Below are 71617 nucleotides of genomic sequence, written 5' to 3'. Positions count from 1 at the left end.
TCGGTGAACAATATTGGCATGTTACAGCAAGTAAGATTCGACAACAGTTCGTCCAAACTTCTCTTGCACATCCTTTGGCGTTTCAATCTGCACATCGATTATGAGACGAATACACAAGTTAGGAACAGAACTACAGGAAGGTATGGTGCCAACAGGCTTAAGCAACTTGAACTTACAGCGTTCAATGCTTTAAATAGAACCTTGATAACATTAAGCGGATTTCTTGATCCAATTATCTGTAAACAAACAAAATTGTTAGATCGATGATCTAACGAAAGATCACTCCATTCGGGGGAGATTTGGTTACGACGTACCTTTGATTTGACATTGCTGAATCCAGCCAAGTATAGTACAGTCTCCACTGTCCGACTTGCGGCTGACATTCCACTTCTCATCGGACCAGGCCATAAATATATCTATGGCAGGAGATCATGTCAGCAAAATAGTTTTCTGAGCTGACAAAAGAGGAAACAAGAAAACAAAAACCATAATAAAGGAGTTCATCGAGTTGAACCTTGGTTTTTTCGTATTTCGTGTGAATTGCATGTGCAATTGTATGCTCTTCATACCGCTCGACATAGTGAAGATTTTGAAAACATTTTTCATATGCCTGTAACCCAAAAAAGATAGAAGAAATCACTCATGCATCCAAGAGTTGAACTATGGGAAAATATAACCAGACTTAACAATTTGTCTTAGTTTGACTTAATTTACAAGAGTCATCAGAGACCTGGTGCAGACAATCTCCGGTCATGATTACATTGTTCGTTTATCATGTATAATGTAGAGCCAGGTTAACCAAAAGATATACGGAAGAAACGCAATGGTTGAGTTAAGGATGGTACTTGCAGTAATGTGTACGATGAGAATACATCTTTGATTGGTGCATTTGGACTTTTAAACAAGTCCGCAAATACCAATGTTAATTGAAAAGATCATTATAAAATATTAATGGAGTCAATTGTCTAACTGTGTGTCAAATATCCTTACTCGCCCACTTTCTCATTCTAAAAGACAAACTATCTTGTGTATTTGTGTTACATTCTGGTGTTCTTAGTGCTCCTCCATAAAAAAGAAGTTACTCGGGAAAAAGACGTTCTTGCAAAATATTCATTTTAATAATATTTTAACTGGACAAGGTTCTATCAGAATCAGTGGGAAGTGATACTTAATCATTTTATTCTACAACAAATGTCTTCTGTTTCACATGTGATTAGAACCATTGTTGTTGGAATCAGTTCATTAATGCTTCAGATAATATCTCCCTAGATAACAGTTTACATAGCATCTCTGGTTGAACAAGATGTTGCATCTTTTTAAGTGTAAATTTGAACCATTGTCGTTGGAATCAATTCATTAATGCTTCAGATAATATGTCCCTAGATAACAGTCTACATAGCATCTCCGGTTGAACAAGATGTTGCATCTTTTTAAGTGTAAATTTGAACCATTGTTGTTGGAATCAGTTCATTGATGCTTCAGATAATATGTCCCTAGATAACAATCTACATAGCATCTCTGGTTGAACAAAATGTTGCATCTTTTAAGTGTAAATTTGAACCATTGTTGTTGGAATTAGTTCACTAATGCTTCAGATAATATGTCCCTAGATAACAATCTACATAGCATCTCTCGTTGAACCAAGATGTTGCAACTTTTAAGTGTAAATTTGAGGAAAATTTGAGGATATAAGTACCCTTTGAATAGCAATCTTAGCATTTGGACCTTTGGCTTTAGCAAAACCAACAACTCCATGGTAGTTGCCTGTGGCTAACAATGCAGTGAACTTCACCAGTTGCCCTCCCTGGGTTAGGATAAATAGGAAGTAGACCGTTTAGTAGAAAGCTGATTTGCACTCAAGACAGAAGTAACTGAGGAAGAGAATAACCTTGGTAACTTTAACTGTTCGATTGACATCAATTACCTTCACATCAAAACCCTGTCACAATTCAAGAAATTTCTACATTTTAGTGCCCAAGGGTTGGCAAAAAACACAACTATATATATAAAAAGAAAAACACAACACAAAAGGAAATTGGATTTAAATTGAAAAAAGAAGAAAACCAGTAGATCTCTCATACAGGGAAACGGTATGTGAAAATATCAAAGACTTCACATTGAGACCTAATCAATGAAAAGATAACTATACTCAACCAAAGGTTTACTCCCACGCTTTTATATTATATAAGTGGCAAAGCTTTCTCTGAGACCACATAAAAAAGGAACTTTTGTTTGAAAACAAGAAAATGTGAAGAAAACATTGTCATTATAAAAATTCAATGACATAAAAAAAGGAAAAGGATATAGTGGCATTTGCCGCTTGGAATCCTCTATTACAAAACAATAAATTGAGAAATGGACTCAATGATAAAAGCAAATTCCTGCAGCCAGCAAAAAATACTGGTAGATAATATGACTTTTAGAAAGAACAAGTATATTTCTAGTGTTAGATGGAACACAACATTCCACCTTAATCCAGTACAAGTGGAGAGAAGCAGAGATATGCTTGCTTATGCATAATCAGAGTATCAAAAGGAAAAGATAAACAAATCACCAAGCAGGTAAACCACTGTAAGTATCAGTGGCAGTCTCAAAATATATATCTAATGAAAGAGGTATACCAACCAAACTAATTTTGTAAACCATTGTGCTTAATATTTTCACTTACTTTTCGATATAGAGGCCTCCTCCTTTTCTCTGTCAAAGAATTTCTTTCCTCCACTAGATCTTTAATTTCTTCCTCTAGAACTCTACCTTTCTTTCCAAAAGTGTGATCTAGTTCCTCCAGCTTTTGCTCAATTTTCTTTTCTAAGTCATTAAGTTTATCGATCAGTACATCATCTTTCTCTTTAGTCTCATTTAAGTCTTCATCGTCATCTTCGAGGCTGGCACCCTTAATCATTTGCTTTTCTCTTTCAAACCCAGTATTATCTACAACATCTTCAGGAGAACCTACCTGTTGGTGCTGAATAACCCCAAAATTTGATGGGTTATTGGGATCATAGGCTTCTTTGCATTCCATCAACCTAACTGCTCGATTTAGCTTTTGAAGGAGAATAAATCTATCCTTTCCTGTGGTTTGTTTCAAACGGTTCATCATATCACCTATGACTCTGTATTCCAATGGCAGCTTCAGATGCCGTTCCTCAAATTTGTCAATCTTTGTCATCCATTTGTGAGCATCATCAAGAGTTTCTGTTAGATAACTACGGGTAAGAAAAGCAGATAAAAATATCCAACAACAAACATCATAATATTGAACATATGGACCACTTGCAGGGCATATCATGTGAACTTTGCCTTTGCAAACAAAAGACCTACAAATAGCATATCTTTTCTTACTGTTGCAAGATTTCCAAAATGCAGCTATTCAACTGACATAATTAGATCAAAATCTATGCATGGGATCATTGCTTCACATCCTTTATCTTTCCACACAAGTATTTCCTATAAAGATATGTGTTTATTTGAGTGCGCATAGAGGATCTAGATCTATCAGCAAGATAAAGAGAAAAGACAAATAGCAAACAATTGCAACAACACAAAAAAAGAAGTTACACCGATTCGGTACACAGCTTAGATCCATGAGCAAAAACAATCAGAGAATACTTTTATCATGCATGAATGGGATTAAAAAAAATGATAGCAGCCTTGAACAACCATCTACATACAGCTCCCCTACTACCAATACAATTTAATAGTATAATATAAACCTCATTATCTTATTTATATGGATATATGTTATCTGCTCAACAATATTTTAAAGAAAGATCCTTTTCTCAACAAAGTTCAATCTGGTTTTTTTTGCAAAGGATGAATGTAGTACTCCAAGCTTTCCTCCTCAATCAATACAACTTTCATTCTAGGAATGTCAAAATCTGGTGATCCAAAAATTATGGAAAAAGGTTTGAAATGCCCTAGCCAGAGTGTGCATGTGTACATACAAAGCAATTCGCAGAACAGAAACGCAAAATTAGAATGATTAGACAACAGGACACATGACTCGATTAAGTCTAAAATCATTTGCAAGTTATCATTTTGATCACATCTCATAGTAAATAAAGGAAATTTGAACTAAAACGATGGATTAAACAGTGACATATAAGAAAAGACTTTTTTTTTTTTTCTTTCCTCAAGAACAATGAAAAGAATATAGAAATTACTGTGAACAAGGAGATGAAGGTGATACAACCTGACTCAGCGAAACTCTTAAGCAATTCGCCAAACCTCTTGCACTTGTTCTCAAAAGCATCAACCCGCTTCTTCACCTCCTCGACGGAATACCGCTCGTCGTCGTCGCTCTCGGAATCGGTGGGCTCCCAGAACTGATCAATGTTCTCCAACTCCTTGGCCTTCTTCTTCTCCAGCTTCTCAATCAGAGGAGTCACCCCCATGTAGTCCTCTGACTCGGAATCGCCATCATCGTCACCGAGAACCACTCCAGCCTTTCTCTTCTCCTCCCTCTCAAGTTGCCTTTCCCTCTCCACCTCGGCAAGCAGCTCCTGAACGACTCTATCGCCGGACACAGAGGTGGAGGCGGAGAAATGGCGGAGGATCAGGGAAGGGGATTGGAACGGGTTCAGATGATGGCGGGATAGGTGAGATGGTGGAATGGATGAGAGATTTCGCCAGAATACGTGGACGGTTTGAGGGTAGAGGCGGAGAGAGAGAAGACGAACCCAGGGGCCCTTGCCCCTGGTGGCGGCGGCGGCGGCGGCTGCCGCCATTGCTGGCTTCGGGAGATCGAGAAGATGAAGATGGAACTCTACACTGAAAATTTGTTCTAAACCTTTAAACCCCTTTTTATTTTTGGCTTTTTGCATGTAGCTCCCTGAGATTTCTTGTAATTATAATATAATTTTGGATTTTTTTCTAGATTATATATATTGGGTAATTAGGTAGTTAAGCAATTTCTCCTTTATTCTTGTAACTTAGATGGTTTGAAAAATATAGTATGAACCAACCGTTTTTGGGCCAATTGGTAGTGGATCTTTTACATAGGGTGTTTGTTTTGGGGAGGGGCGCGAGATCGAGTCTACATGTCTACAGAGTGAGGGACGTATGGGTCGACAGATTAGGCTCTGTTTCCCACGTGTGCGCATCTCTGATTAGGCTCTTATCACTCTTTTTAAAAATATATATATATATATATATATATATATATATAGTATGATATATAAAATATGAATATGTATACATAAATGGTTGGTGTTGGAAATTGAATTTTGGGTTTTGTATAGTTAGTTGAAATATATGAAATATAAAAAAATGTTATATATTTGAAATATTATATAATTACCATTAAGTAAAAGAAAATAGTTATAAAATGATTTTTTTCAAGCCAGATTACACTTAAGTTTAATTTTTGTTAAACTTATTTCAACTCGGCTCTAAAACATAGAATTAAATTTTGCAAACATAATCAATTTAAGATTTGTCTCTATAATAAATAAATAAATAAATAATTTCCATTTAACTTTACTCTATTTAGAGATGGTAATTTTGGTTTATGGGTTGTAAAAAATTTATGTCTACTTGTGTGTACTAAAAGCACTTGTTTGATACAATTATACAAACATGACACAATTAACTAAATAGGTCACAAACACAACATTATTATTACACAGTTGGCATGATTATGAACACAAATCATATGTTAACCCGATGGTAATCAAATGCAAACAATACAATTAACTTAAAAATACAATTAAACACGGAAATAAAATTATAAATTGCATAATTTATAAAAATATTACAAAAATATTACTGTATTACATATAATTATAAATATATATTTTATTAAATTATTTTTCAGTAATCAAATATTAGTAAAACAACCTTAAAATGTACCCAAAGACGACATCAATTTTTTTCCAACCATCTTCAATTTTCAATATGTTGAAACTCTCAAATCACTTTGTTTTAAAAAGAGTTGTAATTAGCACCTAAATTTTTTTAAAAAAAAACTTCATGTGTTGCCACCATCATAATGTCCAGCAATTAAAGTAGTTGACTTCCGTGCAAAACGTAGATGGTTATTGCATTATTAAAAAAAAATTCTTGTGCTTAAGACCTTAAACCCTGATATGATATTCTTTTAATCCTTTAATGGCCAATATCTCCATTAACCTATGTTTTTTGCCACATAATCTAGGCAAAATGTCCAAAATCATGTGAGAGTTATGTTTCTAATCACCACAGATGCTATCTCTAGTGAAATATACCTAATTATTGATAACATTATCTAACAGAGACCTTAGATTACCAAAACTGTAGTTTGTCCCTTTGTAGTTGTTGTAGGATGTAGCCAAAAGCTTGAATGATATTCTTTGAGTCAATTCCTCAAATACATTGTAGGCAAGAAGAAGAAACTTGAGACAATGTATGCATTAATGCTAGGTTTTGCTCACAATACAAAATTCTGCGGAAATTTTTCAGCATTGCATTCATTCCATTACAAATACATCATGATAAGAGGACGAGAGATAATTCCTCAAAACATACCCGTGTGACATCTCTTACTTTTTCTTTTTATAGTCAACTCAAAAACATGTGGAACTCATCACAAGAGAACTCTCTTAACATACACATAGAGAAAATACATTAATAATACGAACATATAACACTAACAAGACTAAGGACCAGTCAGCAATAACACTAATCAAATACATCAAACATTGAAGATATAAATTACCTTTTAACATTATCAACATCATCTGCATTGAAATATCAAAATAAGTGAAAGAAAATTCCCCCAAATCATTGGAAAATTTCACAATATTATCCCTCACCAACTCCTAAAAAATTGTGCTACTGCCAAACAAGTTACTCTTCCATATAATGAACACATCTTAATGCACTTTCAATCTCCTCTTCAGAGAATGATGTTTCTAATACATCAGTGATTAGACTTTCATGAAAATATCTTCACTTTTGGTGGAGATTGTTAAACTCTCTACCAAATTAGAGCACATATCAGAATGATTTACTATAAAATTTAATATCTTATCCATATTCTCTGAAGATTCTTCACTATCATCTTTTATGCATCTTATCACAATAATTCTCCAACAAACACTACCAATTTGATGGAACTAAGCTGCATTAACATCCCCATTCTTGATCCACCACCTTCCAATCATTTTCATCTAAAGCATCTATCTATTCCTCCTTGAGGATAAGCTCCAATTGCTCCTTAAAATCATGTATTTGCCTCTTCCTTTTCTTTAATAATGTTTTACATTGCTCAAGTTAGTCCAACTCATCCACCATAAATATCATACTAGTTTTCTTTCTCAAAGCAATATTCTCCACCTTAAAACCATAACCATATTGTAACATTACTTGTTTAATGCCAAATGAGACATGCCAATCACCATTAACATCCAATACTTCATCATACATCTCTGAATAACCATGAACCTATATAATTAAGCAAGAATATGATCCTCCTAATTGTTGCATCCCATTAATCTTCTCCTTTTGAACAATGTCCCCCTTATTCATAAGTTCTCCACCTCCGCCATTAATATGTTATTTCTCATGCCCTGGATATCATAGACAACCTTAACCAAATGCTCTCCTGTGATCAGTCCTAATCTCATCACCATCTTACCACAAGGGTAAATTTGTATACAGACTATATATAATACATTGCACCAATATATTGGTTTAGAACAATATATCCAAAAAATAACTATTAACTTCTAAACAATATATATATATATATATATTAATAATGTGAACAAATTAACTATTCTACACACATTATAAATTCTCAATCCTGTTTTAAAAGAATGTCAATCCATTGATCTTCCATAGGAGAATTAAGATTAATATTATTATGGTCATATTATCATTAATACAGAATTAAAACTGACATACTTAAAAAAAGTAACAGTCCCGTCTACACTTCATATAAGTACACTTACGGGGCAAACTAGCATGAGAATTTCCGCTCTTGAGTCCCAAATCCCAAAAACACCGTCTCCCTCTACACTCCACATAAGCACACTTACGGAGCAAATCAGCATGAGAATTTCCGTTTTTGAGTCCCAAATCCCAAAAACACCCTTTCCTTTTCCCTAAGAAAAAAAATATTATTTTTCAAAAGATATATACTTTTTTTAAAATAATATAGAAAAACTATTCTATACATATTCTAAATTCTCAATCATACTTTCATCTTTAAAAAAAACCCCTTTAAAAAACCTGAAAATGTAAAAATTAATACTATTACAATCATATCAGAATTACGATCATATCATTATCCAAACAGGATTAAAACAGACATACTTAAAAAACGTAACAGTTCTGTCTACCCTCTACGTAAGCGCACACACGTGGCAAACCTGCATGAGAATTCCCGCTCCAGAGTCCCGAATCCCAACCCGCTCCTCCTTCCGCCAACTCATCATCTAAACACGTGGCATCCCCAAACCACAAGTGTCTCCGAAACCGAAAGCCAACCCATGCCCCCGGCGTGAGAGCACCAATTCCAAAGCCCCTCCCCCACCTTACGTTCAACGGACAACCCATTATCCGTGACGCCAACCAACGGCCTCCTCGTTAAACCTCCAACGCCTGGCTAAACCTCCACCCTCCAACGTACGTGGCACTTCACTACGTGTCATCACACTCATTTCACCATCCGCCACGTGTACACCCTCCCCCCTTCACCCTCCTCCTCTATATAAACACCCCCACCACCATTACCACCACCACCCCTACAAACAAAGCTTCAAGCAAGAACCCTATCCCATTAATGGCGGACAAAAAAAAGTTCCAGTTTTCAGACCCAGATTCCGGTGCTGATCTAGAGCTCAGCCTTGGCCTTTCCAAAGTGGATGATGATAGGAAAGGATGGGAATACTACTGCTGCATTCCTTGGAATGGTCAGCCATGTATGATGCCTTACTGCCCACCACCACCACCACCAGTGGTGCCAGATTTTGGTGACCAGTTCAGTACAACCATTCCATGTAAGTAATATTTTGTTTTTGAAATTTCAAAGGTTAAATTTTCAAAGCAAGGTTAATGCTTGTTGCATGTGAAACAGATACAGGAGGAGTGAGCACTGGGATGAGCAGCAGCAACAGCAAGGACAGTGATGCTAGGAGCAACATGCAAGTGAACTTCATTGCTGACATTTTAGAGAAGAAGATGAAGTTGATGGAGTCTTTTGGTAAGAATCCTTGTGTGGTGACCACTGGAGATGGACCTCAAGGGAAGCAGGTTACTGGGTTTCTGACTAAGTATGATACTGAGGAGGATATTAGAATTGTTTGTAACTGTCATGGCCAGTGTTTTTCTCCTGCTGGATTTGTCATGCATGCTGGTGGTTCCTGTGTTTCTCACCCTCTTAGGAAAATTGTTGTTCTTCCTTCTTCTCCTTCTCCTCCTTAGATTCTAAAAATTATTATGTGTGTTTAGGTCATAAGGCTTGGTTAGGGGCTTGGTTAGTTGTCATGCAGTATATCTGCTGGCATCTTTGATTGATGGTGGTATGGGTTTGATTTAGGGTTGAGTCTTGTAATATATTTGATTGGTATTGTTATGGATGATGGCCCCTATTTATTTTTATTGGTCTGGTTTTTTATTAGTGCAAAAAGATGGAAAATTGAATTGGTGTGTTATTGAAAAAGACCTAAAAAAAACACAGCTAATGGTGTTTTGAAAATGGGAAATTCAAAGTTAATCCTTTGTAAGAACCAATTTCTTCAGAAAAATCTAAAATGATAAGAAAATTGACCAAGTCATACATTTTCCTTTATAATTTTTTTTTTTAAATAAAATCACCAAAAGAACCAGTTTCATTGGGTTATGGAAACAGACAGGAAGTTTTAATTTTAATTATAATTATAATTAATACTTCTTTAAAAAGTTTATAGAGCTTACACTCTGATAGCTAGTTAGTAAAGAAAGAATCACTTATCAACCATAACAACTGCCTATTGCTTAGGATAATCCACTCCTAAATTAATATATCTACATCTTTTAAACTTAACAACTTATCCACAGAAAAAAAAAAAAGGGGGAAAAAAGACAACTAAACTATTAAAAAAACATTGTTATTCTTCATAAGCTTATCCTTATCTTATAAGTGAAGATTACTTTTATTTTTAAAAAAATAGTTAGCAAGAGATGCCCACGGACCAGTTCCGTGACAATTACAACATAATCATGATTTATCCTCCTGTAACTGAAGTACCTCAATTTAGTAACTTTTAAAATAAAATAATTATCAATTTATTCTTATATTATATAATAAATAAATAATAAAATTTAGGGAAAATTACTATTTACCCCCTACACTGTTTAAAATTTCCCAAACAACCCCTGCAAGTTATGAATACCACGGACAACCCTTCCTTTATCATTTTACTTCCTTTTTACCCCTTGTAGGTCACTTGGATTGGGTTCATGTTGTGAAATTCCATCATTGCCCTTTAAAAATGGTGGGAAAAAGCGTCCCAATCACATCATGTCTAACATTTTTTTACATTTCTTTTTTTATTTTTCTCAAAACAAACTTTTGGAAGACTTTTTATCCTTGTCCCGTCCCCTGCTTCGCTTTAAAATTATACAGCTTTTTTTGTTTAAACATAAATGTTTCCGTTTAAAATTATCGAGTTTCTGCTTTAAATATATCCAGGTTTCGGTTTAAACGAAATGATTTTTAGTAGGTATTCGGATTCTACGAGCGTGATCCGTCCCACCTCGAGGCCACTCCCCGACGATTTAGTAGACCTTCCTTACTCGTTAGATCATTTTTGAAGTTTTTGTCATTGCATGTCGGACAATTTTATGTAGGCGCTAACCATTTAAAAACTCGACTTCACTACCACGAGTCGCGGACACGATCGTAGATCTTGCGAAAGAACTATCGCTAACTAAGCATAAATGATAACTTATATTCGTTACATATGTTTGCTACAAACTATCGCGATATTATTAGTACATTTTGCTCGTTATTTATGAAAATCGTTTTCATAAACAAACCCAAATTTAAAATGAAACAATGATATTTAAACATAAACATAGTTGTATAAGTTAATTATTGATTAATTATCCCAGTTTTTGCTTAAAACTTATGTTTTTTCTCAACTATTATTGTCATGTCCTTGTTTCCGTTTAAAATTATACAGTTTTTTGTTTAAGCTTAAATGTTTCCGTTTAAATTTATCAAGTCTCTGTTTAAAATGTTATGTCTCTGTTTAAATATATCCAGTTTCAGTTTAAACAGAAATGATTTTAGTAGGTATTCGGATTCTACGAGCGTATCCGTCCCACCTCAAGGCCACCCTGACGATTTAGTAGGCCTTCCTTACTCGTTAGATCATTTTGAAGTTTTGTCATTGCATGTCGGACAATTTTATGTAGGCGCTAACCATTTAAAAAACTCATTTCACTACCACGAGTGCGGACACAATCGTAGATCTCTGCAAAAGAACTATCGCCAACTAAGCATAAATGATAACTTATATTCGTTACATATGTTTGCCACAAACTATCGCGATATTATTAGTACATTTTTGCTCGTTATTTATGAAAAATTGTTTTTCATAAACAAACCCAAATTTAAAATGAAACAATGATATTTAAACATAAACATAGTTGTATAAGTTAATTATTGATTAATTATCCCGGTTTTGCTTAAAAACTTATGTTTTTTTCTCAACTATTATTGTCATGTCTTTGTTTCAGTTTTAAAATTATACTGATTTTTGTTTAAGCTTAAATGTTTCCGTTTAAATTTATCAAGTCACTGTTTAAAATGTTATGTCTCTGTTTAAATATATCCAGTTTCAATTTAAAGCGAAATGATTTTTAGTAGGTATTCGGATTCTACGAGCGTGATCCAGTCCCACCCTCAAGGCCACCCTCGACGATTTAGTAGGTCTTCCTTACTCGTTAGATCATTTTTGAAGTTTTGTCATTTGCGTATGCCGGACAACGTTTTGCAGCGCTAATCATTTAAAAAAAACTCATTTCACTACTGACGAGTGCGGACACGATCGTGAGATCTTGCATGAAAACTATCGCCAACTAAGCGTAAATGATAACTTATATTCGATTACATATGTTTGCCACAAACTATCACATATTATTATGACATTTTTGCTCGTTATTTATGAAAATCGTTTTCATAAACAAACGCAAATTTAAAAAGAAAAGATGAAATTTAAATAGAAACTGTCAGTAGTTAAAAGCGAAACATTGATATTTAAACATAAACTTTGAAACTTAAATAGAACAATCGATAGTTAAACAGAAATAACAATATTTACATTCAAAATTAAACATGGCCGTCCTAGACAAATGTGGATCGAGTCGAACATCACAGATGAAATTGTAAAAACAATCAAAAAAATCTCCTTCAACACAATATTATCGCTTTTGATTATGTACACAAAGCGAAAATGAAAAACAATCAAAACTCTTGCCGAAAAATCTTCCTACAAACTACAAGATCATCCAATAATCACACCATGAAACCGAAAAAATTCTCTTTCTAATAGAATACTTTTAGAAATCAAACTAAAAAAAGAAACCCTACGAATATCAAAACAAAAGGAAACTGACAACATCTTCAACTGGCATCCACCTCGCCTTAATACCTGGAGCGCAAAACTAATGAAATGTCAAAAAGTTGAGTGGGAGTTCTCTTCGAGGCGAGTGGTCCAATCCTACGGAAGATGTCCGGAGTAACGACAACTTTGAAAAAAAGGAAAAAGTCTGAAGAGATGAAGAGATGAAAAGAGAAAAAGAAACCAAAGACCAATAATGGTGTTCTCCGGGGATTAACTAAGAAAAAAAGCGGATTCCTCTTAAAGAGAAAATTATTACGAAAGAAAGGCGTTATGGTCAAACCACGCCTCACTTATCACAACTTCCCATGCAAAGAGATAATTTCGTCCAAAAAATTTAAAACTAACTCCATTAAATGCTTGAGGGGTTTCAAATTCATTGTATTTAAAAGGAAGGGGTTTTTAGGGATTCCCAAATTAATGGGGTGTTTTTGGAAATATTAGAAACTTAGGGGGTTATTTTGGCAATTTCCACTAAAATTTATATATAATAAATAAAAATAAAATTTATAAACCCATGGCTAAAAATCAGCAACATCTCGGTTCGAATCTCCTGAATTATTTTTCTAGCAAATAAAGGTAAGCATAGCTAAATTAAAATTTGTTAAATAAGATTAAGTAAGTACTATTCTCAACATACTTTACAAAGTAAAAAAAATTGCATTAACATAAACTGGATGTTTAGTAAGTATTTCAGCAACACACGAGCAAAAGGATCAAATCCCATTAACAGCACCGCAAGATGAGAGGCCACATGATAAAGATAATAGCAGAAAGATGAATGCATTACTCAGTTTGAAGACTCAGGAATTGAATGTAAAACACGAAAGGTTTTTCCAGGCACTACATTTCATAAGAGTTTCAATAAAAGCATTGTAGTTGTGCACACAAACTCCCTCTCACTCACATTTGGTTCATTCCGTCATGATGGGCTTGTTTTCATTGGCTTTTGGCTTATGCTCCTTTGGCTTCTGCTCTTCAGATTTCCTGATCCCAGAGAACAATAATTTTTTTAAAAAAAAAAAGCTATGAGAAATAACAGATCAAAGTGTATATACATCAAGCTATTCAATAATATGGAGAATAGGAGCATCCACATAATAGAACAAGCAGAAAGAAATGAATACCCATATAAGGAATACAGTTAGCTCTGCAAGCTTCTCTGAGTTTGTAAAACTCAAAAGTTAAAAATGGACGAAGGAAATCAGTTATAATTTTAACAACATCAGCTGTATCTTTTTAAGTAGTATAATTTTTAATGGCAAAATTGTCTTGTTAAGTGATCAGAAATAAATCTTTTAGTGGAATTAAAAATTAAAAAGCTTTTCTCTTGTTAAGTGTCCCTATAAATTCTCTGGTTGGATATGTCTCAGATGACTCCAATCCTGGTGTTTGACTAGATGGATATTGCAAAATGGTGTTTATTGCCTGAAGTTATTTATAAAGTTGGCAAAAAAATAATTCAACTCAACATTGAGTGCTGGCCAATTCAACAAATGCTCTAGATGTTGCAGAAATTTCTATTCACCAGGATCATCAAGATAGGCATGGCAAATAATGTCATGAAATACAGAATTATATAAGATAGTCTGGAGAGAGTTGTCAAGAATCAACATCTTCTCCACAATTTATTTTGGGGGTGTACCACCAAAATAAAAAAGTGCCATTGTAACGCACACAAATCAAATACCATGATGATAGCAGAGGATGAGAGAACAATTGAATTTTTTTTTTTTTACTGTTAAGGGTAAAAAACTGGTCTTCAAAGCTGTGATCCCATTCCCAATGGATGAATCATTGAATCATTTAGTTATATTTTTCCGCAACATATTTCATTCACTTTTATATGGTCTTGGCAATCTATGAGTATTAAAAGTAGAATTTATTTAAAAAGAAGAGAAATTCAGTGTCATATGCTTTTGTGAATGTCACTACACTTAATTGTTAACCTTTAACATACAGCATCAGTACCCAGATAACAGCAACATTCTAAACTTTGCACTGCAAGTACAATATTAGCCTAATGTTTTTTATTCAATACTCATGGTTGGATTTTACAAGCAGAAGAAAAATTCTTGTTATCACAAAAAATGGCACTAAACTGACAAAGACCATATGGACAACAAACTCACATCAAAGATTGAAAATCAAATTATTAACTATATATTCTTTCCTCCCACACCTCATTGCTTCTCACCCCAGTTTTATTTTTATTTTTTTTCTTTTGCTGTAATGAGGATTCATTTTCATGGTAAACCTCTATCTAAGATTCCAACTACTCTTGGATATCATCTCCAAAAAGGACCAAATATCCATCAAAAACCAATTTGAATTGAGCATTCAACAGGAACTCATATTGAACATTAGGCAATCATAGACACGAAGCTAACCCGAACTAATTAATAACTGGAGGGGTTTTGTTAAAAGAAAGAAAGAACGTACCTACCAAACTAAACAAAATAGAGAGTGTTTTGAAAAGAAAAAGTATGCCTTTCACCATTTTATCACCTCTAAATTTAACAAATTTGAAACACAAGCAGTCCTAGGATTTCATATCGAACCTTATGAAATAATAAAGAAACAATTTGGCAACTAGAGGGGTCTTGTAATATATATATATATATACAACTACCAAAATAAATAAATATATATATATATATATATATATATATATATATATATATATATATATATATATATATGAGACTGCTTTTTCAATAGATTGAATCTTTGGCCCTTCTATCTCCTCTAACTTTAACAACATAGATTAAAAACACAAACAGTCTTGGGAGTTCAAATCAAACCTTATGCAATATCAGATATGAAGATAATCCTAAAAAAATTGGTAACTAGAGTAATCTTGCTGGTAAAATCAAAACCTTTGCAACATCTATTCAAGATAAACTCATCTTTCTATAAAGAACAAACCAGAGAAGATCGGAAAACCAAAAGTAAAGGAGAATTAGAGTGTGATGAGAAGAGCTACCGCTTGTCGGAGGCCATGCCGCCGCCCTTCTGGCTGAGGAAGGAGCGAAAGAGAGGCGAATTCACGTCGTAGATCATGGCGGGCGTTAGGGTTAGGGTTAGGGTTTGGGTTTGGGTTTCGGAAACAAAAGATTGATGGTTTTCACTGACATTGAAGATAGATTTGGGGCTATTTAACGAAAGAGGCTTCTGTGTGTATGAGTTTTTCCTTTCCAACCCCTAAAAAATAGCAAAATTAAATGGCACTCATTTTTTAAATTTTATTTTAAATATTTTTTAATATTTTAGCAAAATAGTTTTTAAGAAACTTGCAATTTTTTTATATATTTATAAGTAATTATTAATATAATATATTTGTTCGGATATATTTATAAATATAGTAATTTTAGTTGTATGTTCAATATTTATTTATAATTGGGGAAAAAATCTTTCCCTAACAATTATGTTGTTTGAAATATTGTATATCAAACCGCATAACACTGTCTTAATTTGATAGTTTTTTTTAAATATTAACCAAAATTTTTATTAAATTATGTTGTTTGAAATTTTAGTTAAACTAACACTGGCATATATATATACACTAGTAGTAAGATAATTTGACAATTAGTGCACCGTCCAAAAAGTTATATTTTTCACCTCTAGAGTTGCATGAAGAAGAGATTTATTCTAATGGAACTATGCTTCTTAATATACCATCTTGATGCAAATGACAAATTCTCATTACCCTATATATTAGTCGTATGTCCACAAAATAATCCCGAAACGATTGTAAAACTATTGTAATTACTGTAGTTTTTAACATATATATATATATATACAACTTTTTTTAATATGGAATATTGGTTGCCATTTGTCTTAAAAAAAATTAAGTCTAAAAAACATCATCACAATAAGCTAGTGGACAGGGACCGCATCACATTTTTTGAAAGTGTAAATTAACTTATTGTTTAGATAAATTATTTATTATTTGCCAAGGAGTTATTGTTACTTTTTGCCTTTGTTGTGTCTTCAACAGTATGAAATTAAGCTCAATGATCATAAAAATCCAAATCAAGTGAATAATAGACGACAAGCGTCTTTTTTATATGAATATAAACATTATTGAACAGTACTGGAACCTGTATATACAGTATGAAAATAATATAAGAATCCCAGGTGAACAGAACAGTACTGTCACGGGAGTGATTTGAACCTATGACATTCTCCTTATACTTTGATGTCATACCATTGGGCTATCCGATGGTTAACAAAATCCAAATCAAGTTATAAAAAGTACTCACTTATTATATATATATATATATTAAAACAACATAACATTGAGATAATGAAGTACAAAGAGGTGTAGGCCTTTCTTTGATCATATAGCCATTTGTCCTTCAATACAACAAAGAAATTCCAACTAGTGAACCAAAGTAAAGACACAACCCATACTCACAGAGTCTTGTGAAGAACTAATTAGCAACAACATTAATCTTCTTGCAATTGGTTGTTAGCATGCTTCAAAAACTCATCAACAGTGAAAACCTTGCAATGGCAACAACACACAATACATATCTCATTCTTCATATTCTTCCACTGAAAACCAGTTAAAAGTTTTTGCTGCGGTCCATTATCTTTAATTAGCTATCACACAAGACATGAGTGCAAACGCTTTAAGTTGTTCTATCATTAGAGACTTGTACTCAAAATACATCATATGATCATCATCATTGCTAGACATCAGATGATCATTTCTGCAGAAAACTGTAGTCTTGAAACAATGATCACACTGTTGTTGCTCTCTTTCTCTAAGTCTAGTAGTCTCTATAGAAAGCCCCAAGCTGAGTTCTATATATCTCTGCACCAATGTTATGTTTGGATCAATGAACTCAAATGCCTTTTGTCCCACCATTGATGAGTATTTGAATGATGGTGAAGCTGGTTAAGTAGTGTAAGAGAAGAGAAGAGAAGAGAAGTATTCTCTTATATAGAAAGCTTTTGGGTGCTCTTTACAATGAAAGTGTGACACGTGTCATATTATTAAGGGAGTAAGGGTTTCATTATTTGCCACGTATTAGGTCAGATGTGGTATGGGGTCACGAATAATGAAACATGTAGCCAATGTGTTATTTGCACGTTGGATTTAGTCATGGTCTTATGAGCTTCCCACATTAGATTTCTCACATGTGTTGTCTTTTTTTTAATGATAATTTAATTTTTAGGATTTTGGTTGTAATTAAGATGGATTGTATTTTCTTAAGATAATTTAATTTTTAAGAATTGATGATATATTATTTAATAAAAAAATTGTTATAGATTTAAATGATTTAATTTTTAAATTCAGGATATTTATTTGAAGCCACACTTTTATCCTTTATATGGTTGGGGTGATTTTCAGAATGAAGATATTTTTTTGTTAATTTGTTGGGATTTTACAAATGTAAAAAATATGAAGAAATTTAAAAAAAAATTAAAAAAATTATTTACTTATCTTAGTGTATATATTTTATCAAGACACAAATGAAATTTATATTTGTGTGAAATTATTGTTCAATTAAAAAGTTAAGTTAGTGAGGAAGAATAAGGAAAATAACATAAATTACAATAAATTAAATAATATGGCGAGGACTTCATAATAATTAAGTGATAATGCTAGTAAATGGGGAGTGTATAATTTAAATTAATAATATAAATTCTATATTTTTTATTATAGACTTTCAAGAATTAAGATTTTCTTTTAATATAATTATGAATGCATTAGTTATTGTTTATTTGAAATCAAAGATGGAGTTGGCATCCACATAGAGATAGAGATAAGATTCAAGAAAATTAAATTTGTTTAAAGAAAATTATTTATTTATTTAAATTTTTTTAAAATAATAATATCAATTATATGTTACACGTTTGGCGTTTTTTTTTTCTTAACCTTGAAATCTTTTAAAATATTTTCACCCTCTTATTCTCCCCCTCTCATATAATTAGTTTGCCATTTTATATAATGGGAAAAAAATCGACCAAAAATAGTGAGGGGCTATAGGCAAAACCTTAATAATTAATTTTGTAAGACATTTTTTTAATTTTGAAAATGAATTTTGTGAATAATAATTGTAAATATTAAGCCTATTTTATTTTCGTTATTTGACATAATTATTCATAAATTTATGGATTAATAAGCAAAAATATTAAAAAAATTAGAGTTTTTTTTTTCTGTATATTTGATGACTTGATTAATTATAAGCAAAATATATATATATATATATATATATATATATATATCAGCATATAAACTTTAATTTAATTTAAAGTAATAATTACTTTATCTGATTCACAAGAAAAATATAGCCTTATATTTATAAACATTCCATGGTTGATGCCCCTTTTGAAAGAAAAAAAAAAGATCTAAAACTAGAAACAAAGAAGTAAAAGTTAAAGTCTCCTTTATTAACAAAAGAAAAAAAAAAAGATTGAAGTCTCATTACATAGAAATTTCAAAGTACTTCAAATAGAGGAAAACAAACCATGCATATATAATAATAGCTATTGTGCACCATCTCATCAAGAACTAATTAATTACTAATAACAATCTCTTTTTGGGTGATGACTTAATGAGAATTACAATAACAAGCCTACAAGCCTACTCAACGGCATGCTTCTCAAACTCAGTATTAGTGGTGAAAACCATGCCATGGCAAGTACAAACAATATATGTCTCATTATTTATATCCTTACCTTGAAAACCAGTTACAAATTTTTGTTGTTTTCCTCTGCCTTTAGCTACCATAAAACTCATACTTGCAAAGGCTTGAAGTTGTTCTGCCACTGTAAACTTGTTCTCGGATGGCATCATGAGAGCTCCATAATCATAAACAAGATTCTCATTAGAATGCATGGCCGGAGAGTGAGCAAGTTGTTTTTGTTTCTTTTCTCTTGATTGATTGATATTTTGCTCCTCAACAGTTTGAATTTGTTTCTTAGAAAACCCTAAAGTGAGTTCTATCTCAGCACCTGTATCAGGATCAATGAACTCAATTGCCTTTTGCTTAGCCATTGGTGAGTAACTAAAGCTTTTAGGGTTTGAATAATATGAGGATTGGATTGAGTACAATAAAAGAAAAATATCATCTTATATAGATAACCGCTTCTTAAGAAGTGGATATAACTCGTGTCATTATATATTTATTTATTTATTTATTTATCTTGAAGTTTGTGTTAGCACACATGTATCAGACCAGGGATAGTTATAATCAGTTTATTTTGAAGTTTGTGCTCACACACGAGTATCATACCATGTGTTGTTTTAACTCGTGTAATTTAAAATTTGTGCAGTTTTTTACTTAATAGGTTCTTTTAACGTATCACGGAATCTTATCTTAGCCGTTCCAATTTTGAAATATAATATAAAAAATATTAGTTTAGGATTTTAGTTGTTAGATAGATTGAATTTTTCCAATAAATAATTTAAAAATATTTTTAAAACTTTATCATATATTAATAAAAAATATTACCAATAATTTAAATTTACATAATATATATATATATATATTAAAGTAACAAAGTTTGAGAACACCATCAAGCAATGGTAAAATATTTTCCCACCTAAAACCATATACATAATATTATAATAATATTTAAATATTTATAATATAATATGTTAAATTAAATTGTTTTAATTTTTAATTTTAAAAATATAAATAATTTTTTGAAATCAATAAATGGTGGTCCTCACACTCCTTCTCTAATGTTTAAAGACTACTTGAATTCCGTTTGAATCTTATATAGAAGGCACACTCATGAAGAAAAGCAACCAAGAGGCACTGACAACAATGTTGACAGACAGACAATCTCAATATTTGAAAATACAAACAATTCAATGTATTCTACTAAAAACATATTAATCATGCATGTTACATCATAATAAAATATATCAAAAGGACATGTAAGAATTCATGATATTAAAATGAACTCATGGTGAGGATTACATGCTTGTGATTGTTTCATTTTAATTCTCATGATTATGAACGAGCTCTATATCCTTGTAATCACTGTATGTTTTTTTTATTTTAACTCTCAACAAATTGGTATTATAACTCTGTATTTTGAATAAAGGAAAATGGTACAAACATAATGGTTACTTTAAATAGTTAATACAGACTTCAGAGCACACATGATGGGAGAAAAAGTGGTTGCATCACTAAATGGAGCTCCGATGATAATGATTGTATGTATTTTTATTGTTATGGAGCTCTGATGATACTGTTTGCAACAAACATCTAATGATAGAAAACCTCGAAACTCTCATATATATATATATACACACACACCATATGTGCTAGTTAAAGGCAAAGCATAAAGGATTAAATATGTATTTTATGTTTTTAATATAGGAGAATTTTATTGTTTTTGAGTTTGTGAACCATTATCATCTATCCATTGATTAATATAGCCAAATGCATGAAGATTGTTCCTTGTTTGTTTTATTTATATAATTTTTTAGTATCAAACACTAAAAAGTAATAATAATCTTCATGATAAACATGTCTTTCATCTAGCATAAGTCAACGATTCAAACCAATCATTTTGCTTGTATTAACCTTTATCATTCAAAATCTAGGGCTCTGATACTATTTGTTAGAAAAGAAGTTTATAACAATGGTAATGGATATATAATTCTTCTATATTTGTTAATTCTAGTATAACACTAATATTAAGATTTGTAAGCTCAAATACTTTTTGATCATTCATTAATGGAATAACTAAAGCATTTTAGAGTTTGAACAATATTGAAGGTGATGTCTAAGAGAAGAATGTTATTCTCTTCTATAGAAAAAAAAAAAAAACGTAGTCTTTACATTATAAATCAAATAACGGCATTGTTCTATGTCATGTATTGAGGTATATAGTTGCTCTTTGTTGATTATATGTGTTTTGAAGTTTGTGCTAACATAATTTGAACCATTCAAAGTAACCATTATGCTTGTATTAACTTCCATTATTTAAAACCCAAAATTATGATACAAAACTCTATAACAATCACAATGATACAAAACTCTTATGAAAATTAATTAGGAGCAATCATGGGCATATATAATAATAGATTCATCATTAGGCACTAAATTTATTGTGGAAAAACATCCATCAAAGAGAAAAAAGAAAAACGACAGTTTAGAGAAAATACGCTACTACCAATATATCAAAAAACAATAAAGTTATATCTAGTTAGTAGTACTAGAAGCATACATTCAACTGAATCAACGCATCCAAACAAATCCACTTACAAGATGGAAAAGTTGAAAACATCACCAAAACAACCTCTATTCATTAAGCTATTAACACCTCTTTAAAAACCACAATACTTGAGGATTTAAGTTTTTCACATAATTTAGTATAATCTCCATTGGATCTAGACCTTTGCTCAACAAAGTTGGTTAGCATAGACTTCAAAACACATAGAGTCAGTGAAAGGGTAGTTGCATACCTAAGCATATGGCGAAAAACAATGTTGTTACTCATTTAATAACATAATACATACTATACTTAGTTCTGAAGGATTTCCCACCTTTATATATAAGAGAGTGTTACTATTGTCTTCTACTCGACCTTCACCTTTGTTCAAACTATAAAAAGATTCAATTACGCATCAATAGGTGGACAAAAGATTTGTCATTAATCCAAATAATAGTCTCAAATATAAAAACTCCATTTGGGACAAGATATATCAATTGATCAAATTATTTGAGAGAAGCTCGAGCTCAATTTGGTAAAAATTTAAGCTCAACTAGAAATTTCAAACTTTTTGGAATCAAGCTTTTAAGTTAAATTTCTGATCTTGAAATTAATTTCGAACCCAACTCAAGTCAAATTGGGCTTGATTGAGCTTAGCTCAATTGCTCAAAACATATAAATACATTGTAGTTTTTATATATTTATAATATATAATATTATTATATGATATGTTACTATCTTGAACATACCACTGATATAACATGCTCTATAATGCTTGCAAGGTAATTATCACTTATTCAATGTAGATAAGTAACTTTTCATCTGTTTCTTTTATCTTGATATTGTAGTTCCATTGAACCACAAAATCTATTTAAACTTTAAACTTAGGATCAGATATCCATTGAGCTTTTGTTTTGCTATCAATAGGAAACTGAACAGAGTTGAGCAAAAGAGAGTGAAATCCATTTATAAAAATCTAGTTGCTCACTTTAAACAGCAAAAGCTTGATTGCAACATGCATCATTTTCTTCTCATTGCCTTTGATATTCTCCTCAGAAGAAGAAGCAAAATAATAATAATGATGGTGATGATGATAACAATTGTTAAGCTGTAGAATAATGGCAAGAATAGCCAACACTTTAACAGAGACATCTCCAGAGTATAAAGCTGGTGCCATCTTACAACAAGGAATATGAAAGAAGCACAAGAAACAAATTTGAAGACAATGGATGTAACTTAAGTACTAAAAGAGGCTATAGCCTCCATCTCCTCTTGCAAAAGAAGAGCATCAATGAAAACATCCAAGCTTTCTCCCTCCATAACATCCTCAATAGAATGGTTAGTAATTCCTACTCTGTGATCAGTTACTCGTCCCTGCGGAAAGTTGTACGTCCTTATACGCTCCGACCTATCACCACTACCAATCTGTTCAAGATATTTTATAAATGAATCAACTACAGAAAAGCCAAAACAAAAAACCAAAAAAAAAGACAGCGTGGTTTGGAGATATATCTATACCTGTTCCATACGAAGTTTTGATCGGCTCATTTGAAGTCTTGACCTTTCGGCTTCATATAACCTTGCTCTTAGGACTTTTAGTGCTTTGGCCTTGTTCTGTAAGGGTTAACCATATGCTCAGCTATGATAATCTAATAATTTATATAGTTAGAGTTTAGAACAAGAAAATTTTCTTACCATATGCTGTGATCTTTCATCTTGTATTGCCACTGTCATTCCTGTTGGAATATGTGTTATTCTCACAGCACTATTTGTTGTGTTCACAGACTGGCCTCCACATCCACCAGCTCTGTAGGTATCAATTTTCAAATCTTCATTGCGCAAATGGACATCAACCTGTACAAATCACAATGGAGAAATTGTAGGTTAGCATATAACCTCTTTGAAAATAACGAGTTAAATAAGAAGTGCTCAGCAATATATTACAAGTGCTAAAACCCCGATACAACTTTCTTGGATGCTTGTTAACATTAGAGCTTATAGTATACAATAAATGATTAAATCATGATTAAAAAGAATGCACACAGTTGGCTAGCACAGAGCACAAGATCTCCTCAGATTTCACCTTAATCAATGAGGATCAGGCGTACCGATGAAAAATGTACTTTTTCTTTTTGGGGATAACCGTGGATAAGCCACTACCCTAAACCATTGTTGTGAGAGAGAGTTGAACCGTCAACCTCTCACTTAGGAGGGAAATGAGTTCCCACTATCCTATTGTAGAGGTGGTAAAAAAAATATAGTACTTAAAACACAAATGAATTTCAAATTACCCCAAAAAAGGCTCAATCTGTACAAGGTAAGTGCATCAGACCTAAAAAGCAAATAAATTTATCTCAATGACTAAATGGGGAAACAATCATAGAATTATATGCAATCAAAAGAAAAACGTGCTACTAGGAAGTAGAACAAGAATGCAAATCACTTTCTAGAAAAATTATTTAATCATGTCTCACAGTAGTTCACCTCATCAGCTTGAGGAAGTATTGCAACAGACACAGCACTAGTATGAATACGCCCAGACTTTTCAGTTACTGGAATGCGCTGCCAGTTATAAAACATAGCATGCTTCAAATAATGTTGTTTGCAATCAGAATTGATATAACAAAAGGTCATATTTTTGCCACACCTGAACTCGATGAATCCCACTCTCAAACTTAAGCTTGCCATATGCACCAGATCCTGAAATAGATCCGCTTGCTTCCTATAGTGATAAGCAATATACAACAAATAACACAAATTAAATTAGTCATAACCAATGTAACTATTCTATAAAGAAGCTTTCTGCCCTACCATGAAATGAAGTTCAAATTCATACCCGATATCCTTTCAAATCAGATTCCATTATATCTACAACTTCGAATCTCCATCCTTTCTTTTGAGAATATTTCTCATACCTATTGAAACCAATAAATCCATGTTTAACACGAGACAAAATTGTAATTCTTAAGAAAAGGAACTAACTAGGTTGACATACATTTTGAAAATATCCATGGCAAATAAAGATGCTTCTTCACCTCCAGTCCCTATTAGAAATTGCCATTAGTCTCAAAGGAATCAAAGCAAAAAAATAATTCTCTGCCATAACTAACAAGAGAAGAGCTACACATGTCCAGCAGAAGTTATGTACCAGCTCTAACTTCTAAAATGCAGTCCTTTTCATCAGCATCATCCTTTGGGAGCAAAGCTTTAAGCAGAAGATGTTGCAATCTCTTCTGCTCTTCAACAGCAACATCAAATTCTTCAATAGCCATATCACGCATCTCCTTATCTTCAGGAGAATCAGATATTAAAGACTTCAGGCTATCAATCTCCTGTAAATTATTGTGTTTTATTCAAAGCTAAGCAACCAGAAAATTTATGAAATAGGAAGAAATTTAATACAAAATATGCCATTTACACTATAAGCTAATTGCATATTAAAGTACTAGTCCAGAAATAAAAATAATACCTTTCTTTTGGATCTCAAATCTTTTATTAGTTCCACACAGCTTTCTAATCTTCTCAGCTCCTTATTGGATCTTGAATATTCTGCTGTCGTGACCGCTGGCTGTCTTCAGTTATTATAATTTGAACCATAAAAAATAAAATAAAATAAAATCATCCTAAAACATGTTAAATGAAAAGAACCATGTACTAGAAACCAACACATAAACAACAAATCAACTGCATGAACAGGAGAAAGACAAAGCAAGCTCTAGTCTGAATATAACATTGCATTCAAATGTTATTGAAATCAAAACGTAAATAATCAAAAGCTATTACGAATTATCACGACCAAAAAAATATGAACACAATTTAGCAAAGAAAAAAAGCTTATCTTTTTGTATTTACCTGGTTAATCTGTTCAAGAAGGTAGGCATTTCTCCGTTCAATCTCTACCATTCTTTGTTCTACAATCTTCATTATATCCCTTGAAATTTCAGGAAAAGAGCCTAGCAATTATTCAGAATGAGTTTAATACAAGATTATCAGGATTAAATCAACAAAACCAAGCAGCAATTCCAATACCAACAGTACGCATGAAAGTACATATACCATAAAATGCATCAAATTTCAATTACCACAATCATGATAAACAGAAACAGTGATTCCATCATACGGAAATCATACTTCAGGCAAAAATCATCAGAATTCCATTAAAAAACAAGCAGAGAAAAGGAGAACAGCTCACCAGTGGAGAAGGAGGGAGAAGAAGGTAGAGAAGAGGGAATCACAAATCGAGGACGGAGATTAAGAATAGATAGTGATCGATGGAGCTCGCCGAGGAGGTTCCGGCCCCTTCCCACTCGAAACCCTAGCAGCCCCATTGCCACCGTCTTGCCAAGAGAGGCGGAGCTTGCGGGTAAAATTTTGGGAGGCATTTGCATTTGTAACCCTGATAAGTTTAAAATTACACAAATTCCCAGGGATATTATTATTTTTAAAAATAAACAAAAAAAATTAAAAGGATATTTTTCTAAATAATTTATTGGTCCTTACTAGTATTTAGATTTGTTAATCAAAATATAAATATTATTTTATTTATATAGATAATGATTTAATATTTTTTAATTTTAAAAATTCCAACTTATAACAGGGGGTTTTACGAAAATATGATAAACCTCATTGCCTTTAAACCCTAATTGAAAGTTCGCTCCTTTTCACTCGCCGCCCGGTCTTGCTTTTGCGCGCCGCCATCGCTCGTTCAGGTATGCTTCGTTTTTTCTCCCTAATCTTCGTTTCCTTCATTTCCATGGATGAAATTTCACTTCTTTTTCATGATCTTATTTGTTTCTTGATGTATTTATTTGTTTTTCTTTCCTTTTTACTGTGTTCTCTGTATCATTTTTCAGTTTTCGATCCATCATTTTGTTGTACAAGTATGAAATGAATTCTTTGAAGATTCTAATATGATTTGTGCATCATGTTGATGTCTTTTGTTTGAATTCCAAGAATTTAATTCATGAGTGTTATTCTAATATTAATCCCGAGAAGAAGGAATTTTTATGCATTTTCACACTAGCTAAAGCATTATACATGTCCGTTGGATGTAATATTCGATCCATGGTACAGTAATAAGTAAAATAGAACTGTGATGCAATTTGACTGATGTTTGTTGATTTGATCTGTGTAGATATTTTACTAAACAAAGACCAAAGTCATGGTATTTTTTCACTCAATATAGGGTCTCTATGTTGGGTGTTCTTCCATTTGGTACTGATATGTAGTAGTTGTGCACTAGGCTAGCAGGTAGATGTTGAGCTTAAAAGCATATATATATATATATATATATATATATCCGGTTTGGAAATTTCTGAGAAACAGACCATACATATGTGATTTTATAATAGCATAAACTAGAATTCTGTATGATATTATACTTTTTGGTTGCTTCTTTCTGGGACCTTGTTGGTTGCTTTTTAAAGATTGCAAATTTTGCTCATTTATCTTGTGTTATTTATTGAATATAGACTAGTGTGTGTATGATTTATGTTATATTTTTTTGGATGGTTCTTGTTGTAGAATATTACTTAAGTAATGGACTAGCCAATTAAAACAGTATAATTGTACCAGTAGTGGATTATTTCTTAATTATAATGGTTCTCAAAATTAGATGTCATTAACATTTGTCTTTGACTGGATCATTTTAGTCTAACAATTTGGAATTCTTTACGATGTTGGTATCTTAAGTATAAAAAGATACCTTAAACTGAAACTTGTGAGAAAATTTCTCAATTGATCAAACTTGGAAATCATTATGTAATAAATCAACTAAACCCAAAGTCTTCTTGCATTCACTTTCTGGTTTATCTACTACTATACCAGCGTGAATATGATCCCCGCCAGACATGTATAATGCTTTAGCTAGTATAGTCCCAATATAATATTGATGGATCATAATCTAAACTGAAACATGAAATCTTGCTTCATGTTCTGTTCTAACTCAAGAATGATGTTCTAAGAAGCTAGTCCCCTTCCTATTTTGATGCTTCTTCTGGCACTTATCTCATGGTTACAATCTAATCTTGGGTTTTCTTCCAAATATTTCTATTCATATTCAAAAACAAATTTCTGGAACATGAAACTCTCAAGTAAGACATCTTGTTTGTTAGTTTTGTCGATGTAGTAGATCTTAAAAATATTCTGATATTTTGCCAGAGTGAGATTATAATGGTTTACAACTGATGATGCAAGTTGCTTGACAGGTCAAAAAATTTCTTAGAGTATGAGTTTTCAGAGTAAGCTTGGTGGCCTGTTATTTAGGCATAGTAGTCTGACAATTGGCATATCAAAGAGCCCTATTCCTGGGATGCTTAATTTTACTCGTTGTATATCATCTACAAAGCTTTTCATCGGAGGTAACTTTTCTTCTCTACTCCCTGCGAAAAGCATTACTTTTAAATACTAGTTTACGCAAAATTTTATTATCTTGACATTCTGCATCCTAGGTCTCTCCTATGGCACTGATGATCAATCACTGAGGGAAGCATTCAACCCATTTGGCAATGTGGTCGAAGGTTAGTCAAACATGTCGTTTTCTCTCCTGTCTTCAAAACAGTACAAAGTTTGCATAAGAAAAATTAATGTCATTTGCTCATTTGAAGTTTTTAACTTGTGCCCAACATGTTATTCTTTGCATTTCAAGTTTTAAACTTAATTCCCCCATTACATGCACCTATAGCCTGTAACTGTTACCTCTTTATGTTTTTTTTCCTTGTTACTATTTCATGTTCTACCAATATACGATCCTTTGCATTGCAAGATAATTTAGGTATGATGATAAGTCAAAAGTGACATTAAAATGGGTGTGCTGGTAAATTGAATACTGGAGTAACCTAGCATTTAAATACATCAAGAAGATGCTCTGTACAAGATAAAACTTAGTGTATGGTTAAGTAACAGTTGGATTTCTTTTAATACAGCAAGGGTCATCACAGACCGAGATACAGGACGATCAAGGGGATTCGGCTTTGTGAACTTTGACAGCGAGGAGTCTGCCAAGGCGGCATTATCCAGCATGGATGGCCAGGTTTTTGTGCTCACAAATTAAGAAACCATCTCTTCCATGATATATCAACTTATCTGAGTACATTCCATTTATGTTTGAATAATTCCTTAGGTAGTTGAAGGTCGAAATATTCGTGTGAGTCATGCTAATGAAAGGCCAAGCGGTGGCTCCCGGGGTGGCTTCGGTGGTGGCTATGGTGGCTCTGGGAGCTACAGTGGTTGATTTGCTGGTATGAAATGATTTTGCAATTTGCATTAGAGATTTGAATCTATGTTTGATGGATATTACTCTTTCATTATCTTAAGTTGAATTGCATTATGCTATTTAAGTTGCTATGTTTTTAATATTATAATAATAGGTCAACTATTTTATATCATAACTCAATTATTATATATAAAAGTTCACTTTGTAGAATAAAAAATATAAGTAGTTTTTAGCTTAAAGTTTTCTTTTAGAGAAATGATGTCCTTTTTTAAAGTTTTGACAAAAATATAAATCCTTTCTGTTTATCTTTAAGAAAATCATATTAGCAGCCATGTTTAATATAATTGATACATAGGCACATAATCCAAATAAAACAAAATTCCCTTATTGAGAATATATATATATATATATATATATATATATATATATGAAATCTATACATGATGTTTTTTTTTAACTTATACAAAGATTGTATGAAATATTTTAAAACATAAAGAGAAAAGTAAATAGTATGGTAAAATATAAGAACTTAAAAAATAACTTTAATCCTTTCAATTATTGAAGAGATGAGCCTCAATTAGATCCTAAAGAAAAATGTAGGCATTAGAACAAGGAATAAAAAACAAGTGTGAATTGAATTGAAACTGCTAGATCAAAATCATCAAATAGCTAATGAATGTACCATATGAAATTGTGCTCCAATTATTTATTTATTTATTTATTTATTATTATTATTATTTGCCAGTGATGATCAAGAGTAGGTACTTGGCATGCATTGATTTGCTTAGATGTGAATAATGAATAGTTTGGATGGATGGATGGATGGATGGATGTCACCAATATCTGTTTTGTGGTCCACCATTAATGAATTCCACTAGTTATTATTACACCATGACCTTGCCTAATTAATTGTTTGGATCTAAGCAACCCCCTCTCAATTCTACAAAGCACCTAAAATTTTCAATTCATTTTTCAAGACAAATTGCATTTATGTATATATATTCAATATTAATTAACAGCCGACATGAATATTTTTTCCAATTAGTGATTATGATTGAACATGTATCCATAATTTAATTGACGGTAACCATTATAACATGTGTCTTTGTGTATATATATATATATATATATATATTTATTATTTTCTGTCCAACAAATGTAAACAAGCTGTTTTTGTTTCTTGTTTTCTTACCTTCAAAAGAGTTATTTTGAACATTTAAAATTTAAAAAATAATAATAATGGTTGATATGAGAATGAAGCCATTTGTTAGATAAGATGATTAGAGGAAAGAAGAAGATAATTAACAAAAGATTAAATATATCTAATTATCCAAATACTCCTCCATACTCAACTTAAATGTATCTATAATATTTTGATATAATATAGATTTTTTTAGAATATCAAAATACCAAATATATTTACCAAAAATAAAATTTTAAACTAGTTTAATCCTATAACAATAGGCTCTAATGAGTAATTATATTTCTTAATATAACCCCACAACTTCACCTCAAGATATTTAAAGATCTACATCCCCACAACACCACTCTTGTCCAAACACAACTCCCCCATTGATTGAAAAACTCCATCATGGTCAAATCTAATTGTCACACTAGTTAGGTTTAGGCAATTAATGTATTAATTTTTGTGGTGCACCATGCATGCATGCATGCATGATATTTGAAAAAAAAGAATAATATAACATGCATCCATATTAATCCACCACGTCCATTCATGTCATAACATGACATGACATATGATGTTTGGCGAAGGGTGAAACAATGGCATTGTTATTCCAAGTTCTTTATAAAAAGACAAAGTAATGAGCCATGCAAGAAGAGACCAATGGTAATGGAGGTTGTTCTAACCTCTTTTTCAGAATAAAGTACCTTGTTGGATCACGGAACATGGCATGTTGATTGCTGTGAGGCCCTTTGCCTTCAACAAGTCTCAATCAAATAATAATAATAATAATAATAATAATAGATAGTTTGATAGATAGAGGCTGCCTCATCTAAGAACGCTCCCGGATTTTAAATCTATACATATTCCACAGTTATCATTAGATTTGTATTTGATGATAACTGTTAATTCATATGTAGTTTTAAACAGTATTTAATATTTTAATAATATTAAAATATAGTAATTAATAATAATTTTACACATCATCATCATATAAGTAGTAGTTGTTAGATTATAATCTATTGGTTATCATTTAATGTCTATATATTAACTTGTGTTTTATATTTTGGGGAATTTTTTTATTTGATTAGAAAAAATTGTGAGTGGCCAAGATATATGACTCGTCTTAATTTAATACTTTTCATCTTTCATCCAAGACTTATTGATTTGATAAACATTCTTCATAAAAGGGGTTAGTAAGATTTTGCTAATTTACTTTTAAAAAAAATTAATATATGTGCATCATAACATTATTATATAGAACAATTGAATAATTGTCATGTAATACTATGATAATATATCAACTATTCCGACTCATGTATATGACCAATTATTATTTATAAATTGCTAAAGACTCATTTATAGAAGTTGACTCATGAGTCAATTTTTGTATTATATATATATATATATACACACACAAATGCAACAAGTGCAAATTAGTTAAAAACCGTGTACGGATTGAGAATTGATCAATTAGTTCATATACGGATATGTTTTTACTTAGTGATGTGAAATTTGAATATAAACCCTCAAATCCATGATCAAAGATCTGTTATTATTACTATATTTAGCGAAACTTAAATTCAGAGCATTTAAAATTTTATATTAAGTTTATCACAATAGTGCCAATGACACTGAGTTATGAACATATTGATGACCCAGAGTCAATTCAAAAATTCAAAGCTGGCCTACTAAACTCAAATTTCCAAGTTGTGCCATCTTGTCTCTTCTCATATTTATTTTCTAATTGACCATGGTTGGTTTATTAATTAACCATTATATTTGGAAATCCAACAAAAAAGAAAAAGACACAAGTTTGGCAGACCGCACACTCTAGAGCCTAACCATGTTCAAGTGAAGCAAGTCAACATTATTTCCTGTTTGGAAGAATAAGTTATAGATCCAAATGCACAACTTGATCATTTTTCAGACTTTGTAATAAGTGGACTCATTTAATATTTATTATTTTTTGGATGACCAGATCTAAGGACAAAACTTCATTCAATCTAAGTCTTTGTTATTTTATTTTTATTTTTGGCACGCTATTATTGTTATTATTTATTATATTTATATTTTGTTAGATGAGGAAAGAGGGCATTTGATTAAGGGGTTCTTTATATTTTTAGGTGAAAAGAGTGAAACCCTAGTTGTAGGGGCACTCATTCCTTTATTATCCTTAAAGATATAATTTAACTTTCTTGTGAACCAAAATTATTTCTGATTAAATGGCTATTTTTATTTATTTTTAAGTTGTTTTAATTTTAAATGTTACCATTCATGTATTTTAGACATTCGATGTCTAAATGGATGTTCTAACTCTGTTTTATTAAATTATTATTGTTATTATTTTTATATCTTCAACATTGAACTTTATTGATCCAATTATGAACTTTTCATTCGGTTGTAATTTTGTCTACTAATTTATTTTATAAAAAATTAACTAGATTTTTTTTTTTTCTTTTCATGAGCATCTTTAGCATGCCAACCGAGTATAAGTAATTACATGACACAAATGATAACATTCATAAAAGTTAATTAATTTATATAATAATATAACAATTACAAACAATTTTCTTTTGGGATAAAACATCTATATCATACTCATCAATACCCTACGAGCTATATTAAAAAGTATCCTAATCATGCTTTTCTTTTGTCGGTGCTTATATTTATCTATAGTATAAATTAATGATAACATATGAATATATATATATATATATATATATATATATATTATATTTGACACTTAAAAAATCCCAAAACTAATCAAAAGAGATCACAAATGTTAACAAAAACTAGAAAAACAAAAATGAACTCAAAAGATAAAAATACTTTCTCTATTAACAATTCCACAAGGCATCAAGAAATTAAAGATCTCTACATACACATTGTCCCTCCACACCCAACTACTCAACATACAACACCACAACAAAAAAATAATTAAAAAAAAAATACATTTAAAAAAAACAAAAAAAACAAAAAAAACAAGAACCAAGACATCATTTTGATTCAATCTTGGTATTCCCCCCCTCCCCAAAACCTATTCCCCTTTTCTTATTCTCATCCTACCATCTTATCCCATTTTTATTCCCTATATATATATTAATTTTTTTCTTACAATTTAAAGTAGTAATAATAATAATACACAACTTGAGAGAGAAAGAGACACGTGGAAGGCATCTAAGCCCATTGCATCTAAACCGATGCAACCTCACTAACATCTATACCACCACCGACACCACCATGAACCTTGTTCTTGATCCCATAATACTGGACGTACCACTTGACGAACTTTCTCAGGCCGGCGGCGAGGTCGGTGGTCGGCCGGTAACCAAAGTCATGCTCGGCCAAGCTCACATTCGCATGGGTATATGGAACATCACCATTGCTCGGCATCTTCACCACATTCTTTTTCGCTTTCACTCCCAGTAACCCTTCAAGTATTCCGACCAACTTCCCCACCGGCACCGGCGAGGTGTTTCCGAGGTTGTAGATCCTCAGTTGAGCTTGTCCTTTCTTCTTTCCACCACTCCCAGTGCTCTTCTCCGCCGTGTCAAGCGCGCCAAGACATCCTTTTACGACGTCATCGATGTAGGTGAAATCACGAGCAACCTCGCCGGCGCCGTCCTGTGTTTTGAAAACGGTGATGGGTTTACCGGAGAGGATGGATTTAGTGAAGAAGAAGTAAGCCATGTCAGGACGACCCCAAGGACCATAAACGGTGAAGAAACGAAGGCCGGTGATGGAGAGACCGTAGATATGGTTGTAAGTGTGGGCAATTTCCTCGCCGGCTTTTTTGGTGGCGGCGTAGAGAGAAGCAGGACGATCAGTGCGGTGGAGTTCAGAGAAGGGGTTTTCAACGTTGAGACCGTAAACAGAGGAAGAAGAAGCCCAAACAATGGAAGGTTGAGGGTCAGCGGACTTAGCGGCGACTTCGAGAAGAGAAACGAAGCCGGCGATGTTGGAGGAGATGTAGGACTGAGGGTTGCGCATGGCGTAGCGAACGCCGGCTTGGGCGGCGAGATGGAGGATGTGAGTGAATGGAGTGAGGTCGAAGAGGGTTTTGAGGAGAGAGGAGTCGTTGATGTCGCCGTCGACGATGAAGATGGAGTGTTTGGAGAGGAGAGATTGGCGGGAGCGTTTGAGAGATGGGTCGTAGTAAGAGTTGAAGTTGTCGAGACCGAGAACGCCGTCGCCGCGTTTTTTTAAGGCGAGGGAACAGTGGGAGCCGACGAAGCCGGCGGCGCCGGTGACGAGGACGGATAGGCCGGTGGGGTTGCGAGGAGTGGCGGAGTGGAGGACTTGGCGTTGGAATGAATGGGAGGAAAGAGAGGAAGAGGTGGAGGAGGAGGAGGAGGAGGAGAGGAGAGAACGGTGAGAATGAGGAGGAGAAGAGGAGAAGGAGAAGGAGGAGAGAGGAGGGTGGTGGAGAGTGAAGAGGAGGATGAGAAGAAGAGCAGCTAAGATAGTGGTGCGGAAAAGGAGTTGGGAGGAGAGAGTGAGAAGACGAGCAGTGTTGATGCGGCGGAGATAGCTGTTGTAGCGTTCTAGTTTGGTTGTTTTGCTTGTGTCTGGTGGAGAAGCCATTGATGGAGAAGATGGTGAAGAGATGGTGAGATTGGAGAAGCTCAAGAGGTGGTGGTGGGAGTATATAGAGATTAGAGAGTGTGGAGAGTGGGGTCTTTGCTTTGGTCTTTGCGGTGAGGTTGGTGGTGGTTGTATTACACTTGCTTTTGCTTTGCTTTGCTTGTTTTTAATATATATATATATATATATATATGTAAATGGTTTATTTATTTTTTATTTATAGAGTTTTATTTTTTATATAAAATTATAAATAGATGAATAGCACCGGTTATTTAAGGGAATTCATGGAAGTGCGCAGATGTGGAGTTGATAACTTAGCGTAATTGTTAGGTCATCTCGTGTGATTTTGAGATTTGATTTTAGGTTTTTGTTAAAATGGATATTTTATATAAAGGATTGGTGTTAATGGACTAAAAGGTTGTTTCTGATTTTTATAGAAATGATTTATTTAGTTTATTTGTTAAGAGAGATATATAATGAAAAAATTATTAGGCAATAATTATTTTTTAAAAAAATATTTGAATTTATAAACTTTATATATGTATATCTTTCAAAATATTTCATTAACCTGGAACAACTTATACGTTTTTGACTGTTTAAATAAGTGGTTTTAAATTTGAATTATTGGTATATGTAAAACACTTCATAAAAGAGATCTATTTTTTTTAGGGTTTTGAGTACCTCACTTTTTTTTATGGAACTAGTGGGTTAAGGATAAAAAAAAAATTCATCAATCTCTTATCATAACATTTATTATTTAAAAATTATATTTAATCATAATGAAGATGTGAATTAAATAAAAAATAAAGTAAAATTAAATTAATATTAATTAAATTGAAAAGTTAGTCTAATATCATTATAGGTTTTCCTTCAACCATTTGAAAATATTTTTATATTTTGGATATTGAATTTTGGTTAACTGAGAACTGATAAATATGGAATTGAATGACTTTGGCCATCCGTTTTTTGTTCACTTTATACTGTTTTGTATTTATTTATTTATTTTAAATTAAAGTAGATAATAACTGAGGCTTAAATTTTATTTTATTTTATTTTTGGCCCATAATTTTAGCACTAAATGTGAACGGATGACACTGAGCATTGACTTGGTTTCTTTTAAAATATGCAAGTAAAATTTTAGAGATATTTTTTTCAAAAAAAAAAATTAAAACCAATGTTTTATTTTATTTTATTTTATTGTTTTAAACCTAAACCTTTGATAATAGACTTATAGTTCATACCTGGGATGTAATTAAGAATTAAATAATTAACTATATATACAGCAAAGTATGAGTCACATTAAACCAAAAGACAGCCAATAATTACCTGCCGCATGAGACAACGAGAAAAATGAGTATCTTTCCGGAACAAGCAAACCAAAAGGAAACTGCATGGGAAGCTTCGCTTTCCTCTTTATTATTATTATTATTATATTATTTTTATTATTATTGTTATTATTATTATTATTACAGACCACTAGTTTATTAGTATCACATCTTTTGTCTAAGTATTCATCCCGTTGAAGGGCAATTTTGAATCCTAGCTCTAGCATGTAGAGGGCACAAATATTGTAAAGCTTAGTTCCTCAATATGTCGTTTTCTGACATGTGATTTGTCCATGCTTATCAAATTTTAGAGACATCCACAGTTGTCTTGATCCGTAAAATTATTATGCAATTGCTAAAATTCATTCATAAACAGTATTAAACAATGTCAAACAGTACTGAGTAGTGATGTACAATAATCATGAATGAATTTTTCAAACATCTGTAAATAACTATCTCTAGAAAACAGTAATATGCACATGCGTAGATGATTTAAACCATATATATATATATATGCATATTATTTTTTATTTTTTAAAAATATTAATTACATATGTATAATGTTAATTTTTTCAGTATATCCTTCATCGTGGAATTAATTTAACTTAAAAATTAATTAATTTATTAATAAATAAAAATAACACAAAAAAAAAAACTTATTAAGTGAGGGCAACTTGAGTTAGTGAGAGTAATTAATAGTATTATACTTTTATTAAAGAAACATTTATTAAAAATTAATATTCATTCACATGGTTGACATATGTGTGGAGACTTTGAGTGATATGCGACAAATATAAAATTACATGATTTTTTATAAGCCGTGCCAAAAGAAACATTTTTATAAAACAACTAACCTAATCTTTATATATCTTTTTCATACTCCATTTTTAGAGAATATAAATTTCAAAAATAAATAAATTTTTTATAAATTATTTTTTCCCGACACAAAATAACAATATTTAAACAAATATACAAGTTTACATATCAATATATTCATATATTACACATAGCATGGGAGCCATCTGTTTAGCATGAAATTGGTCTGATTATTCTTTCTTTTTCAATTCTATGCATGTTTCAAATAATATAATTTTCTTTGTATTATCATATCTCTAAAATTAATAATTTTTTTAATGAAATATTTAACATATAAAGATTTTTTTTTAAAAAAAAGAATTATAAGAAGGGTATAAGAGTCATTGCACGTGTATATATATATATATAGTGGCATGCATGGAAGTGCATGCCACTGTTGAAAATTCGGTGGTCAACCAGATGAGCTAAGCAGCCATTCTGTCTTTCATATTCTTCTATTCTCACTTTGATCACTGATCATGTTATCATATATAAATATATATCATATATGTTAATATATAAAATAAAAAGAAAAAGGTATATATATAATTAAAAGGTTGATATTGGAGAGTCCTGCCTGTAAAGCACATGCACACACTCACTGCATGCAAGACCTACCAACTTGAATGCCTTTTAGATCAACTCCTTCATCTACATCATTATGTACTCTTCTTTAATTAATTATTGTAGTAATATTCATTAGATGAAGAGATTTAATTACAAATTTACATGAGATGTAGAATTATTATTTATTTTAATACATCATTTGATATGTGCTAATCTATTTTAAGTACAAGCCAAACATATTAGTTGAGTTTGATTCAACTCAATATTTTAAATGAATAAACTAATTAACCTATATTTATATATTTATATTTATATTTTTTAAATTAATTATTAAGAGACTATATTATTAGTTATATTAATTCAATTGTGTCTATATCAATTTTTTTATATGTTTATAATATATTTATAAGCAATAATAATGCCAAGGGCGTCCTATAGCTTATTGTCATTTGACACCTGTCTTTTGTGGGCGGACAAAAATTAGGGACTGAATTCTCACTGCATAGGGGGTGATGATGTATAGTATAATTAGAAAACTCACACATGGCTTGACACATGATTTATCTATATTTACAAAAATAAATAAATAATGATGATGTTTTATTTCTTCATATATTGTAGTAATTATATATATATATATATATTTGAGACCGTGTCATGTTCATGCATTTAATGACCACTGTTTGTTCATTCACAATATCAAACAATATTAACAATATCTAACACCTTATAACAATACTAAAGCATAGTAACTAACAGGAAGTTTACACATCATCTCTATAAATAATAATTATTAAATCATGATATATATATATATATAATATGAGATCGTGTCATCTAGAGACATCTAATAGTGGCAGACTACCGTCCCGTTTATACACAATATCAAATAATATTTAACAGCATCTAACACCTCATAACAATATTAAAATATAGCAACTAACAGTAAATTTACACATTGTGTCTCCAAATAATAATTATTAGATCATGATCTAACGGATGTCATTAGACATTTGTCGAAGAATTTAAAAAACCTAAGGACTTCCGCATGGAAAGTATTTTGTTATAAAAATATATGTGTATACCGCATGTGAGGTATTAAAGTGGTTTGAGTTTTTATACATATGGTTGGATAGCACACGTGATTTGCCGAAATGGGAGATGGTTGGTCACTGACATGAGAAGGTGGAACTTGCATTGGTTTTTTGCTTGCATAAACCTTTAAATTCCAAAGAGATATATTATTTTTATTATTTTGTTAAATTTTTAAAGATCTGGTTATGCTTCAGCAGAGAGAGAATAGAACCATGTTGGAAAACTAGAGAGAATGGGAAAAACAATGTATTATAATAAAAATAATAATAACCTTATTTATTTATAAACCAAATTATTTTTTACATTTTCTCTTCATCCCAAACGATATTGATGGAAAAATATATATATATATATATATATATATATATATATATATAGTTTTTCTTCGGTTTTTTTAACAAAGTAACAAGTGTTGATATATAGTTTTTCTTATTTATAATGTATATAAAATAACAAACATACTTTTTATCAAAAACTCTGAATTTGTGCTTGCATAGGGAAAAAAAAACCCTAAAAACTAGCTCACAAATTAGTGGCATGTCAAACAAAAATATTCACAGTCAATAATTACTTTATTATCCAAATAAATTAAATTAAACTAACATATATATATACATATATATATATATATATATAAATTAATCAATATTATAACCATTTTCTAACAATTGAGAATCCTTTATTTTTGTTTCCTAATCAAATATTAAGGTTTCAATTTTTTTTTTCTTTTTTGTGTCCTTTAGAATAGTTTGTCGACAATATTTTAAAAAAATTAATGAGAATCCTAATCAATCAGAATCCAATGCTATATATATATATATATATATATATATATAAATTAAAATTGATTTTATGGAATGGATTCCTTGAATGGTCATTCTCAAAACATTGAAAATGGGCATTGCTTGCCCTTAATAACAGGGTCCACATTACACCCTATACAGCTAACAGCTTACAAATGTGTTGAAAAACAGAATAAATGAAATTTTCCAACTTTGCAAAATCTCTTCCTTCCAGATGTTTCTCACATGCATTTTCAAATTATAACATGTTAGTCTAAAACCGAGTAAGTGAGATATTTTATGAATTTTTTTTAAAAAAATAAAATAAAATAAAATAATAAAATTTAAACCCACCACATCAATTGCACTATAACTACCACCTTTGCAATAGATAGTCAATAATTTGTTCTCTATTCAAATCAATGTTTTGTCCATTTTTTCTTTTTAATTATAGCATAACAAATGTGGTAACAGTCCTTAAAAAAAAAAATGAAATCCTAGAATGGTCCCTTGCATCTTGCAGATGATGTTACTGAATTCTTTGTTTTATTTTTCGTACCAATGATTAAAAACTTTTTTTTCCCCCTATTTATCATATCAAAAACTAAATTACAGGTCTTCCGACTTTCATGTGTTAAGTATGCTGGCAGTCTTCTTCTTTATTTTGTTTTGTTTTATTTTTTTTTCTTTTACAGATAGGTGATAAGAACCTTTCATTTAAGAAAAGATAGGAACGTACATAGATGTGAAACAAGTTTAATAAATACTTACACACTCATTTTGCTTAGATTTTTGAGTTTGATATCGAACCCTCCCGGCCAAGAAGGCCATTGGTACTAGCTTTCATCTTGAGGCTACATAAAAAAAATAAAAAAATAAAAGATTTTTAGTGATTTTATTTACTTTGATTTAATATTTATTTTTATTTATGCAATAAAAAAATTTCATAGTTATTATATTTTACATTTTCTTTTTATTATTTTTATCTAATATCATTTTACAATTTAATTATCATAAGCATCTCAAAAATCATTTTACATCACTTCAGCTCAATTTTAAAATCAACTAAAAAAAATTAAATATTTCAAATATTACATTGAAATTAGAAATTACACATCTAGTTTTTTTTTCTTAATTTATAAAAACCTCATTAAATCAAACTCACTTAATTAAAAAAAAAAACATGTATTTAAGGATCAAAACATCCACCTCAATAAGACGTGAGAGTTACTAAATAAAATAAAATTTTTAAACATAAATAATTGCCCCAAATTTTGGGTCATTCAACCCCCTGCATTTTTTAATTTGAAACGAAATTTATTGATGGATTGGAGTTATATAATTATGACCCCAAATTTAAAATTTGGGACGTCAATTGGAGACGGTCTAAATGATCAAAACATCCACTTTAATCAGATATGAGAGCTAATAAATAAAATAAAATAGAATAGGGACAAAGAGAGTGTCGGCAGGAAGGATAAATGGATGGATGCATGATGATAGATGATCCTAGATATAATAATAATAATAATAATAATAATAATAATAATAATAAAAGGACTAATTTGAACATGGTTTGAGTCTTTGAGATGATTGATATTGATGAGATGCAATGGGGCATATATGGACCACCAAGAGACGCGTTTTCAACATCACTCTTGTCAATATCATCATTGGACCACCACCCTTTTTTAATAAATAATACAACAACACTCTTTTTTCCACTTTTTTTCCAATCTTTCCTTCTTTATATTTATTTATTATTATCATAGTTCAAAAACAGTGTTTAATTCATACGTGTCTTATACTTACCCAACAAGCTCATTCCCCTCCTTTCTTTTTAATTAATTAATTAATTAACAATGCTATTATTGTTATTTTGCGCACGTAGAGGTACTCATATCTTGCTTACAAATTGAAAATGAGTATATAAAGTATTCAATGTCATACACTTATTTCCTCTTTGTGGTTTTATTTAATATATGTGTGTATGTGTATATATTTGAAAAGGACTCAAAACTGAGGATATATTTCTATAAGAAGAAAGGAATTTGGGTGTGAATTTGTAAATATATTTTTTAGAGTAAAAAAAAAAAACATATTGAGATGAATTTTCATTATGAACTTGAAGTTATACCCTTAAAATAAATCATTTGGAAGTTAGAATTTTGCACATTATACCTTGGGGCAGAAGTTAGTTAATGGGTGAGAAATTTTGTAGAATTTAATGAAACGAAAATGATTAGTTTGGATAATTAAGAAAATAATTAAATATGATTATATAGATGATTTAAGAGTAAAGCAATATATATGGAGAGGATGAATTATCTGAGAACGTTCATAAATTTGAAATCTACGAACGTTTGTCTCAACCGTTGGATTTCAATTCAACGGTTGAGCACTATAACCAAGATTAATTAATCCATCTAACCCTTCATTATGTCTCACTGTAGCAATTAATTTGGTACTGTGCTCACATTGCGGACGTTTAACGAACGTCCACAGATGATATTTACCCATATATATATACACATATGTGCAACCTTAAAAATAATTTCAAAATAGGCTGAATAAAACCTACAATTTACAAACATATTTAAGAAAAATTAAATGTAAAAATTATTAATTTTCATATGATTTCATCATAAAATCAGTTTTTTTTTTTTAAAGAAAAGTGACAAGTGTTATATATACATCAAGGGTACGAATAGACCGGGAATTGATCATCCAACTTGTGTACCCTCACTCGACGATATGAGGTATAGGAAGTAAACCTACACCCACAACCGGTAACCCGTTATCATCACTGTGTTCATCAAAACTTGAACCGGAGAGTTTTTACATGTCTCATATTCGGTTTTTGCAATGGAGCTAAGTATAAACTTAAAAATTAAGATTAAAGAATGCTATTTTGATGCTCTTAGTGTTGATTTTTTTTAAAATTTTTTTCCTTTTAAGATACGGCCCATTAGTCTTGCAACTTAAGTGTTCACTAAAATGGGCCATGAGTTTTTCCTACTTGATTTAAAGCAAATAATAGCCAGGGTTTGACTACTTTTTCTAACAAATTCCATGCTTCATATAGTTATAATTACAATAAGATTTAATTAGCTAATTACCCAAGTGCATGGTTAATGTATATAGTTTCAATAGACTAGAGTTATATCAAATACAAAACTTTATATCAGATTGCTAGTTTCATTCATTCTTTTTAATTTTTTTTTAATAAATTTGGCATACATGTTAGCTCAACTAATGAGTACTTTGCTTTAGATACAGTAAGAGTTATACTTTTTTTTTTTTCTACAGTGACAACAATTGAGCAGCACTTTCCACAAATACCTGACTGATTGAGTTGCAGTAGGATGTGTGTGCAGTTGCTTTAAAAAAAAAACAACCAAGAAAATTCCCAAGTTGGTTGTTTGTTGATTCTTTTGCAGTTTTAAAAACCTTTATTAATATTATGGGGTCCTTAAGATGAACAAGCTCATTTAATTGAATTGGAAGATGAACAGGCACCATCAGGAACTCTTACACATGAGACCATGCAGAAATTTCAAAAGATTTAACACTCCACAAAAAACACAATTAATTTCTCCCAACACAACAACAACAACAACAACAACAACAACAACAACATCAAAACTATGTTGAGATACACAAACTATATATATATCCAGTCACAATCAACTTGATTTTTCATATGTTCTCCCCTTATTAGTTAAAGAAATCTGCATCAAGAACAACAACCAAGAAACAAATCAGAAAAAAAGCAAGAGAAATAGTCTTCCTCCATCATCCATATGCCTCATCAGACAGAAAAATCAGCATCCAATCTCTTTGAAGAAGAAGAAGTGATCCTCTGAAACAAATTCCTCAAACTATTGCTACTTTCCCTCCTCCTCTTCCACCTCCTGCCAGACTCAGCCCAGATCACCACAGGGTCATCCACACAAAGATTAGCCTCCAGCTTCTTTGACAGTGTCACAATCTCATAAGAGTCCCACAAAGATTGGCCAAAGTCCCAGTGGGAATCAGCACCTTCCTTTGAAGCCATGTTAATGGCTTCCATCCTGAACCTGGATGGTCTCTGTTTGAACCTGTTTTTCTGGGCTTCAAATTCCTTGGTTGTTCCTGGAATGCTTGCTTGTGCATGCCATGCTTGTGCCACAGCTTTCAGAACCTCCAGGTCTTGTTCTTGTTCTTCTCCATTGCTTGTGTGACTACTGCCATGTTTGTTTCTCTGTGCTCCCATTGGATTCTGGAATATTTTTAATTATTGGTGTGGAAAGAGAGGAGAGTTTTGTCTAGTGTTGTTGTTGATGATGATGATGATGATGATGATGATGATAATTGGTGCTGTTGTGAGATAAGAACCAACCACATGTTTTGTGGATGGCTCAAGATTAGAACTGGAAGGACATTATCACTTGACTATTTTGGCTTGGAAGTTTTCATGCATGATGCATGCAGTTTTGTAATTTAACTCTTAGTAACAGTTTTTGGTTTATGAGATTTTGGCAAGAATTTAAAATTTTATATACTCATCGTCCCTTTTTATTTATCATATTTATTAAAAAAAATAATTAAAATTAATTAATTACCTATATTTTATAAAAAATTCGATTACTCTTTCAAACTACCTCTATGTAGAATATATGAATTAATGTTTAGTTGATTGTAATTTATTAAAAATTATACAAATAAATTAAATTAAAAAATAAATTTGAAAAAAATTATTTAATATTGTACAAAATTTTTATGTGACAAATAAAAAAAAAAATTCCAAAACGTGACAAGTAAAAAAGAATATAGAGAATATTATTAATATAATATTGATATAGTATGAATTTCTATTTGATTAAATAGATCCTGCTTGATATACCTCACACTTTCTGAACAGACAAGAACCATGTATTTGTTTGGCAAAGAAATTCACCAGTATGCTTCAGATAAGAAATTTACATTATTACATGGCTTGCTTTTGGAAGAGACTAAAATTTTATAAAAATATACAGAATTAACTATGACATATACATGCTTGAACTGGAAATACTACACATAAAAGTGGTGCTCCATTCACAGGTTAGCATCAACCATGAAGGCTCACTGCTGCAAGAGAAGGGCAGTTCCAAGTAAGCCCAGCCACAATGTAAGGGTAATCCAGAAGGCACGGTTTTTTTCCCAGCCGGTTGGCGGGCGCCAGACCAAGAAGTCACCGAGGAGGTCCCTTGATGAAGGAAGTTCGTCGGTTGTTGTCACCTTTCTTCTCTGGCCCCGATTCTTGTACTTGTCACTCCATGAACCGGCATACCTAGAATTATCACAAATATTAATAGTTACTTAAGAATACTTTGCATGTAGTTTGAAGATCTCATGCAACTGCAAATGAAGATTAAGTTTGACACATTTAAAAAGTCACAACATTCATTGGATAACTACTGCATTGCAAGGAAAATAATTTTGCCCTAGTTGAGTGCTCTCTACCTCAGTTATTTGCCGGTGTAAAATGAAAGTCAGAAAGAAGGAACAGCTTTCAAATATAGCATGTGAATTTTAATCCATTTGAAGTTTCAGGGTAGCCAGAGGACTTCTCCAAAATAATCGTAAATGTAGACAGGCATATGAGAGAAATTGTATGAAGGAAAAATTACACACAGAGGACCAGATTAATTCGGAAAAAGGATTCTGATTGCAAGTCGAACGAAAGTTGAGAAGACAGCAGCACAAAGAATTAAAGTTCAATTTGATTGATAACATTGAACAACAACAAACAGCCCACCCATACAGCTTAACACCATCATGATGCAACACCTCAGGAGTTCTTAAGACGGCCAACCACTCAACATTGCGTATTTCAACAAGTGGCCACTTCATATATTTAAGTGTAGAACAAGGACCTCAACAATCCTGTCTGTTACTTTCATGAGGCCGTTTACTGATTTACATCATTCTGCATGCTCAACAATGTAGGATATATGAAAATCAAGAATATCTTTTAGATAAAGTGCTTCTGCCATTGTTGTTATCGGTGTGTTAATATCAAAGAAAACTTAACTAGATGTATCCTATTTGCCTAAATAACCAGTAGAAAATCTTGGTCCAAAAAGCAGGGTACTAGGTTCTATGGAGATGTAAACCTGCACATCACAAAAAAAAACGTCAGGCCTCTCCAAGCAGGAGGCACCAAAACCTTGAGCAGAATAAGTTGCACAATCCCATTGCTTCTCCTAGAACCCATTTCCCTGTGTTCTTATTATGCATTTTAGATTATCTCAATTTTTCTCATTAAGATATAATACCACCAAACTACCATCCAACTTATCAAAAAGCAATCAACCAAGAAGACTGAATGGTGTGTTGCATGGCGTTCCTAACTATATTATGCCATATAGCAATTTTAGGTCGTAATCCTAATACACTTGCAGACACCAGATGAAAGATGGTCAGTGAACTTATTTATTGAAGGTTCAGGCATCTAATGCTTGAGTTTGCTCCAATGACTTCATCACACCGATATGGCTGTTGCTGTCCAATAAAAGCATGGCCATTGAAAAAATAAAAATCAAGATACAGTAACATATTTACATGCTCCATTTGTGTCTAGGTGTATAGCAACAGTATCAATACATGTATACAACCAAAAAAAATTTTGAATTCATTCATAATAAAGTGCAGATTAAACAAGTACTAAGATGAGAAACCTCACTGCAAAGAGTTCTATTGGCTCAATCTAAAAATACTTTATTTAAAGTTTCTGCCTAATTAAACTATACAAACTTGACTGACTATTCAATTAAAAATAATCAGGCTTTAAGGTCTCATTTACAAACACAACCAGACACTTAACAGCTAGTTTATACAAAGTGGGTTGTTCTATCTCAACATTTATATAGAACTTTCAGCCAAATTATCGGATATTTCATCAGCCCATCATTATAACCCTATCTTTCTTTGTTGTATTTTTAAGGATCCATGATCCATGACACCACATTAAGCTTTTTCTGCAACTTACTAGACCAACTGATAACTTGAATTTCCTCAAAACAACCAATCACTAAGCAAATCTTACGACAAGCAATTGTTAGTTGGGACTCGTTTCTAAACATTAAGAAACATGTTTAGTTTTCTTACCGGTAAAGCAATCCAAAAAGTGATCCTAACTTTGTAGGAGTAGACATAAAAAGAGAAATTTTATGAGGATATATAAGTGTTATTTACAGTTTCCACGCAGATTAACCAGCTAGAAGTTCTAAGCAATCACACTTAGGAAACTAAAGCAACCGCACCCACTGAGGGCAGTGTAACACTGGAAGTGAACTTATTCATTCACTGATTCCTAATAACAGGTCTACCTCCCTTTCTTCTTCTTCTTCTCCTTCTTCTTCTTTTTTTTTTGGGCATTAGAGACCATATCAAAGCAAAGTTTGAATACTAAATGGACTTAGGAATCAAGAGAACAACAAGGACTTATCTAAATAAAAACTGATATTAACTTCAATGCCTATTGTTCAAATCATACTCAAAACAAAATTCACAAACAAACCTATCAGACTCGCACACCCCCACCCGTCAAGAACAGATATAATAATAATAATAATAATAATAATAATAATAATAATAATAATAATAATAAAACTAACACTCAAATTTAAGAAAACACAAATTGCTTTGTTCTGAGACAACATCTAACACCAGAAACAAGCCAAATAATGCGACTTACTACAGATTTGGGATGCTCCCATCAATAGCTATATCTATAAAACACTCTTCACATGTAATTTTCATGACATAGGAACCAATTCAGAATTCAAGACTAAATATTTTCACCTAACTAAAATTTCAGAGACAGCATGAAAATCCAATAAATAAACTTAAAAACAATATAACAGCTGGAGACAACTTTTATGAACCAGATATACCATTTTATGAGGAAAGCAAAATCTGAACATAATTGCATAAGCCGCCCAAATTTAATCATGCTTATTTAATCAAAGAAAATAGATTGATCCCTCATGAGAAAGCTTACCAGTCATAACTAGAGCCAATCAAAGGTATGGTGACCATTTCATCCTTGGATATTTTCAGCTTTGGAGCTTCAAGGATATATCGAAGTTCAGCAGCCTGGCGTCTAATGCTGATACTTGGATGTTTTTTCTCCAACTGCTGATATAGAGCAATGCAATCTCGGTGACGATTGTTGGCTTCATATGCCATAGCAAGCCATATTTGAATCTAAAACAACAGAAGTTGACAGACTTAAGCACTAAACAAATCTGAAAAAAAAAACATGCTAGATACAAATCCATGCATAATAGTAATCAAAGCTGGGATAACTAACTTTCTCACATGCTTATGTTTCATAACTAAATAGACCAATTCCAGCCAAATCAAATGGTGAATTGAAAAGCACCGAATTTGCAGTATAAAAATGTGCCCTTTCTCGCATTGAAGGTCGAACATAATAAAGAACATCAGAATGAAATGAATGCTCTCAAACTACCTCGCCACCAAAAGCCGTGGGTCTTGGGATTATGGTCAATGCAGCTTCCAAAAACTCAATTGCCCGCGCATACATACCCTTCCCATATGCTTTCTGCCCCAGCTCAAACATCAATTCAGCTGTCTCCCTCCGTTCAGCCTGCTCCTTGGCCAGCTATTCTTAGCAAAGGAAACACCGCAAATACATCATCATCAGTGCTTGCCATTTATCAATTGTTAGGTAATCAAAAGCAAGGTGCTGCTATTCACAATCAATAAATCAAGAGAAATGGGGGAAAAATGCAGAAATATTCACAGAAAGAATCAAACAAGAATCGAACTTCTCTCAGAAATAAATTCATCAATTCCAAAAAAATAAAAAAGGAAGAATTTTTAAGAGCTTGCAGACCTTTTCGAGCTCTCTTTTAACCCTCTCGCGCTTCTCCTCCTCGGACTCCGGCCCATCCCCATCCTCCTCAGAACCCTCACCGGAAACGCTGCGCTGCAATTCCTCAGCTCTCCTTTCGAGCTCCTTCATCTCCTCCAAATCCTTCAGCCGGCTCCTCAGCTTCATCTCCAAATCATCCTCATCCCCACCTCCGTTGCCGCCATCCGATCCCACAGCCCCGACTTTGGAGGAGGAATTGACTCCTCTCCTCCGATGGTTAACCATCCGCGGCGCCTCCCCTCCGGCAACGTCGTAATCTTGGAAACTCCTACCATGGCAAGCCACAGGCGACGTAGCCAGCTCTCTCTTAGCCCAACTAATCACCATTTCCGGCGACCAGCTCCTTCCTCGTTCCCCGACGGCGTTCCTCGGGGCAGTAGCGTCGATGAGTAGAGCAAGGTTTAGATTCCCAAGCACGACGGTGGCGGCCATGGCTCCTCCTCTAGGAGCTATCTGCTATAATTTTACCAATGTTGAGGGGGTTTATTGAAAAAGTGTGGGCTAGATTTCAAGGGATAGGGATTTGGGGGGAGAGAAAGGGGGAAACGTCTCATCTTCTTTTGTGTTATATTATATGTCGTGTAGACGTTGCCTTCCTTGTTTAGCCGTAGAGATCCTTCACTCCACGCCATTCTACATTTTTGTATTTGTTTCAAATACTTCCTTTATATATATATATATATATATATATAATAATAATAATAATAATAATAGAGAGAGGCCGCGTCATCTATGAATCTCCACAATAGCCTCTGCAATGCCGGAGAATTTTGATCTCAGTTGCATTGTGCAGATGAATAGTGACACTAACATTTTATGAACGTTCATGGATTACGTTTACTCGTATATACAAAAAAACACGCTTTGGTCTTTTAGTCTCAGGTGTGACGTAAGTTTGACACATTAACCCTTTTAAAAGATGAATGTATGTGACAATGAAGCGTGTGCTTAGTGCACTAATAAGCCATTCAGTAGTGCTTGAGCAGGCGTATGATCAAAAACTCGTACTTATGTATAATAATAAAACTTTCTATACATTATTTAATGAGTTTATTCACTGTTTACTGGATCTTAGTGTATATACTCTATCGTATTCTCTGTCTTTTAGTGTTATATGACAAAATAATTTACCATTATTGAGTTATAGTCTCTGTTATATCTTATTAGACATGTATGACAAGTCTTCATTAGCTCACTTGTTAGCTCATCTCATATGATAAATTTTAAAAAAATTGTTAAGTCATTATAATTAGTGTATTTCTATACCTACTTATTCTTTTGTCACTTGTGTAAAAAAAAAATGAAAAACAAAAAAGATAAATGACCTTCATTTCCAAAGCTACTTGTTGCCTTAAACCATCTTTAGACTTTTTAAATTTCACATGTTAGAGTAATTTAAACTAATATTTTATAATTAATAGTTTTTTATTGCTCAAGGGCAAAACCTCAAACATCATAATATATATATATATATATATATGGTCAGTTTGTCTTCTAAAGACGCTTGTTTGTGATAAACAATATCAAATGAGATTCACAGTTCTCGCATCACAACCATACGATTAATATCTCAATAGTGACTCTTCAATCATGATTATCCAACCTGCTTCTCTCAATCAATTTTTTTTTAAAATTAACTAACTCATCATTTTTCAAATAACACAATCCTCAGCCACGTTTTTTTCCTCTTATTTTTCATTCTATGCTGACATTAAATCTCTTACGTAAATTGTTTGTTTCGGAAAAAAATTAAAATAAAGCCCCAAAACTCACTTAAAATAAGACCATAAAAATGATTATTAAACTTGCAGTTGTGCTCTATGTCTATGCACACATTTAACTTCCCTTAAATGTAAGTGCTTATCACCTATTTTTTTTAAAAAAAAACATAGTGTCAAAATCACTTTCTAACTTAAAATGGTTTTTTTTAATTAAACTCCTCAATAAGTAAATAGATTTAAGAAAAAAAAAAAATCAAGTTGAGTTGTAGACTTGAATATAGATGTTTTCCATTATTTGGTTTTATAGATGTTTTCCATTATTTTGGTTTTCTCCTTCTTGTTGCTTGTAAGCAACTGAAAAAATACCATACTATCCGCCTCAAAGTAACCCCCAATTCCAAGAAAAAGACTTCTCACATCAAATTCCAATTTAATTATTATTTTAAAAATCAATCCACAATAATTATACAATAATAAAAATTATTCACAATTTTTTTTTTGGTATCCTATTTTCCACATTATTTTCTTTGATATTCTATATCTTTTAATATCTAAATATAGCTTCATTTTTATCTACATGAATGATTTTACCCATGAAATAAATATGATATTAAACAAAACAATATATACATATATATATATATATATATATATTTGATTGTTAACCCATCAAATATATATATATATATATATATATATAATAAAAATCAATATATTGAAAATACAAAAAAACTCAAAAACCATTGGATGATAGCCTCAAACACACACACCATGAAAAAATTTAGATAAAACTTTTTCATAACCTCTTGTTGTTACTTGTTAAGAAAAAAAATCGAGAGAAAGAGAAAGAGAGAGAGAGAACGGAGATCTCATCAATGGCTTCTTCGATTACCTCCTTGAATCGCATCAATGGTGGCATGAGCTCATGCTGCTGTTCCTCTTCTTCTTCTTCATCATCCCTTCCTCTCCTTCTCCTTCCACGCTACCCACCTTCCAAGCTTTCTCTCCTTACGAGCAATAGACGTTTCCATTCCTCTACCATTCGTCTTGGCCGCCATCACCTCTCACCTCCACGGGCAGCATCGTCTTCGCCTTCCTCCTCCTCCTCCGTCAATGGATTTCCCTTCCAAGATAACCTTGGGAAAAATGGAGACTTGCGCGGGGGAAGGCTTGAGAGGGTGCAGGCTGGGATTAAGTTGGTTCTCTCTGTGTTGCCTGGTGGGAGTTGGTGGAGGCTTGATGAACAGGAAAAAGAGGTTGGTATTGATGCGCAGAAGTCAGCGTCATCAGCAATTTATGTGCTTCGGCGAATGTGGATGATGGTGGCGGGTGAACGATGGATCATCTTTGCGGCTTCTGCTGCTCTTGTTACTGCGGCGGTATGCTTGTTGTTTTCCCCTTTATCTTTCACTTTGTGGTTTGATTTGCTTTGGATCTGCCTGTTCTTGTTGCTGATTATGAACTAATGCCTCCCCTGTTTTTTTTCCTCTATAGTTTGATGCTTTGTGTTGCAATGAAAATAGTGTGTTTTGTCTAAGGTTGACTGGCTTATTCAAATGACATTTTAATGAATCAACTGTGATGAGATTTTAGATCATATGATAGGTTTATAAATGGTTTGTAAAGATCATGCCTGATGAAGTAGAAATCATTAGTAATAGTAAAGCACACATTGATGGCGTTCTCCACTTGCATCTTGTAAACTTGGCTTGTCATGCATTCTTCATTGTGAATGCAAATGTATCTCACTTCTATACCTAGGTGCCATATGTTTTGTTTCATGCTTCAAGTCAAAAACACGTAGACATGAAAATTTACTTGCGTATACATGCATTTTCAATTCACATTTTTGTGTATGCCAGGTAATTAGTTTTGGAAATTTAATTGAATTTTATGCAGTAGTAGGATCCCCCTTCTATAGTTTTCATTATATCATTAATGCGGATATGCTAATTACTTAGCGGACTTTGGTTGGGAGTCTACAACCCAAAGAAATATTCCAAAAATTCTCTGCAAGTGATTTAGGTGGGGTTGTGGGTTGAGAGTAGTTTGTTCCCCTGTTAGTTGTAATTTATGGGTCCAATCCCTAATCAAAGTCATTAGTTTATTGCTACCTGTGTTTTTCATATTAAGTTAAATTGGAAACTAAATAAATAAATATGTTGACTACCTTGAGGTCTATATAATCTTGTATTTATAAATTTTTTATGATCATCCCGAGATATATTTTGAAAAGCTAATTCATATCCCTTGATTAAGCTAATCCATAGCCTTTGATTAAAGCTAATTCATGGAGATAGATCCTTAGCATAGATTATCACACTAGTTGATTTCAATGTGCGAAGAGCAACCCTTCTTTAAATTGAGAGGAAATAATATAGTTGATTTTGACTTGATCCTCTGGCAATGAGGGGAGTGCATAATCCTCTGGCAGTTGTGCTAAATTGATCCTATGAAAGGTTGATCATTATTTTCACAGCGATGGGAAACTCTGCTATATTTTCCACTAAATATAAACTGAAAACAAAGACTATGGGAGCTTGCCTTCATCTCACTTTGGTAATAGATGTGAGTAGTTCAGGCTAAAATTGGGTTGTGGGTTGCACAAAAAATGGATGCCATTTAGTTATTAGCAAGCAAAGGCACAAGTTTGAAAATGTGGTCCCAAACACAAAGCCAAATCTAAATCACCACCCACTTTATTATATATATATATATATATATATATATTTCAATGGCTGTCTTACTTTATGCTTGATTCGCTTATTAGCAACAGCCCTTTAAATAGCTCGAAAATTATCAAATCTCTAGTTAGAGGGTCCTAATTAGGTGAAAGTCTAAAACAGAATCATAACGTAAATAGAATCGTAATGTAAATAAGAAACATGAAAATCTAAAATACTGAAGAATCAGGCCATGATCTTCACTGTCCTGTCAGCAACCCCTCTGCCAATTTAGCTGCTTTAGTTGCCACCAATGCATCCTCAACATACAACATGGTGATTAAAAGTAGGCCAAAAGATGGCTCAACTATGGAGCGGATCACATTTCTGATCACATATCTTATGGTTTTTTTAGCAAATATACTGAAGTTAAGATTAGGAATATGTGCCCATCTTTCAGAAAAATTATCAACAGGTTATTACATTTATCCGCATTGGAAACATTTCATGTCATTTTGATCCATGTTTTTAACAACAATGAATGACATCTAACTAACATTTATAATGACTACATAATTGTCAACAGGTTCAGTACTAGTGGTCATCCTTCAGATCAGGGTGTTATAATGGCTTAAAAGTGGTCAATGCTGTCTCTATATCTGCTCATTATTGGGTAGCTCAGTCTTAGCATTTCTGGATAGATGCAAAAGCAAGCACGGCTAGTGCATTTTGTATGTGTTACGTTATATTTATGGGTTATTCTATTACACTTAGTAACATTTAGAATGCCTGTATCTGTTATGTTTTAGCCCTCAGTGGCAATTCAAATTTTTGAAATGCAATATTAGACAAACGACTATATTTGGGGAAGCTTTTTCATAGAGGATTCTATGAAATCATATCACTGGGATCAATTTCAATAAAATACTTGAGAAACAGCTCTAATGGGTTTCTGTTTTCATATTCCTTTTGTTTCTTATTATCTCGATTTTCACTTTTAACTGGTAACCGTACGATTAATATCTATTTGACGGCATATTTTTAGCCTGTTCATCATTGATGGCCTCATCGACATCATTATAAGATGCAATCCCCAAAAGCAATCCTGGGTTTGTGAATCAAATGCTGCTGTTCTGCAGTCAATAAATTGGATGGTTCTCCAAATCATGTTTTATCTTTTTCTTAAGATTCAGAACTCCATAATGTATAAGATATCTTAACTGTGGTATGCTAGTCGAAAGCAGATTGCAGGAAGAAGGAAAAGAAATCATGAAAGCAGAAAATCCACCATTAGAAAAGGAGTTAATTGTGATATGCTACCCAAAAGTAACAGACTGTGGAAAGAAGGAGAAGGAATTATTAAATTAGAAAATCCACCATTTATCAGCTTGACTGCACTAGATGATTCAAGGATGCTCTTAGTTTTCCAGACTGATATTAAGGCAGAACAATTTTGAACATAGAATGCTATATTACATCAGTAGTTTACATTTGATAATTGGACATATGTTTTTCCTGTTCACCCTTGATAGTTAATAGAACATGTTATGCTTTATAGTCATTTACCCTTTCTACATTTCAAGTCATGTGCAGCTCTCAGAAATATCAATACCAAATTTCTTGGCAGCATCTATTTTTTCTGCTCAGAGTGGAGAAAGCATGCTATTCTACAGAAATGCAAAGCTTGTAATTTTGCTGTGTATAACTTCAGGAATTTGCAGGTTAGTTATCTTATCTAATTGATAAGGGACATCATTGAACTAATGTGATCTTAATGAAATCTGAGGCATGAGCTTTCTTAGGAAAGCTACATGTAGGATTTCTCTCTTATTTCTCTGTTAAAAACGCACTTACCAAATTGTCTTGTATGGATTACTTTTGTTTATAGTATAGCGATTCTCACCATTGTAAATGGACTCAGAGGCAACTAAGCCACTATCTTATTTATTTATAAGTAATAAATGTTAAAATTTAGCCAAAATTTAGCATATGGTGAGAACTGAACTTGTACACTAACCACAAGAAGTGAAACTCTTATAATCTGCATCAATTACAAAGTATGACTGGCCATTCATGAACGGGTATCATAAATCAGCTTTGAAAGTCTTAACTGAGCTCAAAAGAAGCTATAAATGTCTTAACTGAACACAAAAGAAGCTATCAAGCATGGTGAAGTTTTAGCTTGTCCTGATGAAGCTATCTTACAAGCCACTTTTTCTGAATTTATTCTCATAAGATGACTAGCAAATCTACTATCATTCATGATCTCTAAGTTTTTGGGTTCTTAAACTAAAAATTACATTTTGACTCACATCAGAGCACATCAGAGCCTACTTTTTTTGTATCTTAAGATTATGAACAATGAGAATCACACTTGATCTCTTCTCTGCTTGACTGTAACTAGGCCACTTCCATATTTGGCTTGCATGCTTATGTTATCATATTTATAATTGCAAATCTTGTCAGACTCTATTTCACTTGTTTTCCATGTACCTTTGTTGAATTTACTTTCTGTGAGACAAATAAAATATTCATGGCCCTGTCATCTTTATCATGGCAGCTTCTTCTTTGAACCATCATGTAATTAACAGATGGATGACACAGACCATAATGCTGTTGAAACATTACTAGCTTTTGATATGATTTAATGCATTCGTACATCTCCCACATTGACAGATATGATTCTGTTTCCAAAGTGCTGTTGTTCAGGTTATTTTCTTTTTGGAAATTGAGCAATGGCCAGCAATATCCCCAGAAAGTATGCAACATAGGCCCATTATGCATGATAATCAGTGTCATTTTGAAACTTGTCTAAATGCCTACTCTTCTCAAAATCTTAAATGGAAAATTCTGAGAGACCGATGCTGATATTTTTGGTGTATGCACTTTTTCATCTCAATTGACAAGTTGAGATGTTGCAGTCCTTCATTAATCATCTATGAAAGTTCCTGACGGCATAAATGGATTATGTGATTTTCAGTGGTCTACGAGGTTGCTTTTTCAGCATTGCAAACATGATTTTGGTAACATTTGATGCACTTTTCCAAATATTTCTGAAAATATAATTTGTTTGCTAGAATTTGCTTTTTTTTTTTGGATTTCTTTCACTAATTGGGGACTTTTGACAATACTTGTCCGAGATTTGGCAGGTTAAAAGAATGAGAGAAGCTCTATATTCCTCTCTCCTTTTTCAGGTTATAATTGTAACTTGATCCCATTCCTTGATAAATTCTTATTAATTCAAATTGCACTGTTTCGTTTCATCCATAGTATGTAATATTTGTTTGATGTTAAACCCAAAACAGGACATATTCTTTTTTGATAAAGAGGCAGTTGGTGATTTAACTAGCAGACTTGGGGCAGATTGTCAACAAGTATCCCGTGTCATCAGCGGTGATCTAAATATGATTTCTCGAAATTTTATTCAGGTTATAATTCTATTAAACAATATCTAAAGCATTTCAAAGGGCTTTCGATGTAATCCACTCACTTTTACATAATCATTCTATTACAGGGGATGGGCGCATTAACATATCTGTTTATCTTATCAAGACCTCTAGCATTGTCCACTTTGTTAATATGCTCTACCCTATCAACGATAATGCTCTTTTATGGCCGGTAAGTACTTTTCCTTTTTATGCATATTTTTAGAGTCATGCATTCAATTTATGCAATAATAAAGACAATTTGCATTCAATTTTCTTATCTTCTTCACTGTAGGAGGCCGCTTCTGAATTTCTGATGATTATCGGTAGTAGAATAACCAATCCCTTTATGTATCTCTTGCTTTAATCCAAATGCCAGTTAGCTTTACTCAGCTAGGTCTATAAAGCTAAAATTACTCTTGTATAACCTTTAATTTTCCTCCAAGAATTTACTCTACCCATACAAATACCATATTCATTTTGTTGAGGAATTGGCTATGTCTTTATGGATTCAGATCTTGTGTGATTTGCTATCACAAAAATACCTGAAGTGTTTGTAATGTTTTCCACATGCTGCTTTCATCTCAAAATTGCTGGGAAAATGTTTGAGATGGGCAGGAAGCTGAGTTTTGGGAGGTAGGCCAGACTAGTAAAGTGGGGTAACCTTTGTTGATTAGTTTTTCCATCATCATCTCAAAATAGCTTGAGAATGGTTAAATATGCAAAAACCTGGATGCTGGAGGGGTAATCCTTGTCAAACCTACCTATTCCTTTCGGCTTTATGCATTCTTCTGGTAGGTGCAATAAATTATCGTAGGCATCATGACAACCAAATTATTTTTATTTGATATAATGGGCATATTGAGATTTCGGCCATCATGTTGAGCACAAAGAACAAGTCTAATATCTACTATGTTTGCATGTTCATCACCCAGGTTCATGTTCCTTGATTTCGCTAGATCATTCATTCCCTATTTTTTCTTCATGTGATTCTCTAGACTAATGTATCACTCGTTCAACACTATTTGGTGCTTATATGCTTTCAATCATCCTTTCCATCGCTTATAGGTATCAGAAAAGAGCAGCGAGGTTAACTCAGGAGTTCACTGCTTGTGCTAATGAAGTACAAATTTGGTTCTTTTTTTCTTTTGTCCCTGAAGTTTGATTTCTTATTTAGTGATGTCATGCAGATTTAGCTTAAACTTTTTTATTTTTTATATGACTCTAGGTTGCACAAGAGACGCTATCTTTGGTGAGGACTGTTCGAGTCTATGGAACAGAAAAACAAGAATTTGGAAGGCAAGACTGCCTCTCACTCTGTAATGATCATCTTGTTAAATCTCATGGGATAAAGTGCAATAAAACCAACTATTGCTTATGAATATTGATGGCAGGTATCAGGAATGGCTTGTGAAGTTGGCGAATATAGGTACCAGACAAAGTTTTGCATATGGTTTTTGGAGTATGGCCTTTAATTTTATCTATCATTCCACCCAGGTGAATCTTGAAGGAAGCAATTTTATTATTTTAAAACCTATGCACACCTTCTTTTTAATTATGTTATGATTGCTTTCTAGATTAAACAAATGTTAAGGGAGTGAAGTAGTCATTCCTGTTTATCTTTCAATCCTAATATGGAATTGGGTCTACATTATTATTCTCATGTTTTATATTCTTACATGCAAGTGAGCAATAAATCTAAGAAGAAGAAATCTAGGAATTTATTGATTATAAATTTAGGAATTCAGAAGCAATCTTGGGATTACAAATATAAGCTACCACTCTCCTAGAGAAAATATAAAGATTTGGATAATGAAAATTACACCAAAATATGTTATTACTCATTTAAATTAAACTAAGGTAAACACCTAGTAGATGGTAAGACAGAAATAACCATGAATTATATTAAAAAAAAAAACTAATTTAACAACCTTCCTCAAGTATTGGAGTAAACATCAACAGTTTGCCTCAAAGAAACTGTAATCAAGCCAAAGTGTGAGTTTCTTGTGAACATACAGGGAATTTGTGAAGAAGTCTCGGTGTATGAAACAATAATTATGCCATAATTATGCCATACTAGAAATGTTACTGGACAAAGTGGCACTCTCTTTATGAATAAGTTTATATATTTAGTGCATAGATTGAGATAATACATGATAAGAACTCAAAAATTTACACAAGAACTAAGTTAATATTGGTTGGGTCTACTCTTGGCAAACAGAAACCTCAAAAGTTGAAAATTTGTTATCAGGAAAACCAGGCAACAATCCTCAGATATGAGAGACTGATACCATTCCATGAATCTTTCACACCTTATTTGAACAATCCCCTAGATTACAAGAAGCAACTCTAAACAAGAAATCGATATTAAAATCAAGGGCAGAAAAAATCTTCAAGGATTCAATAGTATTGTCAGAGAGAAACAGAAATCAATTCTGAATTAAACCTTTTTTCTTAACATTGATTTATTGAGGTGTATGCATGATTACAAAGGAAGCTCCTAAAAATTAAAAGTAAAAAGTCTAAAATAATCTTACTTTAAGTAAAAACACAACAAAAGTAAGAAGTTAGAATATATGGCTTACAATTAAATAGATAACTCCTGTAAATAAACTCTGATATTAGTGATATAAGAGTAGCAAATAGCCTCATTTATGTTTGTAAAGAAGAGGATATAAATATCTGACTGGAGATCAGATAAATAAGGAAACTATAGATCATAAATGTAAAAAAATTAGATTTATGCCTCATCAATGATGCTGATTATAATACTACTAGCACTTAATTTAATGATGTGCAGTTTAATATTTTTGGCCCATGATGTGTAATTTTTCTCAAGATTTTCCTCCTCATCTTCCTGTCAATACGTTTACCTATTGGAGGGTCCATATGCTAATGGAAATTTAGATAACATTGGCTTGCTGGTAGAGAGTTCCTTGGTTTTGTCTTCAATAGTAATTCTCATTTCCTCTGTGTAATCACATGAGATGTTCATTCACTAATTTTCTTGGCACTTATTAGATCCAAAGGTGTATGGTGCCATCATTGGTGCAAAATGGAGATAATAAAGGAATGGAAATAGATCGAAGCCTCATAAATGTTACTGGTTGTAAAATTGATGATGCTAGTGTGGGAAGGGACAAGAACCTAGATGAGGGCCAACACTTGAACCTTTGCATCCTTTTGCTTTAAAGGGTACCAATGACATGGGAAGTGCTTAACAAAGGAAAAACATGAGGATTTGGATATGAAAATTAACATGTAATGTACCTTATCCTTTCCAAAGAATATGATGCTTAGCTTATTGTTATATTAATATCATAGAATCACGCATAAATTTATATATAGACCACACCCAGAAAATAAAAAGCAAATAAACTTAATTATTGGTAAAAACCTACCATATATTTGAATTGTATGATTTTTTTTCATTAAGTACATGTAAGTGGCAAATACACTTAACATCAATATCATAGAATCACACAAGAATTTTATAATAGTTATTAATTTGGTGAAGTTGACTCATGCTGTTCAAGTTCATAATTCTGATATAATTTAAAGTTACAACTTTTTAAAACTTTGTACTACTATTTCCTTGTCAGGATCAGGTGATTACCTTTCTTTTACAGTGTTGCTGTAAATTTCTGATTTAATTTTTGCAATGCTAGGCTACTGTAGAAATAAACGGGCAAGTGATAAACAAAATGATTTAATTCAAACAAGGATGCATTATATATTTATATGTAACACAGTTGTCTAAATTTGTTTAGAGGAATTCATGACATGTATTTGCTCGCACTAAAACCCTGCTTTAAAAGCATTGTTTTTTTTTTATTTGAGGAAACTTAGCATAGATCATGAATTTGAACTAAAGCATCAGTGCTGTAATTTTTTCTGGTTTATAAATATCTGGAGAGCATTATTATCTTTTTTCTGGTTCATTTATTTAATAGAAATATTATGCTTTATTTGCATCATCTGTTGTTTGTACTTGTATATTACAACACTAATAAATTTTATTCAACTCAAATGAGATTGTTTAATAAAGTCCATTTAAGTCAAATTTTGTAGGTGGTTGCTGTGCTGATCGGTGGAATCAATATTATGTCTGGTCATCTTACAGCAGAGCAACTTACGAAATTTCTTTTATATTCTGAGTGGTTAATTTACTCGACATTCTGGGTAGGGGACAATTGGTCATCACTAATGCAGTCAATTGGAGCAAGTGAAAAAGTCTTTAATTTGATAGATCTCTTGCCTAGCAACCAATTCTCAGAGGAAGGTATCACTCCAAGTCATTCTTCTGTTGTGGTTGTTAACTTCAATGTGTGTCAATTAATTATAGCGTATTTGTTATCTGTCCATTCTTAATCTTAACTGCACTGTTGAATGGCTGCACTCTTCAAGAAACTCAGGCTTGAATGTGAATGCCTTAAGATTTTTAGTTCATATACATTGGGCAAATTCTAAAACACTTATCAATCAATAACAAGGTTAACATCAGGCATAAGTTTTACTTTAGCTCAATCATTAAGGGGTCCCAGATTCTAGGGTAGCTTCTCTTTTAGGTTTGATGCGACACAAACAAGCAAGGAGAAAGGCCAAGTCTCAAAGCACCTGGTAATTACCTTAGGTACTTCTCAAAGAGACGATGCCAATGGCCAGATAGATGTTGGCCTTTTATATTTTTATTTTGTTACTTTTAGTTTATCTAAATCATATAAAATCTGAAAAAGACAATTTTGCAAATATAAAATGGTTGGTTTTGAGAGCACACTGGTCTTTGATAGGCAATTATGCTTTTACACCTTTTGACAACCACAATCCTTTAGTTTCCAAGTGTAATTTGGGTACAGAAAATTTGTGAAAAAATTGTAAGATTTTGATGAAAGGCATAGACTTATTTATTTATTTCCATAATTACTAACTTAACAAATTTGGGACCATTGCATATTAACTGGTAGAGGCAAAAAAGCTCATGCAAAACTCCTCAAGAATTGGTTCATCATGTTACTATGAAGAATATTGATAGCCATATTTACTAAACTAATATGGAACTATTAGTAATTTTAATATCTTAAAGTATGGTTTGACACTGAAGAAAAAGTTTAATATAGCAGAGGACATGATGCTTATCTTATCATGGACAAGAAAGTTCATCGACTCCAACACACAAGGGGCATGAACAGTTGAACTTGTTGCCTATTTGAAATCCAAAAGGTTAAAAGGACTATTCTGGTGAATGGGAATAAGGATCCTCCGCAACATCACATCACCAATAATATGGGCGAGTGGATTTATTGGATGTCTAACTTAACACTTAGGAGATGAAAAATCATAGTCTCAGCTGGTAAATCATAGTCTCAGCTGATGACAGAGAACAAGCACCTCTTGGAATTTGTACCAACAATTAGAGTAGATGATCAATTGAATCTAAGAATATAATTGAGATAGTATATATTATTTTTCCAAAACTTTGCAAAGCACCGAATTTATTTTTAACCATTTTATTTGAGTTTTTATATTTTAAATGTAGATTATCTAATTATACGCATCAATAAAAATTTCAAATTTCTTACAATATTTTGCTGATTTTTTTTAATATTTTACAATTTTGGATTTTTAAAACATGCTATTTTCTATAAATGTAAATAAAAAAATGGACTGGCATGATTCGGCCTTGATAGTGTTGGGTTGTGTCCTGTACTGGGTCTGATTGTGCAACTATGTGTGCCATTTTCTGCTGTGTTGACCTGAAATGCAACACTAGGCTAATCAATGGCAGTTGATACATTCTCAAGATGGGCACTGCCACTTGAGGTCTCACCAAAAAAATAAAATAAAATGATAATAATAATAAAAAAAAGAAGAAAATCTGTTTTCCATTGCTTGCAAATAGCCCATGAGCCTTTATTTGGAACATTATACCTGACATTTTACCTACTTGATTCACTATTCCACTATTTACAAGCAATTATCTTGATGCTTTTGTGTTTATGATCTCTTTTTCAATATTCTTGAATTATCTTCTAACCTTTTAATTGATTCCACTATTTACAAACAATTAATGAATGCTTGATGCTTTTGAATGTATTTGTAATTTGCAAGCATTGCTGGGTTGTGTTTGTGATTCTGTAGGGCTGCTAAAGTCCGTGCCTTATATATTCGTTTCGATTATCCTATTTGTGCTTTTGTGTTATGTTCATATCATTTGTTAGGGTTGACTCGACGGGGTTTTCGTGAGGCCTTGCACCCGGTGGGGCCGGTCCATTGGATGCGGCCCGATCATCCTCAGAGCCCGGGTTTGTAGGGGGCTGGGGGCGTGACAATATTCATTCAATGAATTGGCTCAACCGTATAATGCATCTCATCCTTTTCTTGAAGGCGAGAGGCCTTGTTGAGGATTTCTCCATGTTCGGGTAATCACTTGATTGAGCTTTAATATAACAACATTTAACATTCAAGTCATTTGAAATGCGATTGTTAAAATATTTTTAACTTGAATTAGAAATCCGGTGATAAAAGTCTCTTGAGTCCGCGAAGCATTAGATGAGGGTCTTTGGACGGTAAACATCCTCAAAACACAGTTATAATAATAACATAATAAACAATGTTATTGAAGGTAAATTAAATGTTTGCTATTTATCATTTTATGGAATCTTTGATGGGTGAGTCGACTAATTAACCTACCGGATTTGGTGCAAATCAATTGGAATATGCATCACGAAATTTAACAAAATGGCAAATACATGATTCACGACCCTACGATTAAGTATACCAATAAAAGTTTCATCAATCCACCTTTTTATGGGACCTTAATTTTATACCATGCATTTCTAGATTATTTGATAACTTGGTACCTAGTGTTCATTTTTACTAAAGGGTGGAGAAATGCATCATGATAATAATGATGATACTCTTGATATTTCTTTTTGGATTGCTACATCTTCTTGGTAGTACCTTAGTGCTGATAGTATCGATGAGAGAATGCTGGAGAATGCAAAGTCCTTCTTCAAGTGGATAAAAAGTTTATCATACGGTGACACACTTATCATCATAGATCGGGGTTTTCATTTTAACCATCTAGTTTTTCCTACTCTTGTTTGTGTTGAGGCCTATGTTGAATTCCTTGATAAAACCAAGTTAATTTAGACTATCCTACACATGTAGCAACTTGCTGATGTGGGCGCTAAGTTGGATAAGTTCGAGGACAACTTGTGCCATGTCGGCGTGATATTATAACTCGTTTCTCTTCAGCCTTATAAAAAATAAATGCATTTCTTTTTCAGATCTTTGAATGAAGCTATCAATGTCCTCTCTTTAATCTCTTGTCTCCACTTTGTTGCTTTTTGTCCTCCTTCTCTCCATCTTTGTTTCATGATAAATTGAAGGTTAGCAGGTGGACAATCAATTGATCCTCGAGGATTGCATCACATTTGAAAGTATAGAATGATAAGGGGATCTGTTTCCTCTCAAGAGTTCTTTGCTCATTGCAAAAACCTTGCTATCACGACAAAACCGCAAAGAATCAAACAATGGCGAAACCCAATGAAGGATATATTAAACTCAATTTTTGATGCTTCTTCACGACCCAAGACTAAAATTATACGCAATTGGTGGGGTTTTCGAGAGACTACGATGGCCTCTTTCTTTTTGGGATATCTTGCACCGATGCGTAATGCTACCCATTTCGATGCTTGAGGTTTGTCTACGCAAAGAAGGCCTCAAGATAGCTTTGAATAATAATTGGGTGCACTTGGTGATTGAAGGTGATGCTAAGAATGTGATAGACCATTTGAAAATGAAGGCTGTAATCAAAGCAAAAGAAGATTCAAAGCAAGCTAAAGAAATAGATCTAATTGCATCGAAGTTCACAAATCTGAATAACTGATCACGTCTTGAGAAGATGCAATAGAGTGGATGACAAATTAAGCTAAATTGGGATCGGGTTTGAAGGATCGTAAAATATGGCACTATCCGCCTAAGGGAGTTAGGCATCTCACGGAACAAGACAAGAAGCATGCTAGTTAATACGGGAAACCTCTTCAATTAAATTTGTAAAAGTGATTCTTTTTCCTCATTTCTTGATGTACAACGAGTCCATTTTAGTGTTTGTAATAAAACAAGAGGCTTAAATTTGGAAACCTATAAAAGATTTAAGTGTGTTTTTTTTAGGTTTAATTTCGTTTAATAAAACTAAACTAGGCCTCATAAAGAAAATGTAATAGTTATGGATGATCTCTCATTATAATAGAAAATGCAATTCAAGAAACAATCTTTATGCAAAAAACAATCTCTCAACAATAAAATAAAACTAAAAACCAAGAGAAGAAGATATGATCTTCACCCCTCACCATCCTCACCAATCTCTATTCTACATCTACGTAAGTGAATCGGGGAAGGCTTGCCGAATCTTGTCGCCATGATCGCTCACGAAAAGAAGAAGCGGAAGATCAATTTCTCCAAACCCTAATTGGAGCATTAAAAAAACCCACCATCCAGAAACAACAAAAAAATGGTGGCGGTGAAAGCGAGATCTTTGGGATGGAGAGGTCGAGGGCTATCCATATCGGGGTTTGGGGACGATGTTGGGGTTTGAAATAGATTGATGCTCGAATCTTGAGTTTCTAATCTTGATCTTAGCTCTCATGCAAAGAGTCAGGTCCTCAGTGATCTGAATGAGAAGGCGGTCGGAGGGATGGAGGTGGTCACGGAGGCGAGGCTCCCGTGACGGGTGAAGAGGCGTTTGGAATCTGGATTCTAGGATTTTTTCGCTCATGTGGATGCCGTCACGTGTTTTTCGCTCATGGGTTTGCATGGGCTGATTGAGCACTGGACACGTGTCTTTGTGTGAGTGTTCGGAGGGGATCGGATGGTTGGGAGCACTGAACACGTGTAATGTGTGCGTGGATGAGTCTGTCACGCTTAACTAATATTATATATCTTTGGAAATTTGTGTAAATTATTTCATATAAAAATATTAAATTATATTATTTTTAAAGCGATATTATAAAAAAATTAAAAGTGGTAGAATCTATATTCATGTTAGTGCCCCGAGATAGAGATTAGTACTAAACATGCCTTAGATCGACCAACACAAAGGAATAATAAGTATATCATGATGGGAAAGTTTAATAAAGTATTTTTTAGATGAGACATGAACACATCACGGGAAAAAAACATGAATATCGGACATGATTATCGGTCTACTTGGTTTACAAACAAACAAATCGGTTTTCTAATAGCATATTGATGCAAAAAGCAAACCCCTCAAGCTGTACTACAAAAACAATATTGTTCACTTTGGTACTTTGAATATAGGCATTGAAAAAAATTAAGAGTTTCATGGAAGAACAAGCGAGACTTCAATTTCATGCGAAAGGAGAAGCGAGATAATTACAACTTCAATCATTGAATTTCACGGAAAAAAATGGGCTTTATTAAGATGTACCACTTGCTTTAAACTTATTCAAAAATATTTATGAAGCTACCTAAGTTTTAATAAATACACAATTTTTTAAATTTAAGACTTTTTAAGTATATTTTTTTAATTTAAGTATGTTTTTGTTCCAAAAGCAAAAGATATCCACTTTGAGACCGAGTTCCCCAATTTAGCAGGTTCTCGATCTAAATTCTCTTTTTGGATAGACTATGAGAAAAAGAAGGAGATTTGGGATGCCAAATCACTTGACCTGATAGTGCTCATTTTTTAAAATATCTTGTGATTGTCCAGAATGAAAGAATCTACCAAAATAGATCAATATTTCTCAATAAAATTTTAAAAAAAAAACATGAATTGAACATCAAAATTTTCATCCTCAAAAACTCCATACCAAATTTTTTGTATTATATAGGGACTAAGTAGTTTTTGAAAAATCAAACCTTAGCGATGGAAGTCTTTTTGGTTGGTGGTGATGGAGACCCAGAAACGCATTCTCTTTCATGAATTTGGGACAAATTAAAAAAATCGAGCAAGATCAAAGATAGAGCTTTTTCCTCTATAGTATATCCCAGAAAACAAAGAGAAGTGATTGGACAATATGGACAATCCTTCCTAAATATAAGAGTAAAATTCCTCAATGAAGATGGTCGGATGCACATAAGCCTCTACAACCAATATGACAGCATTTGTTAGAAGATAAAAAAATTCTCACACTAAACAGTGATGAAGCTTCATATTATAGTTTAAATATAATCAGTTGTGGCAAATATCGGATAAGCCATAACTCAATAATTAAAAAGACAATAGAGCGTACTTTACTTTTGTGTTTTTAGAGTGCTACATAAATGTGACAATTCCGATAAATACCAGCAAATGCATATGACCATGCAGGGTGCATCTCAAGAATATCTTCTAGGTCAGCATACATAATGTTCTTTTGATCTATCGCAGAACTTGGTTTATTCTTGCAAATATTCGAGCAATGAATAACAAAGCCCTTTCAACATCAATTAACACGGTCAGATTCAATTAAATTATATCTTTTTATATATATATATATATAGAGAAGTGTTGTATTCATCAATTAGTAAGTTCCAACCATTTAAACTAGTTTCATAGGTCATTATGGGGGCTATCACCAAGATCAATTCAAGTATACAAAATTGGCAATAAGCTACACAGAAATAAACTTAAAGAAATTTAGATTTTAACATCACCAAGGTCTCAGCTGAATATTAATACCAAATTTTTCAAGTCCGACAACACAAATGCACCCCAAACCTAGTGACTGAGTTCCAACCATTAAAACCCGGTTTCATAGGGTCATTAAATGGAGGTCATAAAGCAAGATCAAGTCAATAATACAAAATTGGAAATCAATTAAAGCAGAAATGAACTCAAGAAATTTAGTCATCAACATCACGGCGTCTCAAGCTGCTAAATTTTTCAAGGATAAAAACTATAATAGGTGTTGTAAAATGTAGGATCGAATAGAAGCGATGCAATGATAAAATAAATAAAAGGAATCTTTGGAAAAAAATAAAAGAGCACAAAAGATGTTACGTGGAAAACCCTAAACAATTAGGGTAAAAAAACCACGGGCAAAGATAGAAGAATTTACTAAGTGGGAAAATTACAGTAGTTACAAACTCTCTAATAACAAGGAGAAAACCAGAACTCTCTCTTATACTAGGAGATTGGACTAACTCTCTAAATATTTTTTCCACACTTTTCTTCTCTCTCTAATTTCTTCTCACTCTCACTTCTTCACTTGATTCTTCACTCAAGGTTGTGTTTAAGAATGAGAATAGGCTCACATATATATAGGCCAACTAAAACCACCATTTTCCTTAAACACATGGGCACTAATCCATGGATTAAGTTCATGGTTTAGGTTAATGGTTTAAAGCCAACCATTGTTTGGGTGATCCATGGATTAAGAGGAGTTGGATTTGGGCTAATGGATTTATAATCCATTGGTTTGTTCCATTGGTTTTTTGTGCCAATGGGTTTTATGCCAACAATTCTCCCACTTGAAGATTTGATTGAAAAGGCGATCGGATCTTCACACCATTCTTCTATCTTGCCATTCGATGTTGCTTACGTCTGCAGTCGGGACCACAAGAGGATCGACACAATATGAATTTGTCGGTGTTGATTGCTTTTTGTCATAAAAGTGCGCTAGATTATCCTTGGTATGAATCTTTTTGCATGTGCCCTTTGTACCTTCTTCAACTTTCTCACGAGCGAAATGAGTGCTTGAACTACGATATGTTTTGTCTTTGAATGAAATGTTGGATTCCTTGCAAGATGCAATGCACTCTGGTTGTCACAATATAGAGTGATGTTCTCTTGTTTGTGCCCGAGTTCTTCCAACACCATTTTTAACCACCTTTGCTTCTTTCTTGGCTTGTGTAGGCTGCCAAATACTACCTTACATCGTTGATGTAGCCACGGTGACTGCGATTTTGAAACCAACTCACGACTCCTCACGCTGAGTGTGAACACATATCCGATGAGTGGATTTGCTTTTGTCAAGATCACTGCATAGTCGGCATCAACATATCCAGCTGCGATGAAAGTCGGATCCCCCATAACATAATGCAACATCGAGGGTTCTCTTTATATATACGAGAATCCTCTTAACAACACTCAATGCTCTTGACCGAGGATTACGCCATGTCTGAGCTTACCACTCCCCTTGCATGTGCAATGTACGGTCTTATGCGGATCATGGCAAACATTGAGGCTTCCACCCGTGATGCATACGGTGCTCGAGACATCTCCATCCTCTCTTCTTCACTGCTAGGACACATACTTGAGGGATAACTTGAAATTAACGGGAAGTGGGGTAGAAATTGGCTTCTGAGTCTTGCATGTAGAACCGCCGCAAGATCTTCTTGAGATAAGTCTTACGAAAGCCAAATCTTCCTATTATTTACGTCTCGGTGAATTTGCATCCCTAGAATCTTGTTTGCGGTCCCAAGTCCTTCATTTCAAACTCCCTAGCCAATTGTGCCTTCAACTCCTTGATCCGATCTTTGTTGGGGGCCTGCTACCAACATGTCGATCGACATCTGACAACAAGAAGACAAAAATCTTCTTCTTCAAACCTCTTGACATATGCACAAGAGTGTGTATTGAATCTGCTGTATCCAAGGCTCATGATGAAGGAATCAAATCTCTTGTACCAACATCATGGCGCCTGCTTTAGACCATCTGATTTGTTCAACTACTGCAAACCAAGTTCTCTTTACCTTTTTCTTCAAAACCTTGTGGTTGGAGCATATAAATTTCTTCTTCAAGATCTCCATGAAGAAATGCAATTTTGACATCTAACTGCTCAAGCTGCAAGTCAAATGTAGCACACATCGCCAGGACTACTCGGACTGTTGTGAGTCGAACCACAGGTGAAATATTTCGTTAAAGTCAATACCTTCCTTCTGAGCATATCCTTTCACCACCAATCTAGCACGATAACGATCTACTTGATCATCACTATTGCGCTTGATCTTGTAGACCCATTTATTGCCAATGGGTTTTCGCCCTTGTGGCGCGACACGATTCCCATGTCTTATTTTTATGAAGAGCTTCAATTTCTTCTTCCATTCTTTGTCATCCATTTGAGATGCATCTGAATTGTTCAGTGCTTCTTGAAGAGTTGATGGCTCTCCATCCTCAGTTAGAAGACAGTAAGCAATATTACCCTCCATAATATAGTTAGAATGCCAACTTGGTGCCTTTCTTGTACGAGTTGACCGCCGAACTTCTAAAACTTCAGATTCAGCTGGTTCTTGTACCTCGTGCTCTGGTGTGGCTTCAGCTTCATTTTCTACCTGTATTGTTGTAGTCTCTGTGCTTTCTTTTGAAGTGCTTTCACCATCTACTTGCTCTTGTTCTTTATCTTCTATGAAGACAACATCCCTGCTGATTACAACCTTATGGGCAGTGGGATCCCACATGCGGTACCCCTTAACACCATTAGCATATCCTAAGAACATACATTTTCTGGATTTTGGATCCAGTTTTGTAGTTTCTTGGGTATTGTACATTACATATACAGGACTTCCAAATATATGAAGGTTTGAATAATCAAGCTGGCTTACCGGTCCACATCTCCATCGGTGTCTTCAACTCGATTGCAGTTGATGGGGCCCGATTCAACACATAACAGGCGATGCTTGGTACATACGCCCGAGACGTCTTATCTAAGCCTGCGACTCCCAACATAGCTCTTGTTCTTTCCAGCGAGTCCTGTTCATCCGCTCTGCCACTCCATTTTTGTTGAGGAGTGTATCTTTGTAGTGAGCGCCTTTTGATGCCTTCTTGCTTGCGAGAATTCATCAAATTCTTTGCTAGTATATTCTCCTCCATTATCGGTCCTCGGGCACTTCATCTTCTCACTGATTCAAGTTCCATCCAGCGCTTTGTAAAAATTTGAAGACTTGAAACACATCGACCTTCCTCTTGATAGGGTACACCCAACATCTCCTGGAATAGTCATCAATAAATGATACAAAGTAATTTGCTCCTCCCGAGGGATGTGGCGGTGCTTGCCACACATCGAGTGAACCAATTCTAGAATTGCTTTGCTTCTAGAATTAGATGTGTTGAACTTGAGTCGATCTTTGCTTGCTTACAATGCGGTGTTCACAAAAGGGTAGTGTTACCTTTGTGAGACCTTGAAGTAGATTCCTTTTACGCAAGAATCTTCATTCCTTGCTTTGACATGTGTCCAAGTTTCCTGTGCCATGTCATTGTGCATCTTTCACTTGGACTACTTGTGGCAACTGAAGCTTCTCCTTCTTGCAAAGTTTCTCCCTTGACATGTATAGATTTGCGACTATCTTTTCTCCCTTCATGCATACAAAGCGCTCCTCGAACTATCTTTATGATCTTGTTTTTGAACTTCAATTTTGCAACGAAGATCATCAAGTTGTCCCATAGACAACAAATTCTTCTTGAGGCCCTCCACATGTCGGACTTCTTGTATGGTCCGAACCGTGCCATCGTACATCTTCAGTTTGATAGTGCCAATGGCAGCGATCTTCAAAAGCTTGATCATTACGGTTTGTACACGGATCCCCGGAGATAGGTTCATGCTGATGGAACCATTCTCTTCGGGAGGTCATGTGAAAAGTGGCTGCTGAATCAAGAAGCCATACATCGATAAATCTTTTACACGATGTAGTTCTTTTCTTCACACACCATGGCTTCTCCATCATCGAAGTGTTTGCAACATTCCCTTGATGATTGGAATCCTTTTTTTATTTAGACTCCAACAATCCTTCTTCAAGTGACCTTTTCTTGCCACAGTGGTAGCACTTGAAAGTCTTCTTACTCCTCGACTTTGATCTACCACGATTGTAACTCCCACTAGATTCACGTTCTGTTGGTCTTCCTCTCGTCACCATCAAAGCCTCCGCTTGTTGTGAACTTGCTAGCTTATCTTCCTTGTTCTTGCGGCGACTCTCTTCCTCTAGAACAGCAGCTGCAATATTGTCAAAAACTAGACTGTCCGTGGGGATATTATTTGTTAAGTTGATGACGAGTTGATCATACGAATCTGGTAGACTTTGGAGTAGAATTTCTGCACGTTCACTTGACTCTATTGTATGTCCCAATGATGTGAGTTGGGAAAATAGAGTGTTCAGTGTATTCATGTGTCCCGTCACTGAAGTAGATTCTGCCATACGCAAAGTATAGAGTCTCCTTTTAAGGAAAATTTTGTTGTGGAGTGACTTGGCCTCGTACAACTTAGTGAGGTGGTCCCCAGATCTCTTTTCGCCGTCTTCTTCTCCGCTATGCTTGATAGAACTCCATCAGCAAGTGCGAGATGAAGATCAGCAACGGCGTTCCCGTCCATCTCATTCCACTTATCATCTTTGACCTCGGTGGTCTTTCGGTGATGGCCGTAGCGAGTTGTCCTTCCTCGGGATTGCCTTTATCTTGACTTCCATAGTGAGAAATTACTCCCACTGAATTTTTTTCAATCTCATATTTTTGCCGCCATTGCTTCTATTAGAAATTCTTTGCAAGAGCGATGTCGATCTT

The 71617-nt window shown here is 33.1% G+C and overlaps 8 protein-coding genes across 12 annotated transcripts in view; 2 read left to right on the top strand and 6 right to left on the bottom strand.

Annotated features, from left to right (window-relative positions):
• Nucleotides 1-4770, bottom strand: part of LOC120259349 — a 4925-nt gene extending 155 nt beyond the window's left edge. Inside the window, exons 1-8 of the mRNA XM_039266937.1 lie at nucleotides 4193-4770; nucleotides 2669-3195; nucleotides 1889-1939; nucleotides 1697-1804; nucleotides 515-610; nucleotides 315-416; nucleotides 177-236; nucleotides 1-87 (exon numbers count right to left, since the gene is read on the bottom strand). The exon at nucleotides 1-87 is cut by the window's left edge and continues 155 nt beyond it. Coding sequence (XP_039122871.1) covers nucleotides 22-87; nucleotides 177-236; nucleotides 315-416; nucleotides 515-610; nucleotides 1697-1804; nucleotides 1889-1939; nucleotides 2669-3195; nucleotides 4193-4727 — 1545 coding nt within the window. The 5' untranslated portion in view covers nucleotides 4728-4770 and the 3' untranslated portion in view covers nucleotides 1-21. The remainder of the gene's footprint in view (nucleotides 88-176; nucleotides 237-314; nucleotides 417-514; nucleotides 611-1696; nucleotides 1805-1888; nucleotides 1940-2668; nucleotides 3196-4192) is intronic.
• Nucleotides 4771-13348: 8578 nt separating this feature from the next.
• On the bottom strand, nucleotides 13349-15732 carry LOC120258161 (wound-induced basic protein). The gene is made up of 2 exons (XM_039265512.1): nucleotides 15577-15732; nucleotides 13349-13577 (listed from the first exon to the last, which is right to left on the bottom strand). Exons 1-2 carry the CDS (start codon nucleotides 15651-15653, stop codon nucleotides 13505-13507), a joined length of 150 nt encoding a protein of 49 aa, XP_039121446.1. The 5' UTR covers nucleotides 15654-15732; the 3' UTR covers nucleotides 13349-13504.
• A 7280-nt stretch (nucleotides 15733-23012) lies between these two features.
• On the bottom strand, nucleotides 23013-26127 carry LOC120258276 (peptide chain release factor 1, mitochondrial). 4 transcript variants are annotated; one of them, XM_039265631.1, is made up of 11 exons: nucleotides 25969-26127; nucleotides 25629-25729; nucleotides 25246-25344; nucleotides 24925-25108; nucleotides 24772-24820; nucleotides 24613-24691; nucleotides 24424-24498; nucleotides 24261-24338; nucleotides 23472-23630; nucleotides 23295-23390; nucleotides 23013-23201 (listed from the first exon to the last, which is right to left on the bottom strand). In XM_039265631.1, the coding sequence occupies exons 1-11, from the start codon at nucleotides 26102-26104 to the stop codon at nucleotides 23013-23015; spliced, it is 1245 nt and encodes a 414-aa protein (XP_039121565.1). In that variant the 5' UTR covers nucleotides 26105-26127. The 4 variants fall into 4 exon arrangements, with proteins under 4 accessions (XP_039121565.1, XP_039121567.1, XP_039121568.1 ...); XM_039265633.1 differs by having other exon boundaries at nucleotides 25246-25348; nucleotides 25969-26109; XM_039265634.1 differs by having other exon boundaries at nucleotides 25246-25348; nucleotides 25629-25707; nucleotides 25969-26109.
• A 273-nt stretch (nucleotides 26128-26400) lies between these two features.
• On the top strand, nucleotides 26401-29120 carry LOC120258277 (glycine-rich RNA-binding protein 2, mitochondrial-like). The gene is made up of 5 exons (XM_039265635.1): nucleotides 26401-26485; nucleotides 27983-28135; nucleotides 28226-28294; nucleotides 28700-28806; nucleotides 28897-29120. Exons 2-5 carry the CDS (start codon nucleotides 28003-28005, stop codon nucleotides 29005-29007), a joined length of 420 nt encoding a protein of 139 aa, XP_039121569.1. The 5' UTR covers nucleotides 26401-26485; nucleotides 27983-28002; the 3' UTR covers nucleotides 29008-29120.
• Nucleotides 29121-32993: 3873 nt separating this feature from the next.
• On the bottom strand, nucleotides 32994-34852 carry LOC120258275 (UDP-glucuronate 4-epimerase 6-like). The gene has a single exon (XM_039265629.1). The coding sequence runs from the start codon at nucleotides 34757-34759 to the stop codon at nucleotides 33368-33370; it is 1392 nt and encodes a 463-aa protein (XP_039121563.1). The 5' UTR covers nucleotides 34760-34852; the 3' UTR covers nucleotides 32994-33367.
• An 8170-nt stretch (nucleotides 34853-43022) lies between these two features.
• Nucleotides 43023-43804, bottom strand: LOC120259281. Its single transcript, XM_039266861.1, has one exon. It carries the CDS (start codon nucleotides 43636-43638, stop codon nucleotides 43195-43197), a length of 444 nt encoding a protein of 147 aa, XP_039122795.1. The 5' UTR covers nucleotides 43639-43804; the 3' UTR covers nucleotides 43023-43194.
• A 471-nt stretch (nucleotides 43805-44275) lies between these two features.
• Nucleotides 44276-48863, bottom strand: LOC120259279. Its single transcript, XM_039266860.1, has 4 exons — nucleotides 48274-48863; nucleotides 47887-48039; nucleotides 47413-47618; nucleotides 44276-44697 (listed from the first exon to the last, which is right to left on the bottom strand). Exons 1-4 carry the CDS (start codon nucleotides 48742-48744, stop codon nucleotides 44490-44492), a joined length of 1038 nt encoding a protein of 345 aa, XP_039122794.1. The 5' UTR covers nucleotides 48745-48863; the 3' UTR covers nucleotides 44276-44489.
• A 1963-nt stretch (nucleotides 48864-50826) lies between these two features.
• LOC120259278 (ABC transporter B family member 26, chloroplastic-like) lies at nucleotides 50827-61575 on the top strand. 2 transcript variants are annotated; one of them, XR_005536087.1, is made up of 11 exons: nucleotides 50827-51412; nucleotides 54290-54417; nucleotides 55677-55719; nucleotides 55846-55890; nucleotides 56002-56124; nucleotides 56211-56314; nucleotides 57190-57244; nucleotides 57350-57420; nucleotides 57516-57618; nucleotides 59143-59382; nucleotides 60193-60280. XR_005536087.1 is itself a non-coding variant. In XM_039266859.1 (11 exons), exons 1-11 carry the CDS (start codon nucleotides 50909-50911, stop codon nucleotides 61304-61306), a joined length of 1452 nt encoding a protein of 483 aa, XP_039122793.1. In that variant the 5' UTR covers nucleotides 50829-50908; the 3' UTR covers nucleotides 61307-61575. The 2 variants fall into 2 exon arrangements, 1 of the variants encoding a protein (XP_039122793.1); XM_039266859.1 differs by lacking the exon at nucleotides 59143-59382 and adding an exon at nucleotides 61242-61575 and having other exon boundaries at nucleotides 50829-51412; nucleotides 60193-60403.
• The last annotated feature ends 10042 nt before the right edge of the window (nucleotides 61576-71617 follow it).

The sequence above is a fragment of the Dioscorea cayenensis genome, chromosome 4, assembly GCF_009730915.1.
Source record: "Dioscorea cayenensis subsp. rotundata cultivar TDr96_F1 chromosome 4, TDr96_F1_v2_PseudoChromosome.rev07_lg8_w22 25.fasta, whole genome shotgun sequence".
Taxonomy (NCBI): Eukaryota; Viridiplantae; Streptophyta; class Magnoliopsida; order Dioscoreales; family Dioscoreaceae; genus Dioscorea; species Dioscorea cayenensis.
The sequence above is the reverse complement of the archived record's forward strand: the minus strand, read 5'-3'. Positions and strand labels throughout refer to the sequence as shown.

Bases quoted from the DNA above. Each gene is read 5' to 3' on its own strand.
- LOC120258276 (XM_039265631.1), bottom strand. From the start codon at position 26,104: ATGGGGCTGCTAGGGTTTCGAGTGGGAAGGGGCCGGAACCTCCTCGGC. The intron at 25,730-25,968 runs GTGAGCTGTTCT...AATAATTGCTAG, and splicing joins TTCTCCCTCCTTCTCCACTG to GCTCTTTTCCTGAAATTTCA. The intron at 23,631-24,260 runs GTGAACTACTGT...TGATTTGTACAG, and splicing joins TACTTCCTCAAGCTGATGAG to GTTGATGTCCATTTGCGCAA.
- LOC120258277 (XM_039265635.1), top strand. From the start codon at position 28,003: ATGAGTTTTCAGAGTAAGCTTGGTGGCCTGTTATTTAGGCATAGTAGT. The intron at 28,136-28,225 runs GTAACTTTTCTT...TCTGCATCCTAG, and splicing joins TACAAAGCTTTTCATCGGAG to GTCTCTCCTATGGCACTGAT. The intron at 28,295-28,699 runs GTTAGTCAAACA...CTTTTAATACAG, and splicing joins ATTTGGCAATGTGGTCGAAG to CAAGGGTCATCACAGACCGA.
- LOC120258275 (XM_039265629.1), bottom strand. From the start codon at position 34,759: ATGGCTTCTCCACCAGACACAAGCAAAACAACCAAACTAGAACGCTAC.
- LOC120259278 (XM_039266859.1), top strand. From the start codon at position 50,909: ATGGCTTCTTCGATTACCTCCTTGAATCGCATCAATGGTGGCATGAGC. The intron at 55,720-55,845 runs GTAACATTTGAT...GAGATTTGGCAG, and splicing joins GCATTGCAAACATGATTTTG to GTTAAAAGAATGAGAGAAGC. The intron at 57,245-57,349 runs GTACAAATTTGG...ATATGACTCTAG, and splicing joins TCACTGCTTGTGCTAATGAA to GTTGCACAAGAGACGCTATC.
- LOC120258161 (XM_039265512.1), bottom strand. From the start codon at position 15,653: ATGATCTACGACGTGAATTCGCCTCTCTTTCGCTCCTTCCTCAGCCAG. The intron at 13,578-15,576 runs GTAGCTCTTCTC...CTCTGGGATCAG, and splicing joins GGCATGGCCTCCGACAAGCG to GAAATCTGAAGAGCAGAAGC.
- LOC120259279 (XM_039266860.1), bottom strand. From the start codon at position 48,744: ATGGCCGCCACCGTCGTGCTTGGGAATCTAAACCTTGCTCTACTCATC. The intron at 48,040-48,273 runs GTCTGCAAGCTC...TGCTAAGAATAG, and splicing joins TTAAAAGAGAGCTCGAAAAG to CTGGCCAAGGAGCAGGCTGA. The intron at 44,698-47,412 runs GTAAGCTTTCTC...TGATAATTCTAG, and splicing joins ATTGGCTCTAGTTATGACTG to GTATGCCGGTTCATGGAGTG.
- LOC120259281 (XM_039266861.1), bottom strand. From the start codon at position 43,638: ATGGGAGCACAGAGAAACAAACATGGCAGTAGTCACACAAGCAATGGA.